General features: G+C 42.9%; 1 long non-coding RNA gene across 1 annotated transcript; it reads right to left on the reverse strand.

The window, feature by feature from the left end:
- Nucleotides 1-16,897: 16,897 nt before the first annotated feature.
- Nucleotides 16,898-44,324, reverse strand: LOC138438308 (uncharacterized). Its single transcript, XR_011256288.1, has 2 exons — nucleotides 43,834-44,324; nucleotides 16,898-17,239 (listed from the first exon to the last, which is right to left on the reverse strand). It is a non-coding gene; the product is annotated as an uncharacterized lncRNA (long non-coding RNA).
- Between the last annotated feature and the right edge of the window lie 27,765 nt (nucleotides 44,325-72,089).

The following is a 72,089-nucleotide window of genomic DNA, read 5'->3' on the forward strand; positions in this document are numbered from 1 at the left end:
GTGGTTTGTACACTCATCTGGGAAAGACTGCAATTTTTTTGGCATGCACGGGAGGTGCGGGAAGGTAGAAGAGGGAAGGAGGAGGGACAAAAAGCCAGCAGGTGAGGAGTCAGCTCTGTGCCTGGACCTGTTAAGTCTTTTCACACAGTTTATTTCATGTCCTCACAATCAATCTTCCCAGGTGGCACCAGTGGTAAAGAACCCACCTGCCATGCAGGAGGCGTAGGAGACACAGGTTCGATTCCTGGGTCAGGAAGATCCCCTGGAGGAGGCAATGGCATCCTACTCCAGTAATCTTGCCTGGAGAATCCCATGGACAGAGGAGCCTGGTGAGCTACAGTCCATGGGGTCACAAAGAGTTGGACACGACTGAAGGGACAGCACATTCCTTGCATTCATCATCTGAGGTAGGTATCCTTATCATCCCCATACTACGGATAAGGAAATCAAGGCTAAGAAAGGCCATGTGCCACAAGGAAGGCTGAAGATTTCCATGTGCCACAACTAAGACCTGCTACAGCCAACTAGATAAATAGAAATTTCCTTAAAAAGCCAATGCTTTTAACCAGTCCTAATGTCCTTCACTTAACTTCTTCAAGCCCCTGGGTTCTCATTCAGGAAAAGAGCTTATCCTTGCTTTTGCCTTTGTCTCCCTTATAGTTTATTCTCCACATAGTGACTGGAAAAACATTATATCACTTAAGACTAGGCTCATCTGCCAGAAAAAGAAATATAAAATAAATATCTGGAGGTTGTCAACTGGGCAAATATGAGTCAGCTTCATTATGTCCTTAAAGACTTAAACTTCTTCCCACTCACCACTGTCCCATCCAGAGGGGTGGCCCTTGTCCTCACAGTCCAATGCAGCAACTAGAGCTCCAACCATCACATCTGCATTCCAGGCAGAGAGAAAAAAGAAAAGGGTCATAAGGTATAAATTGCCTGTCTTTTTGGCATGATTTTTTGAAATACCACTTGATACATTTGCATACCACCTATAGACTTAGTCGTGTGGCTATACCTACCTGCAAGGAAAGCTGAGAAATACAGCCTTTATTCTGGGATGCCATACAGCCTGCTAGAAATATGTGCTTTCCGCTATAATGCAAGAAAGAGGGAATGGATACTGGGGGCAGTGCACAGTCTCAGACAGAGTAAGCCTTTTGAAATGTAAGTCAAGTCATGTTACTCTGCTTAAAATGGTGGAAAGACTTCCCACTCACTCAGGCCAGAAACACAAGCTTTTGCAGTGTCCAACAGGGCCTTACATGTCTTGTCCCTGTTATGTCTCTGACCTCATTTCCTACGGCTCTCTGCCTTGCTTGCGTTGCTACAGCCACACTGGCCCCCTTGCTGATTTTCTAACAAGCCAAGCACATTCCTGTCTAAATATTTCTTCTGAGCCCTTGGCCCCTCTTCCCCCAGGCATGTGCTCATCTCAGCCCTCAGTTCCTGAGGTCATGCTCAAATATCCCTTCAGCAGGGACCACCCTTTAGAAAAGAGTATACCCCTCCTAAGTGACTTCTCCCTTACCTTGCCTTACTTTTGTTTTCTGCTTTTACCCCCATCTATCCCATCATCTGATATATTCTATATTTGTTCACATTTCTCTTCTCTTCTTTCAGAAGCTCAATGGGATCTGGAACTTGATTTGTGGTAGTCAATGCTTTGTATCTTCCAGACCTGGAACAGTGCCAGGCATCCACTGTAGACATCCAATAAACCTGAGTTGAATAGATGAATGATTGATTGAATAAATCCTGCTTTATTCATCTTCCAAAATTTAGGAGAGGATGTATTGAGGTATCCAATCAAAAAGGGCTTTGAAAACAGAAAGAGGCAAATATAAATTAGTACTGTGCTTCTCTTTGATGTCCTCCCATTCGTAAAAGCACTCTGTTGACTGTGAAGATTAACGCAAACGCTGTTGGCAATTATTATTTTGAAGTAAGGCACAGTGGGATAGGATTTCCAGTCATTTCTTCCCAAAGCACCAGACCTATTTATTCTAAATCCATTTCTTCCCTGCCTTTAGTTTTGAATGAATATGGCTTTGCTGCACATAGTTGCCTAATATATCACTTTGATGGTTTATTTCACCTTAAGTAGCATGGAATTGAAGTCTGAGACTGTATCAGGCTGATTCCAGGTCTCCTTTGCTCCCCTTTGTGCCATCACAGTGGGGGAGAGTTGTCAAGCTGTGCTTGGCCAAGTTAAATGAGGAGACCAGATGGTCAGAAAGAAAGGAATTTTGGTCAAGGTTGAGGAGGAGAGAAGCTGAGAGCATAACTCCTGCATAGTTTTTGACCAAGAGATCAGAATACTCAGCACTGGGGGTGAGTCGCTGCAAACGTCTGTGAGACATGAGTTCTCTTTCATGTTAATCTCCTAGGACATTCTGCCAACACTTCAAAATCATCCTGCAGTGCTTGGAGTTTGGTTCTCTGTTGATTTTAGTTCCTGGAGAAAAGAGAATTTGATTTGTGTTAAACACAACAAAAAGGAAAAACAAAACCGGAGGTAAAGCAGTCCTTTTATGCTTTGACATTTAACACGCGATTTTAGGAAGAAAAGCAAGCAAAATCCAAGGCTTGGAAAGAATGGACGATAGGAAACATTTGAGTGACATGCAAGGCAGTGAAAGAAGATCTCTAGTCCTCTAAACAGAGAAGGCAGGTGCTACAGAAACTGAAAGGCCCTTCCAGGTTGAACTGAGAAGTGGCATCCTGAGTTGTCTGGCACCAAAGTGGGGTTGGGAGGCAAGAGATAGAAAGTCAAGCAGTAGGAGGTGGCAGAGATCCAGGCAGGAAACAGGCTGAGTGTGAACAAGTGTCTTCGTGGTGGGGCAGATGGAAAAGGAGGCGTTAGAGACACACTGCTGAGAGAGGAAGAGCCCGACTCCTTGATGTCCTTTGACCAAGTACTTCACTGCCTCCGAAACTCAGAGTACCCTGTTTTTATTGTGCTTTCTGCTCTGCTCAAAATAAAATGCCAGGGCCCTTGCCCTTTGGCTTCACAAGTGTTCCCTAAAAGGCATAACCATGGGACATAGTCCTGGAAGAACTGGGGCACCAGCATTGCCCAGGCTGGCTGAACTTGCCCAGTTTTCATGAGATTGTCTTTGGCAGGCCAGGAAGACCTAGTAACCATGTGGCGTGTCTATAACTGGGACTGTCAACCACTTTCATGTTGGCCGTCTCGTTTGAGCTTGACAACAACTTTAAGGCTTACATATGAAATGAATCATGGCCACCTTTGCTGAGATGAGAGGCCAGATGGTTGGGGGTCTGAATGGCTTGCCCACGGAATCGTGAGCAAGGGAATCATGAAACTGGGAGCAGAGCACAGTTCTCCGACTCCTAACGTGTTCCCTTTTCACCGCGTTATTTATGGGAGCTAGTTAGCAATGCTGACTGTGTCTGCACTTTGCTAGACACTGGGGGGAGAGGCCGAAAAACAAACCAGATGTGACTCTTCTCCTTGGGACTCCTGATCTGAAGCAGAAGACAGGATGAAGGCAGATAAATGAATCCATGTACACATGCTCCCACAAGTGTACGTCTAACTAGATGTTCAGACATATTCATGCATCCTAAGGGTGTCGTTGGAAGCTTCTGGAAGTAAATCTCTGGGGATCTGAAGAAACTCAGAACACTGACTCATTGGCTTGGCTGTGAGACTGTTCCAGATATTGGCAGCTATGTAAGTGGGGGCTCAGAATTAGGGCCAAAAGATGCATTTGACAGGAGGAAAGGGATTTGGGGTTAAGATCTGAACAGTTCTCAGGCAGCAAAGAAATTAAACAGCCTCAGCAAACTTTCATGTGGTGACTTCTCTGCCTAGATAGTAGGACTTTTCAAACTCATAACTGGAGAGAAAGAGAGAGAGATGCCTGGAAAAATTTACCCCATTGTCATTTGGCTTCCCTTTCATAGCCTTCTTGGTGTTCAGTTCAGTTCAGTTCAGTCGCTCAGTCGTGTCCAACTCTTTGTGACCCCATGAATCGCAGCATGCCAGGCCTCCCTGTCCATCACCAACTCCCTGAGTTTACTCAAACTCACGTCCATCGAGTTGGTGATGCCATCCAACCATCTCATCCTCTGTTGTCCCCTTCTCGTCCTGCCCGCAATCTTTCCCAGCATCAGGATCTTTTTCAATGAGTCAGCTCTTTGCATCAGGTGGCCAAAGTGTTGGAGTTTCAGCTTCAACATCAGTCCTTCCATTGAACATCCAGGACTGATCTCCTTTGGGGTGGACGGGTTGGATCTCCTTGCAGTCCAAGGGACTCTCAAGAGTCTTCTCCAACACCACGGTTCAAAAGCATCAATTCTTCAGCACTCAGCTTTCTTTATAGTCCAACTCTCACATCCATACATGACCACTGGAAAAACCATAGCCTTGACTAAACGGACCTTTGTTGGCAAAGTAATGTCTCTGCTTTTGAATAGGCTATCTAGGTTGGTCATAACTTTCCTTTCAAGGAGTAAGTGTCTTTTAATTTCATGGCTGCAATCACCATCTGCAGTGATTTTGGAGACAAAAAAAATAAAGTCTGACACTGTTGCCACTGTTTCTCCATCTATTTGCCATGAAGTGATGGGACTGGATGCCATGATCTTCATTTTCTGAATGTTGAGCTTTAAGCCAACTTTTTCACTCTCCTCTTTCACTTTCATCAAGAGGCTCTTTAGTTCTTCTTCACTTTCTGCCATAAGGGTGGTGTCATCTGCATATCTGAGGTTATTGATATTTCTCCCGGCAATCTTGATTCCAGCTTGTGCTTCCTCCAGCCCAGGGTTTCTCATGATGTACTCTGCATAATAAGTTAAATAAGTAAGGTGACAATATACAGCCTTGACGTACTTCTTTTCCTATTTGGAACCAGTCTGTTGTTCCATGTCCAGTTCTAACTGTTGCTTGCTTTCTTGGTGTGCTCACGATTCCATGGGCAAACCATTCAGACATGTGACTTTGGATGGTTGGCGCCCTTGGCAATACAAATATCATCTTGGTCTAGACCATCCCCTAAACTTAAAGATGCTGAGTAGGAGAAGAGGAGATGGACATCTGACCCTGAGATGAAGGGTTCATCCTTGGGCCAGCCCTGTCTCTTGGCCTGGCCATGCTCAAATTACTGCACAGAAAGTGTCAGTGGGTGGAAACCACAAGCCTCATCTTTTCGTGACACTGTGACCTCATTATCTGGTGAGAACATCTTATTTCTTTTGGAGGAATCATCCTTCTCCCAAGGTATAGCTGCCTGAAGCTTTCAGCAGGACCAATTCCTGTTTCCCTGGATCAGAGTCTTGAGCAGAGTGATGCATGAGATGGGAGCAGCTACCAGGCAGTCAAGAAGACAGTGGTTATCTGAAGAGACCCCCATTCATGCCATCAGATCCCCCACTGCATCTTCTCCATCTTTCCCTTCTGTTCTCTGAACGGCTTCTTAGCCTCCCCCCGAATTCTTCTTTTACTTTGGATGATGTTTGCCACCTTCAATCAATGAACCCAAGAAATGAATTTGCCCCAAGTGAGGTCATATGCTTTCTTTAAGGTACTCAGGATGTGTCTGCTTCTGTCTGTCCTCCAGCCCACCTGCTTAAGAATACTTCTTGGGGGATAGGACTCCTTCATGTGAGCCAGAGTCCTGTGGCCTGTGTGACACCAAGGGGTTGAAGCAATCAGTTGCATAACAGTATGATGCAGGTTTCTGTTTCAGAAAAATGACTATGATCTCCAGGTCATTCTGTAAGTATGACACTAATTGCAAGGTTAAGTCTCAGTAGTAAATTTATACATTCAAGACCATTTCCAGCTATGCAAAGAATTTCTATTTCCTCATGTTAAAAGCCAGAGCAGTAAAATATATCCCCAATGTCACTATTACAACATTTACATCCTGGAAACGTAATAAATGATCAATACAGTAATGGAATGCCTGGAAATATCCATATTTAAGGGTAAATAGACTTTAGTACCTATAAAGTCTTTGCTAAGAATGTTAGCTTTTTATTTCTATCGTGGGGAACCCAAGTTCTCTGACGGTGATTGGTAAAACATTCCACAAAAAGGTTGATAATACTTTACTACAGAACTAAAAGGTGGCCAGGGATGCAGGAGAATTTTACAAGCTTTTGAATTGCATGAAGACCCACTGTAATTCCGATGTAGTCTGGAGCAAGATGGAATCAGAGTGCCACGAACAAGTGTGGGCAGGGCTGCAATGGGTATTACAGAGAAAGCCTTCAGGTTCAAGCGGCCCTGAGTTCACCTTTCATTTCTGTGTCCCATTTGGCTTCAGTTCCAGCACCCTGGCTTTGAAGCACTCAGCTTTCCCACCATATCACGGCTCTGTCAGCATATGTGGGACATGAACGGCATGTTTTAATATACCCAAAAATGCCAGTGAGAAGGCAAATGCCAGTGGGAGATGAACAGTAATAGAAAATTTTAGTGAAAATAATAATGTTTGCGAGAACTGATACTTTTTTAATGTAAGACTGGAGGCATCAGTCTATTTCTAGCTATCCTTGTCAACTAGCTTGTCTTCTTTGCTTTGCATCCAGCTCATACTTCTGATTGCTGACCTGGTGACCAACGCTCAGCTCTGGGCACAGAGATTTTTGTAGCTCAAGGTCATCGACTTCCCATAGACTCCTATGAGAATTGCCCCTTTGCTGGCTACTCTCAAGGCTGGATCTACCTGGTTCCTTGTGGCTCCCTGCACATGCCAGATTGTTCTCCTTCACCTGGGCTTCAGGAGGTCTGGTCCAAGCTCCTTCTTTGATCCTTTATTTTTCTTTCATCCCTTCTGTTTCCCAGCTTCTCTGACACTTGTGAAAGGTCTGACTCCCATAATGAACTCCTTATTCCTCTAATATTAATTGTTACTGGGCATCCCTAATTGAACCCTGACACAACCTGCAATCTAGATGGAGTCACAAATATCATTTCCATGAAAACAGTCATCTTCTAACACAGGAGAATAGTGAGACTCCCAGGTTAGTGGTGCAAAGCAATGGGGGTTAGACATGGGGGAGCATGAGAGCGAAAAAAAAGCTGGGACTTTTCCACTAGGACACTTCCTCCCTCCAGTACTATGTCTGAGGACACTCTGTGTGTCTGCTGAGAGCAATGGCCGCTGATTTACTTCCATCTTCCAAATATTGAACAGGCTCCTCTTTCAGCCTACTCTAACTTGAAACTATGCAGAATAGGGAGAGAAAGAGAAGGAAATTTTTCAGAGTTTCCAGCTTAAGTAAGTTGACAATGGAATGATTCCAAACAGTGCAACCCTTCTCAACTTAGTACATCTTTCTTTTTTTCTATATTTAACTTTCAAATTAAGACAATACAAAATCATGCTATTAACAATACAACAGTCCTTCATACAAATGAAAACAGGCTTTCTCTAAATCAGTGTACATTTATTCATCTCTGGGTTACATTCATTTTCACTACTAGCTGAATCATTCCCCTCTTAAATATCTTGTAACTTAAATGTCAAGATATAAAGGCTTACCTCTTTTACTGCAGCTTTTATTACAGAGTGAATGAATAGGATAAGGGGAAAAAGAAAGACAAAGAATATATACAATGTATATATATATATATGTATGTGTGTGTGTGTGTGTATATATATATATATATATATATATATATATATATATATATATATATATAAAGACCCTGATGTTGGGAAAGATTGAAGGCAGGAGGAGAAGGGGACAACAGAGGATGAGATGATTGAATGTCATTACCAACTTGATGGACATGAGTTTGAGCAAGCTCTGGTGGTGATGGTCAGCGAAGCTTGACGTGCTGTAGTCCATGGGGTCGCAAAGAGCTGGACATGACTGAGAGACTGAACTGAACTGAGCTTATACATATGTATGTATGGATATATATAGCCACACATACAAACATATAAATAGATATTTATATACATATATGATACAAACATATCAAAGAAAAGAAGAAATGGTTCATAACTATTATAGCCATCATTTCTTCAACTGGTCATGTTATCCTTGCTGGTATTTATACTTTCTTCCTTTTATTATCCTTTTTTATTGCTTTGCCCTCAGAAAGTCCTACAACTGATCATAGATCCTGGTCTGATGGAATCATCCAAACTCTAATTCTACCACTAGTAGCCTTGTCTTCATTGAGTTGTAGTGTTCCATTAATTTTAATCACAGGGCATGGTATTACCAAGTGATGCCCCAATGTCTGCCTGTGATCCAGACAGCCTCTTCTCTTCCCTCAGTGTATCATAGCAATTCCATTTCTCCTGGAGAAAGTCAATCACCCTGGCCAGTATGGTAGCCCCCTTCTTTGCCTGTTAGTTCCCTAGTATGAGCTTTTCAAAGTGGAATTGTAACAGTCTTAGTTTATAACTAATAGAATTACTTTTAGTCCCTGGTAGACAATCCCCCATTAGGAGTGTCTAAAACTTGCACATATTTTAGCAAATCAACAAATATCTTCTTGATCTCTTCTTCTGAGCAACTTCTAAGTTCTCTCCAAGACATGAGCTTGAATTCAAGGCCTGTTTGATCTTTACTTCCAAAATTCCTCTTGGGGAAACCAGAATCAAAACAGACACAAGCACCCCAATGTATATTGCAGCACTCTTTACAATAGCTAGTGCATGGAAGCAACCTAGATGTCCATCGGCAGATGAACGGAGGAGGAAGTTGTGGCACATATACGCAATGCAATATTACTCAGCTATAGAAAGGAACACATCTGAGTCAGTTCTAATGAGGTGGATGAACGTAGAGACTATTATACAGAGTGAAGTAAGTGAGAACGAAAGACAAATGTCACATATCAATGCGTATGTTAGAATCCAGAAATCCTACGTGCAGGGCAGCAAAGGAGACATAGACGTAAAGAATTTTGGACTCAGTGGGAGAAGGAGAGGGTGGGATGATTTGAGAGAATAGCATTGAAACATATATATTACCATATGGAAAATAGAAAACCAGTGGGAGTTTAATGTATGATGCAGGGCACCCAAAGCCAGTGCTCTGTGACAACGTGGAGGGATGGAGTGGGGAGGGAAGTGGGCAAGGGCTTCAGGATGAAGGGGACACATATGCCTATGACCAATTCATGTTGATGTTTGGCAAAAGCCATCACAATATTGTAAGGTAAATATCCTCCAATTAAATAAATGCATTTTAAAAAGACAAAAAAATGTGATCAGGTTGTCATGTTTGATGAGAAGACTTGCAGAACACATGCCCCTCCCTGGCTGCTGCTGCAGCTTCAGCTTCAAGGACAGGAGCCACCTGAAGGTACTTATCGTGGGGCTTGGCACCAGGTGGCACTTGGGTATCACCACAGTGGTCCATGGTGCAGCTCTCTCAACTGCCCCTGTGGTAGAAGATAAATTATCTCCAGATCTTGCTTTCTGTATATTTTTGGTAGATTTATATGTTGCATCTGCTTTCTTTTGGGTTTTCATCTCCAGCTTATTGTGTGGCTTTAAAAAAGTGGATTGTATTGTAAAAATTCTGTGGTTCCTGGTGGCCAGTATCCTGGATCCCCTTATCTGTTTTAGATCTTGCCTCTTTTTTCTCTCCCCGTGAAAGCAGCATACATTTTATTAACTTATGTCTCTTGTTAAATAAGATTAATGTCTTTGTGTTTTGTCCAGAACTATATTGAAGAAATACAAATATTATATTGTTTAATGCAAATGAAGGAATGCAATAAAGAGTACGTATACTTGAAAAAATAAAAATAAAAAGACAAAAAAAAGGCTCTTCTTGGCCTTTTGGAAAAGTACAGAAAGAAAGAAAGTACAGAAAGACAAAGAAGGAAGAGGAGAAGAAGGAGAAAGAGGGGGAAAAAAGATATTCCCTTTTTCAGGGAAGCTAGGTTTTTCTGGAGAGGATTTTATCAAAGTTGTTTCTCATTGTTGACCCTAAAGCCACGACCATATGTGTTATATATGGATCTGAAGCTCTATTTTCTGGTTTGACATATCATTAAAAAATTAGTGTGAAAAATCTGTCTTTAAGAGCAGTGAGATCATGTGATTCTTGGGACCTGGAGCTGTGCTAATTCAGAAACATGTAATAATTCTGGAAACAAAAAAGAAAAACTACTTTCCAATCCTGTGCCGGGCTTTTTAAGTTTTAATCATTTTTATGAGGCTAAAAATAACAAAAAGTATAGTTTGACAAAATATTGAACCCTTGGTTCAAGACAGAAATTGGTAGCGTGGGGGAAAGACTTGCATTGGCCGGGTTTTAACCTATAAATCAAGAGAAATCAACAGAGAATTTAATCCAAACATGTGCTGCACATAGTTTCCACTGGCCTTGTGTTACCAAGGTTAGAATTATGGCTGGGTTCACAGTGAGAAAGTGAAAAATTGATGACATCTGCCCTCTGAGGTCTTTTTGTTTTCCTGGTAGCTACTGCAGAGGCCTTGGCATTCTGTGACGAAAGCTTCAGATGTATGATGGGAGATGGCATATGGGGGTGAACAGTTTGAACCCAGAACTCTGTCCTTGTTTCCAGGACTCTTGTAAAGCACCTTCCTCCCTTTCCTCTTGCTACTGACAAGATCAGACACCCTGAATGTTCTGTGCTAGACTGTCCTGAATGATGGAATCTCACTAAGATGGTGGAAGGCCTAAGAGTTACATCAGATCAATGAAAACTGGGGCATCTTTGCATCCTATCACCTCCGTCATCTCATTTATTCTTTCATCTGTTCATCAACTTTTATCGGCCAGCACTGTCATAGATGCTGCTGGTGTCTGTCTACATCTTTCGAGCCTCACCACTTGGGTGCACTTCAACCAGCTTCATCTGCCGGCACCTCTGTCTCTTCTACCTGTGGGATTTCTCCAAAGTCACTCTGCCTTCGCCTGCAGACAGATGGAGAGATAAAGCGCTAAGGCTACTTAGGAGAAGTCTCCCCATGACTGAACTTACCTGTAAATGCCTTGGCACTGTCACTTGTGGGGTGGATAATACTCAGGCACATTTCTACACCATTTCCCAGTGTTCCCATGAGATTGAATTCCAGCGGCCCACAACTTTAGTTTATCTGATGACACACCATTTCGTAGGCTGCCTTCCTTTCCCTGCATGTCTCCCCAACCCTTTCTCACCGTTTTCTGCACCTCCCTCCCAGATGAACCACCTCCACTAGAATCCTTGTCTCAGAGTCCACTTTACACCTATTATGTTCCAGGCACTGTGGCAGGGCTTCATGGATTGGATAACCACCAGATTATAAGATTCTAGACACCAGTGACAGACTGGTGGGGAGATGTTTGATAGAAGGTTGACAATCTATTCTAACAACTTCATAAAATTAGCATGAGGTTAGTGAAATTAGCGTAAGTGGTACACTTGTGAACCACTTAAAATAGTGATTGGCAGAGAGTAGCAGTGAAGTAACTATTAGTTATTATATTTGTTATTCTGCTGAACCAAGTCATTGGGTGTTTGTGCTGTGCTTAGTCACTCAGTCATGTCTGACTCTTTGCCACTGTATGGACTGTAGCCTGCCAGGCTCCTCTGTCCATGGGGATTCTCCAGGTAAGAATACTGTAGAAGGTTGCCATGCCCTCCTCCAGGGGATCTTCCCAACCCAGGCATCAAACCCAGGTCTCTCGAATTGCAGGCGGATCCTTTACCATCTGAGCCACCTGGTGTTTAGCAGTTAAATATTGCTCAATTATTATATATTTAAATTATAAGTTAAAATATATTTATATGTTAAATATATTTATATGTTAAAATATAAATTCAGGTGCAAAGGTGGTACTCTTGGGCTATTAGGTGCCGTCCACACTTCAGAAGGAATAGATTTGTCAGAGAAACTTTAATCACTTTTCTAGACCTTGAAGGAATGAGGCAAAAGGCACAGTGCTTTAAAGGTGGTGGGGATGGGGTGGGGAGGGAGAGCCAATTGATGGGGCAGCAGGAGATGGTGACCGTGGTACAGTCCCACGGGGCCTCTGGGCAGGCAGGGACAAGCCTGGGGCTCTGGGTGACACAGTCCTGAGCAGGTGAATCCAGGCTCCTCTGAGCCCAAAGCCCTAAAGAGAGAAATGGCAGAACCAAGATTTGAACCTAGGTCCTGTTCATTCAGTTATTGCTTTGATACACTTTTTCAACACTCATTGATTTAAATTGGTATTTCAATCGTCAGAGGACTTCCAGTAGGAGAACATTTGAAAATCAATGTTGTGCAAAAAGGGCTTTGCAGGTGTCGCAGTGGTAAAGAATCCACTTGCTGGTGCAAGAGCCGTGGGAGACATGGGTTCGATCCCTGGGTTGGGAGAATCCCCTGGAGGAGAGCATGGCAGCCCACTCCAGTATTCTTGCCTGGAGAATCCCAGGGACAGAAGAGCCTGGTGGGCTCACAAACAGCTGGACAAGACGGATAACTGAGCACACGTGCCCACTGTGCGGTAAGATACCCTAAGTGCTTTGGTAGAATGTGCGTGTGGATCAGGATCAAGGCTCCTTCCCTCCCAGGAAGAAGGAGGCCTGACTGGAGTCTGGACAGGGGGCTGACTCCACAGCCCATTCCGTCTGCCTCACTCCTCTGTCTCCCTAGGGCTGGGTGTGGACAGGCAGCTTCATTTCTCTGAACCTCACTGGGGTTCTCCATCTGTAATGTGGGGGGACCCTGCCCCTCCGTCTCTCAGGCTGTTCTGGACGCTGCAGGAGAGCCCGCAGGGGAGAGCAGACCTACAAAATGCCAGCCTCCTTCCATCTTTCCTCCAGCTTGAAAGGATCGAGATGCAAACAGACAAACCCCTCCTCAACATGAGGACTGACAGGCTGGTTAGCAAACAGTTCCAAGAGCAGAAGTTGCTTCCCTGGGCCTGAGGGAGGCTTGCCACAGGGGCCATGGGCAGGAGGGAGGGCTGAGCTCTAGATTCAGCTGTGGTGGTGGTGGCGGTGGTTTAGTTGCTAAGTTGTGTCCGACTCTTGCGACCCCATGGACTGTAGCCCACTAGGCTCAGATGGCCTGGGCCCAGATCTTCGCTTCACACTGTACCAAGTCTCTGATCTCAGGCAGGTTTGTGGATTCTGTGAGCTTCAGTGACTTCATCATGCAACGTGAGTGAAAATATTAATAGCTCTCACCTCCTCGTGTTGTTATAAAAATGAGATGAGATGATTTAAGTGCCTGGCACATCGTGAGCACTTAATAGACGTAGTCCTTTCGAAAGGGTTTCTGGCAGAAGGAGAACTCAGCTGCCAAGTTTCCTAACTTTGTATCTTGACGACCATGATTCAGCTGTCTCTCGGAGGAGTGGGGTGAGGGCTGGATGTTAATGTTTTAAATTTAGGGAGTTCTGTGTTTTGACTCATTGGCTGAAAATGTTGGCGAAGCCCTCCTCATACACCCAAGATGCTCTCCACATGATGCAGCCAAGCTCACCTGTGAGTCTCTGACCAAGAGGATGGAGATAATTTTATCTTCCTGGAAGGCTGGACGTGCTCATGTTGGGCTATGATTCTTGGGCATTTTTACACTGAACTCAATCTGCTCCCAGGGTTGAGGCCTAGCTGCCCATGGTGTTAGCTAGCTGGACACACACCGTCTCTCAGCCTCTTTCCCCTCTCCACCTCCTCTCCTGCCAGGACATCCTAGGAGTGCTCCCTCAGTGGATTAATTGCTCTGAAATCCTTCCTTTTGAAGCCATTTCTGTGTGCGTGTGCATATGTGTGCTCAGTCATGAGCACACATGACTGACTCTGAGACTCTATGGAGGGTAGCCCAGCCAGGCTCTTCTGTCTGTAGAATTTTCCAGGCAGGAATACTGGAGCAGGTTGCTCTTTCCTGCTCCAGGGGATCTTCCTGACTCAGGGATCGAACCCACATCTCTTGCGTCTCCTGCATCGACAAAGGGATTCTTTACCACTCCACCATCTGGGAAGCTGGAGCCATTTCTGGGGGCACCCAAACTGAGACATTCATTGACAGACTCTTTACACAAGTTAAACACAGGCCAAATGAAGTACAAGGTCATACCTGAGTGCAATCATGACCGTCTAGACAGCCAGCTCAGGTCCAAGCAAACTTCTGCTTGCCGGGATTATTTGGGTTGGCTTTCCCAAGCAGCCCTGGATTTTTTCCAAAATTCCTCCAGCCCCCACTTTCCTCTGGTCTTGGAAACTTAACCTCTGAAGCTGGCAGGCCTCAGATGAGAACAGCACAGGATTTTGTGAACGGCAAACATGGGCCGCCCCTGTAAGTGAGCTCAGGATAGAAACACAGCTTTCCTGTTGTTCGCAAGCTCCCACCTCTCCTGAACCCAGAGATGAGAGTTAAACTGTTATTTCTCTGGAACCAGTGCCATTGTCAAAGGTGAGATATTAGCACAGTGTTGCAGGTACACATGGAGGGCAAGTTGTCACCACTCAGAAGCACTCATAGCAGACCTGTCATTCACATCTGGGCTCCTAAGTTATTCTCACGACTATTCTTCAGAGCTTGTGTGATTCATGCACTCAAAAGGGTGCCCAGGATGTTACGAGAACAATGCCAGCGAAACAGACATAAAGCCCTAAATCAATCCCATGTACCAAGGTGAGGAACCAATCTCAAGTTCAATAACATGAGCTCTTTCTCTCTTTTCTAGATTCCGTTTAGAAGAGAATAAAGTTACCAAGAACTCAAACTTGTAGATCCAGAAGGGAAAGGGCAAGATTCCAAAAGCAGATAGAAACCAATGAGACGGTAATTAAAGGTGAGCATTTATTGAGGGCATCACGTGGGCTAAGTGTTGAGCTAAGCAAGCAATTACATACACAATTGTACTTAGTCTCTCCTTCTTTCTCTCTCTCCCTCTCCTTTGTATATTGTTTCTAGTGTACTCCTGAGGAAATTGAGGTTTGTAGAGATAGTATCACTGGGCTACTAAGTATGAAAAATGAGACTTAACCCAGGTTTTTATCTGACCCCTTATGGGCTCCCTGGTGGCTCAGTGGTAAAGAATCTGCCTGTCAATGCAGGAGACACGGATTCTTTCCCTGGACTGTGAAGATCCCCTGGAGGAGGGCATAGCAACCCACTCCAGTATTCTTGCCTGGAGAATCCTATGGACAGAGGAGCCTGGCAGGCTACAGTTCATGGGGCTGCAAAGAGTCAGACACGACTAAAGTGACTTGGTACTCACGCACACAGGATTTATTCATTCATCCTTTACTAAGCTTCTGCTATATACCAGGCATTCTTCTTATTCTAAGCACTGGGGAGAAAGTGCCCCCATCCAGAAAAAGACAAAGATCTTGCTCTGACTGAGCTTTCTTTTACCAATATTTATTTTTAAAATTTAATTAATTTTTTTTAAATTTTGAATTGGGGTGTAGCAGATTAACAAACAATGTTGTGATAGTTTCAGGTGAACACTGAAGGGACTCAGCTGTACATATATATGCGTGTATCCATCTTCCCATGTTGAGGCTTCTTTTTAATAAGGGAGACACCAGTAAACAAATAGTGTGTGGTATTTCAGAGTACAGTAATTACTGAGAAAAAAAAATAAATAGAATGAGGACACAGGGAGACAGTGGCTCTGTGTTGAATAGGGTGGCCAGGGGAAGACTCACAATAGGGTAAAAAATAAAAAGGAGCCCAAAGGAAGTGAGGAAGAGAGCCAGCTGGGTACTTGGGGTAGAGTTCTCAGGAAGGAGGAAGAGCCAGTGTGAAGACCCTGGTGTGGGAATGAGTTTGGCATATTTAAGTAGCAAGAATGGAGACTGTGAGGGCTGGGTGGAGAAGTCAGTTGTCAAGAGGTAGGAAACGGAGTTGGAGAGTTAGCTGGGTACACAGTCCTGATGCTGGGAAAGATTGAGGGCAGGAGGAGAAAGGGGCAGCAGAGGATGAGATGGTTAGATAGCATCACTGACTCAGCGGACATGAATTTGAGCAAATTTTGGGAAATGGTGAAGGACAGGAAAGCCTGGCATGCTGGTAGTAGTCCACGGGGTCGCAAGAGTGGGACATGACTTAGCGACTGAACAACCACAACAATCATAGAAGGCTTGCAAACCTAGGTGGCACCAGAGGGCTGGAGAGAAGGGAGGACAGGATCTTACTTACACGTAAAAGTAAGGGGAACATAATATAGAACATCAAGGAGGCAGTAAGGAGATCAGAAGGCAGGTCACAGCTTGGTGACCTGAGCCAGGGTAGGAGCAATGAAAGAGAGACGGTCAGATGCGGGGTGACACTGACAGGATTTGCTGATAGATTGAGCGTAGGGTGAGACCAAAAGCAGGCCAAAGCTCATGGCCTAAGAAGCTAGCAAAAGTAAGTACCATTTATGGAGATGTGGAATCCTGGGGAGAGGGAGGTCTGGGAGAGAAGGAGAGAAGTTTGGTTCTGAACAATATTCAGCAGAGATGTGGTATAATTCATGGGGTTTAGGAGTCTAGAGTCAGGAGGAGTGGTCTGGGCTGAAGGCATATGTAACTGAGTCATCAGCATAGACGTGGTGTTAGAGTCAAGACATTGGATGGGCTCAGGTAGGGAACAGAGGTGTGCAGAGGAAAAGACAGGGGCTCTGGGCAGGTTGGCATTTAGTGTCAGGAGAGAAGGGGAGAAGCCAGCAAGGGAGGTTCAAAGGAGCAACCAGCAAGATGGAAAGATTGAGGACATGTCACACCAGTGTTGCTGACAGGGCGAGAAAGCTGGACTGAGGACTGACCACTGGATGTGACAATGTGGGTGACCTTTATAAGAATGGCTTCAGAGGACTGGGAAAGTGGTGGAGAAGGCTAGGTGTGCCAGGCTCTAGAACCCTAGATCCCCCTCCAACCAGAGTTTGTACACACACACACACACACACACGCACGCATGTACACAGTCACCATCTGAAGGAATACAGAGAAAAAATATTTTAAAGTAATTATCTTTGTTTTTTTGATTCAGTATTTCTTTGTATGAATCCAGGACTTTTTCCCTAATTAGTCGAAAGCATTTAAATTGCTTTATGGAATATTGAGAAAGTTATTGTTGTTGTTGTTTAGTTGCTCCGTTGTGTCCAACTCTTTTGCAACACCATGAACTGTAGCCGGCCAGGCTTCTACGTCCATGGAATTCTCCAGGCAAGAATACTGGAGTGAGTTGCCATTTCCTTCTCCAGGGGATCTTCCCAACCCAGGGATTGAACCAGGGTCTCCTGCTCATCTCCTGAATTTCAGGCAATTCTTTCATAGCTGCGTCACCGGGGAAGCCTGCTGAGAAGGTTATAGAGTAAATTTAAAAATTAGAACAACTATCAATTTTCAGTTTGACTTTAGGATGTCAATGCCAATGTCCAAAATACTAATTCAGGAAGTCAAAGCCTTTGCTTTGTGAAGTCACGTTTAAGAAAAAAAGATTCTTAATAATTAGGACATTGGGAGCAGAATGGAGACTTCATTCAAGGACATGAGTGGTAGAGGCTGGAGGAAACCCCAGAGCCCTCATCCCACCATCCTTGGGGGCTGAGGGTCAGCTGGGTTACAGTAGAGCTAAGGGAAGAGGATAGAACATGATTTTCAAGGATGACTTCAAAGTGTTAGACTAGAGAACCAAGTCTTGACAGAGAGAGTGGAGAATGTATACAACTAGAGATCAGAGCCAAAGAATGGCCAGCACCAAGGAGCCTCATGGGGGCCAAGCAGAGCCTGAGGACCAAAATGCCTCCCTCTCATAAGCAACATGACCCACCATCACATGGAAGAAACCCCATGGGCTCCTCTTCACACTAATGTTTGCTGGGGTCCTTCTACCATCTATCTGGCCATTTCTGTTGGATTTTCCAGCTGAAGAGATTCCTGCCCATGCCTGAAGATCTTTCTGAGTCCAATTCTTACTTCCTCACATGGACACCCCATGACTGAATGACCTAGAGCACTTGCGAATCTCCTGAAACACAGCATGAGAGACAAGTGGGTCCCCAGACACTCAACAAGACCATGGAAGTGCAGATGGAAAATGCTCGAGCGCTAGGACTGGGTTGGGCTGCACAGTGATGAGACCCAGCCCAGTTACATGAGAGTCCATCTGGAAAAGGTTTCTACTCTTAAAAATATTTGGAAGACTTCTGGCTTAGCTTCAACAAGTAAGGGGCTTAGAAATCATCACTACGATCATTCAGTTCAGTTCAGTCGCTCAGTCGTGTCCAACTCTTTGCGACCCCATGAATTGCAGTACGCCAGGCCTCCCTGTCCATCACCAACTCCCGGAGTTCAGCCAAACTTGCGTCCATCAAGTCGGTGATGCCATCCAGCCATCTCATCCTCTGTCGTCCCCTTCTCCTCCTGCCCCCAATCCCTCCCAGCATCAGAGTCTTTTCCAAAGAGTCAACTCTTCGCATGAGGTGGCCAAAGTACTGGAGCTTCAGCTTTAGCATCATTCTTTCCAATGAACATCCAGGACTGATATCCTTTAGAATGGACTGGTTGGATCTCCTTGCAGTCCAAGGGACTCTCAAGAGTCTTTCCCAACACCACAGTTCAAAAGCATCAATTCTTCGGTGCTCAGCTTTCTTCACAGTCCAACTCTCACATCCATACATGACCACTGGAAAAACCATAGCCTTGACTAAACGGACCTTTGTTGGCAAAGTAATGTCTCTGCTTTTGAATATACTATCTAGGTTGGTCATAACTTTCCTTACAAGGAGTAAGCGTCTTTTAATTTCATGGCTGCAGTCACCATCTGCAGTGATTTTGGAGCCCAAGAAAATAAAGTCTGACACTGTTTCCACTGTTTCCCCATCTATTTCCCATGAAGTGGTGGGACCAGATGCCATGATCTTCATTTTCTGAATGTTGAGCTTTAAGCCAACTTTTTTACTCTCCTCTTTCACTTTCATCACGAGGCTTTTTAGTTCCTCTTCACTTTCTGCCATAAGGGTGGTGTCATCTGCATATCTGAAGTCATTGATTTTTCTCTTGGCAATCTTGATTCCAGCTTGTCCTTCCTCCAGCCCAGGGTTTTTCATGATGTACTCTGCAGAGAAGTTAAATAAGCAGGGTGACAATATACAGCCTTGACGTACTCCTTTTCCTATTTGGAACCAGTCTGTTATTCTAGTTCGAACTGTTGCTTCCTGACCAGCATATAGGTTTCTCAAGAGGCAGGTCAGGTGGTCTGGTATTCCCATCTCTTTCAGAATTTTCCACAGTTTATTGTGATCCACACAGTCAAAGGCTTTGGCATAGTAAATAAAGCAGAAATAGATGTTTTTCTGGAACTCTCTTGCCTTTTCAATGGTCCAGGAGATGTTGGCAATTTGATCTCTGGTTCCTCTGCCTTTTCTAAAACCAACTTGAACATTTGGAAGTTCACAGTTCACATGTTGCTGAAGCCTGGCTTGGAGAATTTTGAGCATTACTTTACTAGCATGTGTGATGAGTGCAATTGTGGGGTAGTTTGAGCATTCTTTGGCATTGCCTTTCTTTGGGATTGGAATGAAAACTGACCTTTTCCAGTCATGGACTATGATCATTACAACAAAAGAAAAAGGTGAATTAATTGAAAACCAATGACTTTTCTTAGACTTATCAAACAGGTGAGTTTTCAGGGGTAACTACAACCCTAAGATCTGGAGGTTCAGAGAGAAACCCAAACCAGGCTACAACGGGGACACAAAGAAAGGACAACAGAGGAATTCGAAGCTTATGACACCGAAATCCCCAGGAAACACCAAACACAGACCAACTTGTAGCCAGATTAACGTGAATCCTCACCCTTTAGTAAGGATTTAGGCCCATGTGCGTCAGTTCCTAATACCTGGTACATCATACACAGCTCTCTAGAAAAAATTACAAACCATGCTAAAAGGCAAGGAAAAACATAGTCTGAAGGTTCAAGGTGAAACCAGACCAAAATAAAACATAGATTGAGGGATTAGCAGGCAGATCAAGGTCAACATCAACAACAGTAAAATCATATTGATAGTATGTCCCCTTGACACAAAGTGATGAAAATCGTGCTTTATTCTGTGGTCTCTCAGCCCCACCCCACACCAAAACTTGTTACTCCAATCTAACCTGAGAAAAATATTGTATGAAATCACAATGAAGAACATTCTACAAAATCCTCTTCAAGACTGTCAAGGTCATCCAAAAGAGGAAAGGTCTGGGAAACTCTCATAGTCAGGAAGAAGCTAAAGAGACTTGCCTATTAAATGGGATGTGGATCCTGGTTGGGATCCTGGGACAAAAAAAGGTAAAAACTGAGGGAATTTGGGGCTTCCCTGATGGCTCTGTGGGTAAAGAGTCCACCTGCAATGCAGGAAACCCAGGAGACGAGGGTTTGATCCCTGGGATGGGAAGATCCCCTGGAAGAGAAAATGGCAACCCACTCCAGTATTCTTGCCTGAAAAGTCCAATGGATAGAGGAGCCTGGCATAACCGAGCATGCACGCACACACAAGGGAATTTGAATTAAGAGTGAACTACGGTTAATAATTTATGAACAATGTACCATACTAAAATAAGATGTTAAAAATAGGGCAAACTGACTGTGGGGTATATGGGGACTCTACCATTTATACAATTTTTATATAAACCTAAACCTATTCTAAAAATAAGGTTTAGGGAATTTCCTGTCAGTCCAGTGGTTAGGACTCAGCATGTTCACTTTCATGGCCCAGGGAACTAAGATCTCATAAGCCAGATGTGGCAAAAATAATAAGAAGAATATTTATTAAAGACAAAAATGTTTGGCAATGCCTGGGTTAATGATCACTGAGGTATCTTCAACTCAGATTATGTTCTTAGTTGAGTTTAGTTTTGTTTTTCCTCTTCTATCTAGGGGACCCAAGGACCAGCTTATCTTTGATCCACTCCAGAAAACCCCTGGGAGAAAAAAAAAAATTTCAGGATGTAGGCAGTGGTACCAGAGACAAAAAGGCTGCCAAAGTTAAATTTTGGAAGGTGGAAAACTATGGCAGTTAGGAGCACAGCACTTACAATTTACTAGCTGAGTGACCTTGGGTGGGCTATTTAGCCTCTCTAGGTTCTAGGTTTTCCATCTGTGAGCTAGAGGTAAAAATAAGAGTACCATACATTGTTGTGCTAGTTTTTTTCAATAAAGCAATTATATTCGATAAAAATGTATATTAAAAATAAAAAACGAAAGTACATGGGAAGCTTTATAATTAAATATGATTGGGACTCACAATCGTTCAGTTAATTAAAAAAGTACATCTTAGCAATGAATCATTAAAATGCATAAATAACTTAAAAATAATAGGAGCGCCTCACTCATAAGACTGATATCAGAATTAAAAGAATTAGTATTTATAAGATGCTTCCAACAGTGTCTGGAATGTGGTATGTGCTATATATATCTATGTTAACTAAATAAAGGCAATCATCCGAAATTAGCAGCTCTGTAGAAACAGCCGGATCGGTGGCCAGTGTATGGTAGTTTATGTGCTATGTGTTTTTCCATTGAAAAATGACAACAAAACCAACCAGTCCCCATGATTTTCCAGATCATTTATTTAACACTGAGCAAATTTTATAGTTTGGCATTGTGTTTCTCACTTCTCATGTATTAAACTCATTGACTTACTAATAGCTTCACTTACTGATATTTTCTTTTCTCTTTCTTTTTTTTTTGACAATGAGGAATGTCTATTGAGTGCATACTGAACATACCCAGACTTCCCCCTGAGCCAGAATGGCTTTAAAATGCCCACGCTTCTCTGGTAAAGGCAGATCCTGGTGATGACCAATGAGTCCACTAAAGGAAAGTACATTCTCAGCCTTATCCTGTTGCAAACCAGCAGTGGCCCTTTTGGAGAAAAGCTCACTTCCAGCTTCCTGTGTCCTTTCTTATTCTGTTTGAATCCCTTTTGCTTCTCTAATAGCAGGAATGAAGGGTCACGTCACACTCGTAGGTAATCCAGGAAGTTGCCTGGATTACATTCTAATGGTGTGCAGGGCTCGGGAAGTTGGGGGTGAGGAGGCGGGCAGGACAGGCCCGGCGTCTCTTTGTGACAAATTTGTTGGCTGTGGCCGCGTTCCCAACCATAAGCCTCAGCTGAAGCTCTTCTGTTCTCCAGTCCCAAGTTATTTTCCTAAATTAATGGCTTAGTCTTGGTGTCTGGAAAGCAATTTGGTTGTTCGTTTGAGGTGGCTAAAGCTATCCAGAGGAAAAATAAAAAGTCACTATTAGGTAATGAAGCCAGACTATTGGGTGTCTCATATCCTGGCTCCAAATGCAGATAGAAAGGGGAGCCCAGAAAGGATTTCAACAATGGTAGCATTGTTGGAATAAGTGACAGGTGCCCATGGTGACTTGGAGGCCAGCACCTATGTGAATGACTGAGATCTGATATTTTAAAAAATCAGTCTCATACTGTATTGTCATCCCTGATATTTTCAATATGGCTGATGTGGGGAGTTGAGAGGCTCAACGAAGCCACATCCCAGTTAATTTCCTATCACAGTGTTAGTTCCTGTTCTAGCTCTGGCTCAACAAATAGTCCCAAATCCTAACAAATCCTATTCTTTTTTTGAAGGAGTAATGCTGCTATTTTTAGTGAATGTTATGCAAACTGAGTGGCAAGATCCACTTGATTCTACCTACTCACTATCATGGTATCTGCCCTTTCTACCTCCATCTCACAGACCTGTTTCAGACTCGCTGCTACTTCTTCTTTGCTAATGCATGCCCTTCCTTGTTGGTCTTTCTGTTTAGTCTCAATCTGTTCCCAACTCAATCTATTCTTTATACTGCTTCCAAAAGTGAGATTTTAAAGATACAGTGGAAATAGACACTGACACTTTAATTATATAATTAATACTCTCTGATGCCTTTCAAGATATATGAAGATACTGATGTTGACAAGTTTCTTTTGATGAGTGACGTGATGGGAATGGAAGTGTTGAGATCACTCTCAGTTGTTCTGTATGAGAAAGAGGAAGAAAGTGAAGCAGAGGAGGAGGGGAGCATGAGGCTCCAATAGTCAGAGGAAATGAAAGGTCTTGAAGAAAAAGTTTTCAGAGAGAGATGGGGATACTGCTGGCAGCCAGTGTGGGACTGGGAGGAATTGTATCCTTTGAATGTGACTCCTCTTGCAGTCTCACAATAAGGCCTTTGGTTTTTTAAGAGATGTAGAAATCTCTACATGGTAAAAACGTAGCAAAAATCCCTATTTCTTCTTAGTGTTTTGTGGAGGGGATTATTCTTTGTGGGGAGTTTGTAGAAGCACTGAGTTACACTACAAAAATGGCAAGAAGCAAATAAACCCCAAACCAAGGAAGGGTGTGGAGTCAGCCAATCTCCATAATGGACAAGCCAGTCTCTCTGGTCCTCTGATGAAGTCTTCCATGGATCTGCATACCCTATGGGGGTGGTAATGAGGGCCTGGTACACTTTAGCATGGAATACAAGATCCTGCCTGATCTGGTCTCCACATACCTGTCCAGCTATGTCTTCTAAATAACAGTTCACACACACACACACACACACACACACACACAACACAGCAGAGCACTGAACTGTAATTCTAGCAGAGACTGTCATGATGGTATATGCTGTTTCATTCTGTCTACAATGATTCTCCCCTGCCCTTGTTTAGCTGGAAATGCCTCCTTCTCCTCTGTCAAGCAGACTTCGGAGCCCTCTCTTCTGGGTTCCAAATTTGACTTGAAGATATGCACTTTTATTCTATCATCACACTGTTTTATAGTTGTGTAATTACATACCTGTCTCCCTGACATGACCATAAGCTCCTTAGATCCAGGTTTAGTCATATCTCTGTAAAGGATTTCTAGCACCCAGAAATGGGATAAGCGTTTAGTCTTATGTGTGATAAATGCTTGCTTTCTATGGCTTGTAGGTGTCCTACAGAGAAGGTACCATAATAACTAGCTGGTCAGAGAGGAAGAAAAGTTTCCATTGTTCTCTAAAACTTGCGTGATATGTGTCCCTTTTGTCTTCATAAAGCCTGTTATTATGGTGATTCTCAATAAACCATGACTCTCAGCATTCAAGTCTGTTTCAGCCTTTCCAACAATGACTCTGGACTTGGCCATGTGGACTCTGTAGAGAACTGGCAAGCACAATGTAAAAGTGGCTGCTTGGTAAGTACTTGCATGTTGGGTTGGCAGACTGGGAGTGCTCTTGGTAACTAGGTGTCATAATATGAGGAAGCTCAAGCAGCCATATGGATAGGCCCATGTAGAGAAGAACAGGAGCTCCTGGATGATGGTCTCAGCCAAGCAACCAGCTAGTGACCATCACCCACTGATAGCTATGTGAATGAGACATCTAGACCTCCCAGGCCCCCCCACCTCCTGTACCCCAGCCATTGCTACATGACACAGAAGAACCACATGGCAGATCTATAGAATTGTGAGAAGTAGAATTGCTGCTGTTTTAAGACACTAAATTTTTCAATTCTATTTCATATAATTGTATTGTAACTGTGTTATAATATGATTATAATTATATATTATAATATGTAGTCTTTTGTGATTTGCTTCATTCATGCTGTGGCATGTTTTCAAAGTTCATTCATACTGTAGCATGTTTTTAAGTTCATCCAGCTATAGCATGCACCAGTACTGCATTCCTTTTTATGATTAAGTAATATTCCAGTGGGCTTCCCAAGTGGCACGAGTGGTAAAAAAAAATCTGCCTGCCAATGCAGGAGATTGAAGAGCCACAGTTTGGATCTGTGAGTCAGGAAGATTCTCTAGAGTAGGAAATGACAACCCACTCCAGTATTCTTGCCCGGGAAAACCCATGGACAGAGGAGCCTGGTGGGCTACAGTCCTTGGGATCGCAAAGAACCGGACACAACTGAGCACACACACACTATTCCATTGTGTGGATATACCACACTTCATTTTTCAGTTGATGACATCTGTATTGTTTCTATCTTTTTGGCTATTATGAATCATGTTGCTATGAACAATTGTATACAAGATTTTGTGTTTGCATATGTTTTTATTTCCTTTGAGACTATGAGTAGGTACTAGGAATGGAACTGTTGGGTCAAATAATAACTCCAAGGTGGCTGCATCACTTCACATTCCCACCAGCAACATCATCCTCTTTTTACCAATAAAGAAACTCACATTACAGGAAAGTGAGAGTGGTATTCTGTGATGAGTCTGCTATTAAAGGACCACCCAAGAAGAACTGACATTGGGAAATGAGCATTTGGAAGCATCAGCAGAAGGAGAAGGCATCATCCTAAAACTGGTAGAAAGAAAGAAGGTCAGTATGAAAATAATCACAGGCAGCAGAAAGGTAAATTACGGTAATTATTGAAGAGAGATTTTTAGGAAGATGTGTGGTGATTCTTAGAAGTTTCAGTGAGAAAGGTGCTGGAAGATAGCCAGATTGCAATGGGTGACGGGTTAAGAACGTGCAGGCAGCATATTTTTGGATTCAGCCATGATGAAAAAAAAAAGGAGGGGTGGGATCACTTTCAGAATGAAGGGGACTTGAACGCATCTAGAGACAAGAAGCCAGAGTGATTAAGATGCAGATACAGCTGAGAATGTGGTGAAGTAACATATTGGAAAAGCTGAGGAGAACACAGGGTCAGACAGAAGGGAAACCTAGTTTTCTATGATCGGGGATGGAAGAAGAGAGGCATGGGTATAAATGAGAGTGATCTGGGAGGTGTGTTCAGGTCTGATGACCTCTTCTAGAATGTTCTGTGTTGATAGGCTCAGAAGTCCTAAGAAAATACTAGGTCTTAAGCTGTGTTCCTTCTCTCCCTCTCTTTCCCCTTTCCCTCCATCCTTAGCATATCACCTGCAGTGGAAGTTGAACCCTAGGCAAGACTGTCCCCTTGTCCTCACAGCAGTTTTCAATGCAGATGATACCAGGACACTAACAGCATTCAGTCTTCTTTTTTTTTTTTCCCCCACTAAACTATAGACTTTATTTGAATTTTACCAGTTTTTCCACTTCATGTCCTTTTACTCCATAACCCAGTCTGGGATCCCATGTTGCCCTTAGTTCTTCATTCTTTTTTAAGCTGCATGTTATGTGTGTGGATGAACCATAGATAATCCAGCCACTCTTCTATGCTTTAACATTTAAGTTATTTTCAATATTTTGCAGTTATCAATAATGTTCCACATACATGCATGCTAAGTCACTTCAGTCGTGTCCGACTCTGTGTGACCCCATAGACGGCAGACCACCAGGCTCCCCCGTCCTTGGGATTCTCAAGGCAAGAACACTGGAGCGGGTTGCCATTTCCTTCTCCAATGCATGAGAGTGAAAAGGGAAAGTGATATATAATATTATATTTGATTATTTCTTCCAGTACTATTTTTTACTGGAGTCTAGTTGCTTTACACTTCAGTGTCTTTTAGCCTATTCCACCTTTCAAGGCCGATTTTATTTTATTTTTTTCCCATTGTTCTTTTTATCTTATTTTTTTGATGTTGACAATAACTTTGTTTTTTTTTATTTTTATTTTTTTACCTTACAATACTGTGTTGGTTTTGCCATACATTGACATGAATACACCACAGGTGTACATGAGTTCCCAACCCTGAACCTCCCTCCCACCACCCTCCCCACATCATCTCTCTGGGTCAACCCAGTGCACCAGCCCCAAGCATCCTGTATCCTGTATCGAACCTAGCCTAGCGATTCGTTTCTTACATGATAGTATACATGTTTCAATGTCATTCTCCCAAATCATCCCACCCTCACCCTCTCCCACAGAGTCCAAAAGTCTGTTCTTTATATCTGTGTCTCTTTTGCTGTCTCACATACAGGGTTATCATTACCATCTTTCTAAATTCCATATATATGTGTTAGTATACTGTATTGGTGTTTTTCTTTCTGGCTTACTTCGCTCTATAATTGGCTCCAGTTTCATCCACCTCATTAGAACTGATTCAAATGTATTCTTTTTAATGGCTGAGCAATACTCCATTGTGTATATGTACCACAGCTTTCTTATCCATTCATCTGCTGATGGACATCTAGGTTGCTTCCATGTCCTGGCTATTATAAACAGTGCTGCAGTGAACATTGGGGTACACATGTCTCTTTCAATTCTGCTTTCCTTGGTATGTATGTCCACAGTGGGATTGCTGGGTCATAAGGCAGTTCTATTTCCAGTTTTTTAAGGAATCTCCACACTGTTCTCCATAGTGACTGTACTAGTTTGCATTCCCACCAACAGTGTAAGAGGGTTCCCTTTTCTCCACACCCTCTCCAGCATTTATTGCTTGTAGACTTTTGGATCACAGCCATTCTGACTGGTGTGAAATGGTACCTCATTGTGGTCTTGATTTGCATTTCTCTGATAATGAGTGATGTTGAGCATCTTTTCATGTGTTTGTTAGCCATCCGTATGTCTTCTTTGGAGAAATGTCTATTCAGTTCTTTGGCCCATTTTTTGATTGGGTCGTTTATTTTTCTGGAAGTTGAGCTGCATAAGTTGCTTGTATATTTTTGATATTAGTTGTTTGTCAGTTGCTTCATTTGCTATTATTTTCTCCCATTCTGAAGGCTGTCTTTTCACCTTGCTTATATTTTCCTTTGTTGTGCAGAAGCTTTTAATTTTAATTAGATCCCATTTGTTTATTTTTGCTTTTATTTCCAGTATTCTGGGAGGTAGATCATAGAGGATCCTGCTGTGATTTATGTCGGAGAGTGTTTTGCCTATGTTCTCCTCTAGGAGTTTTATAGTTTCTGGTCTTACATTTAGATCTTTAATCCATTTTGAGTTTATTTTTGTGAATGGTGTTAGAAAGTGTTCTAGTTTCATTCTTTTACAAATGGTTGACCAGTTTTCCCAGCACCGCTTGTTAAAGAGATTGTCTTTAATCCATTGTATATTCTTGCCTCCTTTGTCGAAGATAAGGTGTCCGTAGGTGTGTGCATTTATCTCTGGGCTTTCTATTTTGTTCCATTGATCTATATTTCTGTCTTTGTGCCAGTACCATACTGTCTTGATGACTGTGGCTTTGTAATAGAGCCTGAACTTTTAATCTTGAGCCAAACGCAAGAGTTCAAAGTGAGTTTTCTGGGGGCTTTCTGGGATTCTGAGTATTCTTTATAGCATTCATGAAAACTAGTTTTTCAGAGGATGCCAGTAAATGCAGATTCCTGGGCTATGAGGCATCCACTTAAAGGAATCTTCTGAGCTGTCATTAATCAGGCTTGTTCCTTAGTATATTTATTACATATTACATTTTCCTTCATAGCCCCCCAAAGCCCTCCTAATTGAAAAGCCAGGAAATAGTTGTTTCTTAAAAGCGGAAGTGATAGCACTTACTTACAGTAAGTCTCTGCCATTCCGGTTAAGAGCACTGATTTATAAAACCTGCTGGGGCTTTCCTCTCAGAGAAAGGAAAAACCCCCTTGCATGTACTAGCAGCAAGTTCACCGCAGCCCCTGCTGATATCAGAGGCATTTTAATAAAATCCAGCATAGAAACGCAGGTTTTGTTACACTGACTCCAACTGATAATTAGCTGCAAAAGTTTGACAATCTCAGGAAAAAATGATCAGCATGACGACATGTGGTTTCGAATCTAGATTACAAATTCTGAGGGTGGTGAGGGGTGGGGAAGTCTGTGATTTCAAGTGAAATGAGAGCCTGTGCTGTGGAATGCTGGGACAGCTCCTGGGCCCCGGCAGCTGAAACCATTTAGACTGGCCTGTGTTTTCCCTCTGCAGAAAACGATGGCCTAAACTGGGGTCCCCTACAGTTCTGAAGGTCCCCCAGAGTTCAGGGACAAGAAAAGGGACCTTTGCATGAGTAATTTCCTCCATTTTATGGCTCTTGCTTGCATTCAAGGAGACTTTTGCTGCTGTTGTTGGGTTGCTTTGTTTTCTTTTCATCACCACTGATGCGAGAGGCATCAGTGTTTAGGTGTTTTTACCTTAAGTTAAGGGATTTTTAAACCAGCTTTAGAAGCTCAATGTTTAAAATTCAACTTTTTAAAGCTGGTTTAAAACTCAACATTCAGAAAATGAAGATCATGGCATCTGGTCCCATCTCTTCATGGCCAATAGATGGAGAAACAATGGAAACAGTGAGATTTTATTTTCTTGGGCTCCAAAATCACTGCAGATGGTGACTGCAGCCACAAAATTAAAAGACGCCTACTCCTTGGGAGAAAAGCTATGATGAACCTAGATAGTGTATTAAAAAGCAGAGACATTACCTTGCTGACAAAGGCCTGTATAGTCAGAGCTATGGTTTTTCCATACTGGGTATGGGTATCTGACCATACCCAGTGGATAGGGAGAGTTTAAGAACCAGTAGCCCCATTCCAGAGAAGGCAACGGCAACCCACTCCAGTACTCTTGCCTGGAAACTCCAATGGACAGAGGAGCCTGGTAGGCTGCAGCCCATGGGGTCGCGAAGAGTCGGACACGACTGAATGACTTTCCTTTCACTTTCATGCATTGGAGAAGGAAATGGCAACCCACTCCAGTGTTCTTACCGGGAGAATCCCAAGGACAGAGGAGCCTGGTAGGCTGCCATCTATGGGGTTACAGAGAGTAGGACACGACTGAAGTGACTTAGCAGCAGCAGCAGCAGCCCCATTTCATTGCAAGGACTGATGCTGAAGCTGAAGTGCCAATACTTTGGCCAACTGATGAGAAGAACTGACTCATTGGAAAAGACTGATGCTGGGAAAGATTGAAGGCAGAAGGAGAAGGGGATGAGATGGTTGAATGGCATCACCAACGCAATGATCAGGAGTTTGAGCAAGCTCCAGGAGACGGAAAGGCTGGTGTGCTGCAGTTCATGGGGTCGCAAAGAGTCGAATGCTATTGAACAATAAGCCCCATTTCATGTGTGCTTTTAAAGAGGAAGGGCCAACAGAATGGCTTGAGTATCTGTTGGGCAGCGGGGGATCTCGTGTGAAAAACACACCTAACATGATTAGTGAGACAGTGGGTGAAATCCGTTTCACCTGCCTTCACTAATCGAGGTTGTTTTAAGACTTGCACATCCTCCAAGTGGCACTTCACTTCAACAATAATATATTTGCCCAAGTTGTCTTCTAGGGACTTGGAGTCAGCTGAGCCAGTTTGAGCTGAGCCAGTTAAAAGTGGATAGTTAAGACTGGATAGGTCAACGAACCCTTGGTCATGTGTGAGTGTCCCTTGGATGACCTCTGGAGACAGGAAGACCATGAAGTCCACCCTCAGAAGGTGCAGAGACCCGTAGCTGAGTTGCACCCACCCAGAACTATGATCAGGACACCTCTTTCCAATCACCTTTCCCCACGCTCCCCATGTCTCAGGCCACCCTGCTTCTTCATGCATCATCCAAGAGATACCCGAATCCCTTGCCTTCTCAGAGGTGGATCTGAGATTTAGTCCTCTCATTTCCTTGCCCAGCTGCCTTTCAAGTAAGACCGCTTTCTCTCTTCCTTTTTTTTTTTAAAGAAAACATTTCTAATGTTACAGTACAGTGCCTTGAAAAGTGCAGTGGTACAGTATAACAGCTGGCATGCAGGGACTGGCATCCAGTGAACAGGTGAGAAGAGTTACTGACTAGAGGTGGGAGAGGAGGTGAGAGATGGTAGAGCTGAAAGATCGTCAGCAAGCTGCAATTTCATCATGCCTGAGGTGGATGGCACAGGTTCTAGTTTCTTGCTGGATTTAGTTCTATCTACCCTCTTGAAAAAATGATCCAGTGACATCTGGGAAGTAGCTTTTTTTTTTTTTTAATTTGAGTCATGGATGACACGGTCACACTGGATTGCATTCTGAATGGCTGCTGCAGCGTTTCTGTATCATTCAATGTTCAGGCCCTCTCTGCTGCAAACCTGGCCTTTCAGTGTGTTTTGCTCACTGTGCCTGCCATGGGGCAAAACAAACCTTGTAATCTGGGGCCTCTGCTGAGTTCCTGAGCTCTTACCAATATCTCCCTGCCTAGCTCTTCCTTTCTAACCACCACCAACTCACCTTTTCCCTTGAGTTTTTCAAAGTCCCATCCATACTAGAAAATTCTGTATAGTATAAATTTAGGGAATATTTGGAGGTGATGCCCAAGAGTAAGGACTATATTGCTGGAAGCAATATAAAATTGCAGCTCTTTTCAAAATTCCCCTAGCCAGCATACCTCCTGCTAGCCCAGATGATGTGTGAATTAGAAAAACAAGCTTTTTTTTCCTTGAGCTTTTTATTACCATCTGAGGAATTGTTTTATAACTATGTGAACTGGAAGCTGATAACCTCTTCCTAGAGTCATGCAGTGCACAAGTGTCACAGCTGGAAGCAGCAGTAATTCCTGCCATTGGGAGCTTCTCAGTGGACTCCTCTCAGGGCCTTTCTTTCAGCATCTTCCTGCCTCATTCTCTTTCTTCCCTTTCCCCAAACCCCGTATCCCCCTTTTATCTCCCTCAGATTTCTTCCATCCTAGGTCCTTTTACTCTCTCCTTTTTGAGATTCTTTGGAGAAATTTATAAATCTTTCTTTATTGTACACAATCAGCACATAATTTCTTACTTTATTTTAATATTTAATATTTTACTTCTCTCACTTACTCATCTTATCCCTGGCCCAGGGGTTATCCTTCCAAATTGGGATGGCCCATCATAGCATTTTGCTAGTAATTCCCTGAGAATTTCTGCTTCCAGTTTTTACATTAACTTTCTTTCCCCTCATTTCTACATTTAAAAAAAAAAAGACTTAATTGATCTCTGTTATAATCCCCATAGCACCTCTTGCTGCTGCTTCTGCTGCTGCTGCTGCTGCTGCTGCTGCTGCTGCTAAGTCACTTTTTACTCTCTGCGACCCCATAGAAGGCAGCCCACTAGGCTCCTCTGTCCCTGGGATTCTCCAGGCAAGAATACTGGAGTGGGTTGCCATTTCCTTCTCCAATGCAGGAAAGTGAAAAGTGAAAATGAAGTCGCTCAGTCGTGTCCAACTCTTCACGACCCCATGGACTGCAGCCTGCCAGGCTCCTCCGTCCATGGGATTTTTCCAGGCAAGAGTACTGGAGTGGGTCGCCATTGCCTTCTCTGATAGCACCTCTTAACTATTCTTAAAAAATCTGCATAGTATAGGCCTGGCATATAGTGGATATACATTAAGTGTTTGCTGATGAAATAGTTATGACTAAGCATAGTTGCTATGTAGATTTATTTTTATGTAGTTTTATTTTATTTATTTTTTTTATTTTTTTTATTTTTTAAATTTTAAAATCTTTAATTCTTACATGCATTCCCAAACATGAACCCCCCTCCCACCTCCCTCCCCATAACATCTCTCTGGGTCATCCCCATGCACCAGCCTCAAGCATGCTGCATCCTGCGTCAGACATAGACTGGCGATTCAATTCTTACATGATAGTATACATGTTAGAATGTCATTCTCCCAAATCACCCCACCCTCTCCCTCTCCCTCTGAGTCCAAAAGTCCATTATACACATCTGTGTCTCTTTCCCTGTCTTGCATACAGGGTCGTCATTGCCATCTTCCTAAATTCCATATATATGTGTTAGTATACTGTATTGGTGCTTTTCTTTCTGGCTTACTTCACTCTGTATAATCGGCTCCAGTTTCATCCATCTCATCAGAACTGATTCAAATGAATTCTTTTTAACGGCTGAGTAATACTCCATTGTGTATATGTACCACAGCTTTCTTATCCATTCATCTGCTGATGGACATGCTATGTAGTTTTAGACTGTCCGATTTTGAGCTAATACCAGAATTCTTGGTGTGTGCTTAGCAGAGTGCCAAGCTCCCATTGGATATTCAAAAGATACTTGTTAAATGAAAATCCATCAACAAAATAGCCTGTTTGCTACCTAATTCAGGAAAATTTGTGGAGCTAAGCACTATGATATTACGGAGAATTAGTGCAGGGTGTCATTTTAGTTCTTTCGGTTTCATGGTTGATGAATTCATTCATGGGATGAAGTTCTTTATAATGAAAACAACTCTGTAATGTGTTAGTCTCTTCTGTGGCTATGTCACAACTTAAAAGGTGTTACAAGAATATTATTTTCATATCGTGCCCTCAGAATCCTATGGAATTGATTCTACCTGCCCCCACCCTGTGTCGCCCCACTTCATGGATGAGGAAGCAAAGACTCAGAGAGATTTAAGCAACTTGGTTCAGCTCATGTGCACAGTAACTGATGAACGAGAATGTGAACAGAAATCTATAATCTATAATCTATAATCTATAATCTATAATCTATAAATCTATAAATCTATAAATGCCGTCTTCTACATTTTCCACTACATCGCAGCTTCCCTGTTTTAGAAGCAAAACACCATGACTCCAAAGTTCTCTTTCCAAAGTAGATGTTTTATTTTTTTTCTAATTTTTTTAATTTAAAAATCTTTAATTCCTACATGCGTTCCCAAACATGAACCCAAACTAGATGTTTTAAAAACTTGTTCTTTTGCAGAAGCACGAAATATATTACTCAATACTAGTCTTCAGTCTAGTGTGCAGACCATGAAGTATGCACACAGCATACTTTGAAACAAAATTGAAATTGTCTCTAAGGATTTTTGCTAAGTAGACTGAATCTTGAGGGGAAAATGAAATCTCTTCCTAGGACTTCACAGGAGTGGAAACAAAAAGACTGAGAGTTTGTGAGAAATAACTGATACTTGACAAAATGTTTGATTAGAAATAGAAGAATGGTGCAGAGTTTTTTAAAAAACACAAAAATGGTACATTTGGAGTATTTTTTAGAACCATATAATTTTAGGACTGCAAGGGACTGGAAAAAAGCATCTCTAACCCTAACTCCCTTATTTTGACAAAAAGAAGTAGCATTTTAAGTCCTGACCAGGATCAGCTACATAATTTTGTGGGCCCAGGGTAAAGTGAGGATGGGGGGGCCTCTTGTTCAAAAATTATTAAGAATTTCAAAGTGGTGACACACAGATTGTTAAGCCAAGAGTGAGACCCTTCTAAGTATGGGGATGTGTATGACCACAACACAGGTCATACCCCTGTGAAGCCAGCCCTTATCCCAATATTATTAATACCAGTACTTTACATTTACATGGTATTTAACAGTTTACACAGCCTTTTCACAGATATCTAATTTGAGTTTCATAATAGCTCAATGAAGTAGAATGAATTACTTTTATTTTGAAACAGTCCCCCACAGGAGTGAATTCACTAATCCTGACATTCTGAATGACTAAAATGATCCTGTGCCCTTCATACCATTTATGTCTCATTTCATGATGGTAGCAGCTTCTTAATGGGCTTCCCTGGTAGCTCAGTTGGTAAAGAATCTTCCTGAAGGGCAGGAGACCTGGGTTTGATCTCTGGGTCAGAAAGATCCCTTGGAGAAAGAAATGGCAAACCACTCCAATATAGTTGCCTGGAAATTGCCATGGACAGAGCAGCCTGGCAGGCTACAGTCCATGGGATCTCAACAGTCAGACATGACTTAGCAGCTTCTTTTAGATTCAATAGACAGCAGTTAATTTCTTCATGAATATTCATTCAACAGGGCTTCCCAGGTTGCTCAGTGGTAAAGAATCTGCCTGCCAATCCAGGAGATGTGAGTTTGATCCCTGGGTCAGGAAGATCCCCTGGAGAAGATAATGTTAACCCAGTCCAATATTCTTGCCTGGGAAATCTCATGGACAGAGGAGCCTGATGGGCTACAGTCCATGGGGTCACTAGGCAGTTGGATACAGCTTGGTGACTGAACAACAACATTCATTCAACAAACATTTCAGCACCTAACATGAGCTGAGCACTTTGCTAAGCATTTCCGACATCTGATGTGAACTTCACAGTAACTTGGTGAAGCATATGGCTCGTGATTCTCAATGTACTGATGAGCACTGAGAATCAAAGAAGTAAAGTTAGACGTTCAAGGTCACAGGTTAGTTCATGAAATCACTGGGACTAGAATATTGGTTGCCAGACTGTTGTGTGGTATTAAAGCCTCTAAAATGATATACAAGTGTAAATTTCAATTTGTCTGCTAGAGAGATTAAATTCAAATCATAGAAGACAGTGCTATTCTTCTTTGCTACCTCTTTTCTGAGTTTCTTCAGCTTCAGTTTCTGCTATAGAAAGTACAAGAGTCTAAAGGTGAAAATTTTAGGAACTTACCTAGTCAATGAATTAAAAGTATGCTAAATTCTATTATATATAGAATCAGTTCAGTTCAGTTGCTCAGTCGTGTCTGACTCTTTGCGACCCCATGGACTACAGCACGCCAGGCTTCCCTGTCCATCACCAACTCCCAGAACTTGCTCAAACTCATGTCCATTGAGTCGGTGATGCCTCCAACCATCTTATCATCTTTTGTCCCCATCTCCTCCCACCTTCAATCTTTCCCAGCATCAGGGTCTTTTCCAATGAGTTAGTTCTTTGCATCAGGTGGTCAAAGTATTGGAGTTTCAGCTTCAGCATCATTCCTTCCAATTAATATTCAGGACTGATTTCCTTTAGGATGGACTGGTTGGATCTCCTTGCAGTCCAAGGAATTCTCAAGAGTGTTCTCTAACACCACAGTTCAAAAGCATCAATTCTTCAGTGCTCAGCTTTCTTTATAGTCCAACTCTCACATTCATACATGATTACTGGAAAAACCATAGCTTTGACTAGATAGACCTTTGTTGGCAAAGTAATGTCTCTGCTTTTTAATATGATGTTTAGGTTGGTCATAGCTTTTCTTCCAAGGAATGAGCGACTTTTATTGATTGATTTATTTATTTTTTGAGCGACTTTTAATTTCATGACTGCAGTCACCACTGCATTGATTTTGGCCGCCCCCCAAAATAGTCTGTCACTGTTTTCATTGTTTTTCCATCTATTTGCCATGAAGTGATGAGACTGGATGCCAGATATATAGAATGAATGGATAGATAAACAACAAGGTCCTACGACACAGCACAGGGAACTATAATCAATATCTTGTGATAAACTATAAAGGAAAATAATATGAGAAAGAATATTTATATGCATAACTGAATCACTTTGCTGTACAACAGAAATTGATACATTATAAATCAACTATACTTCAATAACATTTTTTAAAAAAGAAGAAGTATGTTAAACCACCTGAGCCCTGGCCTCTTGATAGAGCACTGATTGCTTACCTAATATGCATGAGCTCTTCCATACTCTGAAGCAGCCTTGCAAGTTGGGGGCAAAGCCATATAATTGTATCTGGCTAGTGGACCATACTGGGTTCAACCTCTGGGTTGGGAAGATCCCCTGGAGAAGGGAAAGGCTTCCCATTGCAGTATTCTGGCCTGGAGAATTCCATGGACAGTATAGTCTATGGGGTCGCAAAGAGTCGGACACAACTGAGTGACTTTCACTTTCAGTGGACCACAAACTTAAGTCTCATGCATCGTTTCCAGGTAGAGGTATCAACAAGCTCCTTCATGACTCTTTGGTTCTCCCTTTCTCCAACTCAGTGACCACAGAAACTATGTATTGAGATATTGGAATCTTAACATAAAAGCATATTGGCTCCCTGGAGCATTGCTTGGAAAGGAGTTCTCAATGTGAAAAAGATACATTTTCATGTGAAAGTCACTGAGATCTGGGAGTTTGTTGGTGCAGCAGAACCTAGCATCACCCTGATTAATGTACAGCTTGCCTCTCATTCTGTCGTTGTTCGTTTTCCCATTTTTGACCCTTAGGGTCTATAATTAATATGTATAAAGACTTTTAAAATTTTTCTTCAACTGCTTTCTGTTTTCTGACAGCTGACTAGTTTCTGCTATTTTCAAATGTTGAGGCCTCATGTTGTTTGATTTTACATTAAAAAACAAGCATGACCCAAAGGCTGAAGGGCTTGAGAGCATCCATGAGTCAGAGGCTTCAGTAATTTCTAGTTCTTTCCAAAATACATAAATTTAGAGAAAAGTGGCTCGAAAAAGTGAAATCATAAGCAGGTGATTGTCTGTCTTACTAGTCTCAGTACTTGTTTCCAGGGAAATTGCAAATGTTTCAGATTATTTTCTATAGTCAGAGATGGTATAGGAAAAACTGAAAATCCCTAGGCATGATCATCAATCTCACTTTTCAATAGCAATAAAAACAATTATTTTGGAAACAAGAATGTATGAAATGTGATCATCACGTAAGTAACGAAGACTGACTTAGATTGCAAACGTATAAAGGGCATGAGTTTTCATCAGGAAAGTGGTCATCCTCAGAGGCAAAAAACTTGGACCAAAGATAATCCTCCAGACAGTTAGCATCAATGGTAACTGCCCTCAGTCCTTGCTCTGTGTGATAACTATAGCACGTGTTGAGTGAGAAGTATGAGCTTTAGAATCTGAAGAACTACCTGTTGTTAGCGATGGTTCCAGTAAGTAGGTTAACCTCTCTAAGCATGATTTCTCAGCTGTCGAGTGGAAGTAATAACCATCTATCTCATAAATTTGTGGAAAGCTCTTAGTTTGGCACAGGGGAAGCACAGAGGCACAGAAGAAGTGCTCACTAAACACTGGCTGTTATTCTGGAAGACTCCTGGCTTCCCTGATAGCTCAGTTGGTAAAGAATCTCTCTGCAATGCAGGAGACCCTGGTTCGATTCCTGGCTTGGTAAGATCTGCTGGAGAAAAAATAGGCTACCCACTTCAGTATTCTAGCCTGGAGAATTCCATGGACTACAGTCCATGGGGTCACAAAGAGTTGGACATGACTGAGCGACTTTCACTTTCTCTGGGATGGAAATGCTTGTCTTTTGACGATGATATTAATGCTTGGAGACAATAAGATGCCGTCTGGAGTCAAAGCTGGTGAAATAGGACCAGCCATCAAACTCATCAAATGCAAGGCAATGTAAACCTACAAGAGTGTTCTCCTCACTGGTCAGTTCCTTCTATGGTGTCACGGAAGGAAGACCATTCCACAGCATAGGAATTCGTCCTGGGAAAATACTTGGGTTTCTAACAGGAAAAAAAGGTATTCAAGGCAGAAATAGCAGCAAAGCAAACACAGGAACAGATCAGGCAGGGAATAGGATGTGAAATAGTTTGGTTGGAACAAAGGAAATGGGGCTGGGAAGTTGGCTTGAGTTACTTTGCAGGGCATCTTGAATTCCACAGTGAAACCAGTTTGCTTGAACCACTTGTCAGTGGGGAGCCCTTGAAAGTGTTAGAGTGAGGAAGTAAAGGGTTGTACTGATTGGCAAAGTACTAGAGAGGAAGGGAGCAACTGGAGGACTCCTAAAACAACACAGGTGAGAGGTAAGTGGTCCTACATTAGGGTGATGGCAGTCAAAGAGGAGGTGGATTTGTGATAAATATTCTTGACTAGGGAACAAAGTAAAAGGAATATAACATGATCACTAGGTGGAGATCCTGCTTCCTGAAAAAAACATCAGTGCCGTTTACCTAACCCAGAAAGCCAGAAGAAGGGACTGGTATGGAGAAAAGGAGAAAGAAATTTGCTAGACACCATGCTCACCCTGGGATAACCACGTGTCTGTGTGGGAATGTTCCAGGAATGCAATATCAAAAATGTCCCTTGTTAAGAAAAGGGCTAGACTTGAGTGGAAGAAGGAAGAAAGGGAGTCTGTGTGACTAACTTCATGAATTGTCACTTTAACACCAAGCTCAAATGACCTCTGTCTGGACTTAATTCTCACGCTAGCAATTATTTCTAGTTGTTAAAGCTTTGCAATACTTGTAGCAACTAGCCACTTGTGGGCACAGTTGGCCAGTTGCCCCTTCCCTGGCAAGGACAGTTGAAAAAGACCTTCTTCACAGCACCACCTGGGCACGCAATTACTAATGACCGTAATTTTTGCACAGACACCAAGTATCCAGGTGTGAAAACTTACTTGCAGGAGGACAAAGGGAAACTGGCTGGAAACTTGGCCCAGGAAAGAAAGAAAAGAAAAGAAGTAAGAGCTATGCTTTTAGCTAGCGAGGAGGAGACTCGAAAGAAGAAAAGAAGGAAAGGGAAAAATGGGAGTGAATCAGCATCTGTTGATCTCCTTTTACATCCCAGGGCAAGTGCTGAAAATACTAGGTTGAATAGGACACAATCCCTGAGCTCTCAGTCTAGTGGGAGAAAAGTCTACGTAGAAATGATTATGAGAAGCTGTGCTAAGTTTCATAGGCAAGCATATTTTGTTTTGGATAGACCCCACTTAAACAGGGGGTGGGGCACAAGGTCAGGGAGTCTATTTGTAGGTGAGAAAACTGAGATCCTAAGAGGTTAAATAAGTTACCTAAAGTCACAGTGTGATCATTATGGCTCCATTAGTTACAAGAGACAGAAACCAAATTCAAACTAGTTCAAGAAAACAACAACAGCAACACAGTGGCTTATGTGGAAAAGTAGAGGAAAGGTTCAGGGCTTGATCCTGCTTTCCCCTGGATCCAGGTGCCCCATCCACGCCCTGTCCTTGACCCTGCTTTGTTCTGTGTTGCTTCACCCTCAGAACACCTCTCTTCTACCAGGAGGGAAGATGCCTCCCTGAAGTCCCAGGTTTCCATGGTCTTTTGAGCTTATAACACAGAGTGATCATTCAATTGGCCCTAGAAGCATTCCAACTGGCCCTTCTTGGTTGCCTTGGACCAGCTACTGAGTCAAGTGGGATTGCATGCTCCAATCACGTGCCCACCGATGGAATGGGGCAGATGATGCCCCTTGATTGACACCTCTACCAGAATCACCTTCAGTAGGGAATGACATTTATGAGTGCCATCCACAAAGGAAGTCCACTACAATCCATGTCCATTGTACACATTTTAGAAAGTAGCAGGGGCTTCTCTGTTAGCTCAGTGGTGAAGAATCTGCGTGCCAATGCAGGAGACATGAGTTTGATCCCTGATCCGGGAAGATCCCACATGAAGCGGAGCAACTAAGCCGAAGAGTCACACTATTGACCCTGGCTCAGAGCCAGGGAGCCACAACTACAGAGCCCACTTGCCACAGCTACTGAAGCCCATGTGTTCTAAAGCCCATGTTCCACGACAAGAGAAGCCACCACAACAAGAAACCAGTCCATCACAACTATAGAGTAGCCCCTGCTTGCCACAACTAGAGAAAAGCTCACGCAGCAAAAATGAAGACCCAGCACAGCCCAAAGTTAATAAATGAATTTTAAAAGTAGCAGAGTTGAGCTGAAAGCCAGGCTATATTCCAAAACCCGTGTCTCTCCACCATACAAAGTGCCCTCCCACCCCCTGCTCCTGATAAATGTGAACAAGCAGAAGGTCAGATGACAGGGCACATGAAAGGAAAGGCAGAAATCACTTGGGGGCGGCCAAACACCTAAGAAGAAACGAGAAGAGGAAGCAAGAGAAGCAGGATGATGAGAGACTGTGGGAAAAAAGAAAGCCAGGATTGAGGAAAAATGTATTCGGGGGCCATCCTGCAGCTGCAGCCCCCTCCTCTGGAATCCCTGCCAGAAGCCACTGCTATTTTTCAGAAAGCTTTTTTCCATCTCCCTTGTTAAGATACAGAGAGCCAAATGCCCCATTAATCTTTCAAAAGGCCATTTTGGCTTCCAGTGGCAAAGCTGTGCACATTTGGCTTGGTTCCCCCAAGTCAGTTTTCCTTCCCAAAGGCAGTGGAACTTGGCATGCGTGCGTTTGTGCTAAGTCACTTCAGTCATGTCCAACTCTTTGCAACCCTATAGATGGTACTCCACCAGGCTACTCTGTCCATGGGATTCTCCAGGCAAGACTACTGGAGTGGGTTGCCATTTCTTCCTCCAGGGCATGATCTTGCCCCAGGGATTGAACCCAAGTCTCTTCCATCTCCCTGCCTTGGCAGGCTGGTTCCTTATGACTGGCACCACCTGGGAAGCATGCGACTTGGCAGACCCATCTGATACTCATGAGGACCCCAGGGATCAATGGCTGTTTTCACAGTGGTTTGGTTTTACCTGGGGAGATAATTGTCAGCCCTGTGCCTGCCGAAGTCTCCTTCCCCAGGTTCTACTCTACCATGTTCTTATTTCTCAGGCCTGTGTGCAGTATAAGAAACTCAAAAGTCAAAAATAAACCCAGGGCCCAATTTGCCACTGCCTGGTTAGGCAGCTTCAGTGAGCCTGGGACAAAGCCGGGTGTTGTCAGGAGCCTGAGAGACCCTTTCTCCTAGCTGAGTGGACAGCCAGGGTAGAGCAGGCAGAAAATAGACATACGGACTAAAGAGTAACATCACACAATAGGAGCAACCCAACTAAATACATAAATAAAACCAATACAATGTAAGAAATGTCACAAAAGAGACCATTTGTCTTATGAATGTCCCTGTGAACCCAGTCCACATCACCCTTGGACTGGTTGTGGGGGCTGGCAATCGGTCCATTTGGAAAGAGTGCCTGTGACTAGTACGTTTACAGAGATTCTCATGGGCATGCTTGTCTCAGCTCCTCCTTTTTGGCTCTTTGGAGCTGCATTGCCAGTTCAGGGGCTTCCCAGGCGGTGCCAGTGGTAAGGAATCCTCCTGCCAATGCAGGGGATGCAAGAGATGCAGGTTCGATCCTTAGGTTAGGAAGATTCCCTGGAGGAGGGCATTGCAACCCGTTCCAGTATTCTTACCTGGAGAACCCCATGGACAGAGGAGCCTGGTGGGTTACAGTCCACGGGGTCACAAAGAGTAGGAGCATGCACGCCATCCACGCCAGCTCAAAAGCCTGCTGTAATGGGCTGAATCACATCCCCCTTCCGCCCCAAATTCATATGTTGAAATCCTAACTCCCAGTATCTTGGAATGTGACTATATTTGGAGATGGGGTTTCTAGAGTGGTAATTAAGGTTAAATGAGGTCGTTGTGGCGAGCCCTAATTCAGTATGACTGGTGTCCTTATAAGAACAGGAGATCAAGACATAGACATGCGTAGAGGGAAGACCATGTGAAAATATACAGGTAGAAGGCTGCCATCTACAAACTAAAGAGAGAGGTTTGGGAGGAAACTAACCTCCCTGGCATCTTTGAGTTTGGACTTCTGACCTCCAGATCTATGAGAAAAGAATTTTTTTTTTTTTTCAAGTCACACACTATGTAGTGCTTGTTATAGAAGGCCTAGCAAATTAATACACCTACTCTAGTGGGGTTAGAACACGTGTCCTGATAAAGCTGTGAGTCTCGGCCGAGCAGGCATTCCCCACCCACCATTACACCTTCCGTGGGAAGATGACTTCATCCATTGTTCTCCGGATTAAACAAATAACAAAGCTAAGAGTCTGCCCTCCATTCACCTTTCTTTTCATCTTATTTCTCAGTTTGTTCAGAGGTAAAGAGGTAGGGATACTTTTTATTCATCTTCCTCAAAAAATCCAGGTGAGACAATAGCGGTCAGCAAGAGTCAATTTATACTGTAGTAACAAATAACCTCCAAATCACAGTGGCACAATTAACAAAACAATCAATTATTTTGTGCTCACATTTGGTTATCAGCCAGTCTCGATGAAACTGGAGTCTCCACACTCAACAGCTCAGCAGGAAGACAACTCATCTGTCACTCAGTCACCCAGAGGCCCCCTCTCATTACAGGTACCTATGGTCACTGCAATATGAGGAAACAAGCCTGATGGTTTGCACCCTGGCCCCTTAAGCATCCCCCAGAAATGACGCACATCTCCTCCAATCATATTGCATTGGCCAAAGCAAATCATTTGATTATAGCTAACATCAAAGGTGTAGGAAAGTATAATACTATCCCATGTCCAGAATAAAAAGACCTGGAAATATTTGTGAACAGCCCTAATGACTGCATATGAGCCGTCATCCCTGCCCTCCAGGAGGTTGCAGTTTAGAAAAGGAGAATGAGGATTTACACCCAAATTGTCATTCCTAAGTGAGGAAATTGCTCTACTTGTGTGTGTGCCTGACTCACTGAAAATTACTCCCTTAAGAAGGGAAACTTTAAAAGGGGAAATTGCAGGCCTGTTCTGCTCAATCCTTAAATGGACTTGTTAGGTGTCTATTAACATGTTAAGCACAGGCACTATGCTGAGCCCAAGGATTTGGAGGGTTTCTTACCTTCCACCCCCTTAATGCCAGTGCATGGGTGTGGCTAAGTTGCTTCAGTTGTGTCTGACTTTTTGCGACCCTATGGACTGTAGCCCACCAGGCTCTTTTGTCCATGGGGTTTTCTAGGCAAGAACACTGGAGTGGGTTGCCATGCCCTCCTGCAGGGAGCCTTCCTAGCCCAGAGATTGAACCCGTGTCTCTTACGTCTCCTGCATTGGCAGGCAGGTTCTTTACCACTAGCACCACCTGGGAAGCCCTTTCATGCCAGTAGGCTCCCTCAGACATTGTGAAAATAAAAACATCTCCAGAGATTTTCAGACTGAAACAGGGTAGAATTATAGCAGAAGAGTCTTTTTGTCCATTTTTCATAGTAGAAAAACAGCATGGCATTTTGGAAGAGGAAGCATTTGTTTTACAGCAGGTTTGGTAGGGGAAGCTTTTGGGACAGAGAAGAAACAATAGATTTCCATCTTGATGATCCAAAAATGCGTCACAGAGAGTTGATGGAATGATCTCATTGGAGCTGGTGGGAACAGAGAACCGGGGCCTGGTTACTATGAAGACTAATTTTTATCAGGACCTAGGTGGGGGAGAAAAGGCACCCTCCCTTCTTTACTACCCTTACCGCAGTGCCCTCCTTGCAAAACTTCCCCTACATCTGCTCTACTGCTTCTGTCCGCAACTTGGGAGCCTGGGTGAGTGGAGACAGGAGGAGCAGAGGATGAGAGAGAATAAGCAAAGGAGGAGCTGAAAGCGCAGAGCAAGTGGTTCCCTTTGAGATGCAGTGAAGGAGAATTCAAACCACTGCAAAGCAGTGTGCCAAGCATCAAGAGGATGAATCAGGCAATTTAGAGAGCACATGGTGACTGCTGTTGCGGAGAAACTGATGCAAACACCAACCAGTAGGATAATATTCTTACCGTTCGTATTTGAGGTGTAGCTTCTGACACTGGCAGCCCAAGAGGTCAGCAGAACTCTTTGAGAACGAAGGCAGGAAATCGACTTGTAAGCATCATCAAAACTCCATTGGCTTCCTCTTCCTCTTTCAGACTGACAGCAAGGTTTTAAAGAGGATGAGAAAGCACTTAGTTTGTCATAGCGGTTAGGTGCTCCAGATGCGAGACCACCTGTCTCAGGGTTTCATCTGAGACTTGCAGATTCATTTCATCTAAGTCCATACACTAGTTTCAAACCTCGGTCCCTGAAGCAAAATTGAAGGTTATAAAAATAACCCCCTGGTACAACTCCCAGGCCGCAAGACGTATGCTGCAGGCCTAAGCTGTTTTCATGGTTAGGATTGCTTCTACTCTGGGGCTGCCCCAGAATTTTCAGAAACAACCTGAAGGGATGCAAGGGAACCACAGAGATTCATTAGGAGCAGTTGGCTTCATTTCCCTGCAGTATCTTATGCGGATGTCGGTGGGTCACGGGAAGAGCTTGTGGCTGGTTGCCAATGGCACCAGGAAGCAGGAAGTCAATTCATAAGTTAGTGCCATCTGGGGTGAGAATGTTCTTTGGCTCACCTCTGTATGGACCAGCCTATGGCTGAGCGAAGAGCAAAGAGGGAAATGCTACTGCCCTCTCCCTACCCCCAACTTCTGAGCAAGCTCACATGCGCAGCTGAGGAAGGAAGTCCAGGGGATGTTCCCATGTTCCTCAGGTGACAAGTTTTCATGTCCCACATGCAGCTGTAAGCAGCAAATACGTCAAGAGGTGTGTCTGTGTGTGTAATGAGAGAGAGAGAGCTTATGTCATCCAAGGACATTCCATTCTAACTTTGGCCTGCCTTTGTTCCTGCGCCAAGATGGATGGTCTTGGGCCCTGAAGCATCAGGCAGTGGCAATTCCTTCCTTCCCTTTGATCCAGGATGCAGAGAGAGACCAAATACCCTAGATCTATGGCAAAATTTCTGACAACCAGAAGCAAGACAGACCGTCCTTCTCTCTTATGTCTGTGCCGCAATAATTAGCAGAGAGAGAAAAACCAGTCTTTATTAGACAGGAGCCAATTGTCTTTTTTAGAGCAGTTGGTTCCCAAAGATTTACCCATGGGTCCTGCCAGCTTCTGACACAGATGTGAACTTAAATCCTGGCTCTGCCACTTCACAGTTGCATGGCCTTGGGCAGGTTACTTTAGCCAATTTTTCCACATCTGAAAATGAGAAAAAGTATCCCTGCTTATCTGACAGCATGGCTGTGGGGTCTCATGATGTGATGCTTATGTAACACTTTGCCCTAGATTCTATAAGTGGCCTTACACCCGGGAGGGACTGCGCCATTAAGCAGATTAGCCTGCTCATGGGAGGACCTGAGCTCCAGCTCTGGGCCTGGGATCAGGAGACAGAGTGGGTCATAGGGCTTTAGTGAGATGCCAAGGGTCTGCAAGTAAGGCAGGGCTGAAGCCCACATTCAGAACCCTGGTGGAAGGAAGAGATGAACCCAAAGGAGCAGGAGGAGGTAGGATATGGTGATGAGGCAGTGAGTTAGGACAATAAATACATCAAGTCAGAGTGGATGGACTCCTAGCGGGCAATAGAAAATCAAGCCTGTAGAGCAGGGGACCTAACAGAAGCAGAAGATATTAAGAATAGGTGGCAAGAATACACAGAAGAACTATACAAAAAATATCTTCATGACCCAGATAACCACGATGGTGTGATCACTCACTCGGAGCCAGACATCCTGGAATGTGAGGTCAAGTGGGCCTTAGGAAACATCATTATGAAAAAAGTGGAGGAGACGGAATTTCAGCTGAGCTATTTCTAATCCTAAAAGATGACACTGTGAAAGTGCCGCATGCAATATGCCAGCAAATTTGGAAAACTCAGCAGTAGATGGAAAAGGTCAGTTTTTATTCTAATCCCGAAGAAAGGCAATGCCAAAGAATGTTCAAACTACCACACAATTGCACTCATCTCACATGTTTGCAAATTAATGCTCAAAACTCTCCAAGATAGGTTTCAACAGTTCGTGAACTGAGAACTTCCAGATGTTCAAGCTGTATTTAGAAAAGGCAGAGGAACCAGAGATCAAATTGCCAACATCTGTTGGATCATCAAAAAAGCAAGAGAATTCCAGGAAAAAACATCTACTTTTGCTTCATTGACTATGCTAAAGCCTTTGACTGTGTGGATCAGAACCAACTGTGTGGAAAATTCTGAAAGAGATGGGCATACCAGACCATCTTACCTGCATCCTGAGAAATCTGTAAGGAGGTCAAGAAGCAACAATTAGAACCAGACATGAAACAATGGACTGGTTGCTTATTTAACTTATCTGCATAGTACATCATGCAAAATGCCAGGCCAGATGAAGCACAAGCTGGCATCAAGATTTCTGGGAGAAATATCAATAACATCAGATATGCAGATGATACCATCCTTATAGCAAAAAGTGAAGAACTAAACAGCCTCTTGATGAAAGTGAAAGAGGAGAGTGAAAAAGTTGGCTTAAAACTCAACATTCGGAAAACTAACATCATGGCATCTGGTCCCATCACTTCATGGGAAATAGATGGGAAAACAGTGGAAACGGTGTCAGACTTTATTTTGGGGAGGGCTCCAAAATCACTGCAGATGGTTACTGCAGCCATGAAATTAAAAGACATTTGCTCCTTGGAAGAAACGCTATGTCCAACATAGACAGCATATTAAAAAGCAGAGGCATTACTTTCCCAACAAAGGTCCATCTAGTCAAGGCTTTGGTTTTCTCAGTAGTCATGTATGGATGTGAGAGCTGGACCATAAAGAAAGCTGAGCACTGAAGAATTGATGCTTTTGAACTGTGGTGTTGGAGCAAACTCTTGAGAGTCCCTTGGACAGCAAGGAGATCCAACCAGTCCATCCTAAAGGAAATCAGTCCTGAATATTCATTGGAAGGACTGATGCTGAAGCTGAAGCTCCAATGCTTTGGCCACCGATGTGAAGAGCACACCCACTGGAAAAGATCCTGATGCTGGGAAAGATTGAAGGCGGGAGGAGAAGGGGGTGATAGAGAATGAGATGGTTGGATGGCATCACCGACTCAGTGGACATGGACTTGAGCGAACTCCAGGTGATAGTGAAGGACAGGGAAACTTGGTGTGCTGTAGTCCATGGGGTCACTAAGAGTCGGACACGACTTAGTGACTGAACAACAACAACAAAAAGAGGAATGAATCTTTTTTGACCCACCTCTTGTGTCTGGACTGTTTCAAAATCTTATACCTCTCCTTGTTGATCTAAATGAGGAGTTCTCCAACTAGAGAACAGGCTGGTACAGGCTATTTGGTGACGCTGTCCCCTCTCTAGCCCCTTGGGTCACCAGCCCCTTCTTTTAGAAGACCCACTCTATCTTTTCTCCACCCTAATTTGGGTGGCCGACACCCATGGGCTTCTTTGCCCTTCTTTCGTGCCTTTCAGCTTCCTGTTGAGTTCAGCCAACAGGAGGCACCAGCAGGAAAGAGGCAAGGGCATTTCTCCCAGCATCTTCCCATCAAATCACCTTGGACTAGCTACATCCCTCTAAAGCTTTCCTTCTCCTCCCAAACTTTTCAGTTTCTATGCTCAAAAAACCACACTTTCTTCTTGCCTGGGAGTAATGGTTGAGCCTTCCTATTGCTAGTCCCTGGAAAGAATTCATTGTTCTTTGTGATTTCCTTTGCCTGACTGTATTAAAATTCCCTTTATTTGACCCTTCTTGGTTCTAATATCAACACCATCTCCTAACCTTAGAGACCTTCATAAAAGTAAAAAATGAGCAGTTTATTGAAAAGCATTGTGAGTCTGTAAGAGAGAGCAGAGGTCCAACCCTTTCTTGGCACCTTGTCCTTTCTCTCCTCCAACAGCTTGTTGCTGGCTCACTGATGTCACCCACCTGCGGGCTGCAGCCCACCTCGTCCCTGTCTGGGTCTTGTACGTGGGCCTGGCCTTGTCCAACAGAGAAGCTGCCTCCAGGAGCTCTGCGCTGAGATTAAGACGGGCAGGGTCACCTGGGGCAAAGCAAAGAGGTTCAGCCAGGCAGAGTCTGAATTATACTGACCTGGGGAGCAAGAGTGGCAGCAGAAGAGATAAGGCATCGGCAGTGAGGTGAATCAGCAGGGAGGATGGAGGGAGGCACAGAACTCACGCAGCTCAGAGTGATTTGATCAGAGCAGAGTGTGCAGTCTCTGCTGCTGAAATGTGTGCAGCTATCTGAGGACCTTTTCTACTTATTGGAGACAAACCCTCCAGGAGGCAGATGGGAGCAGGAAGTTTATACACCAACTCCTCTAGTAAGAAGCTGCCTCAAGAGCTTCCCCATCACTGCCTGTGGGCTTAGAATTGAGTCAGGCTCTCAATCCTGGGGTCTGAGGGAGTGACGGGGCCACTCAGCCCACATGGGGACCCTGTGGTTCTCCTGGCTGCTGAGTAAAACAAGGACTTCTCTGCTGCGGGGGAAGCTCCGATGTCCAGTCTCAGCTCTCCCGGTCCCCAAGTGGACCCAGGCCGTGGGGCTGTCGTCTGTCAAAACACCTTCCCACATCCTGAGTGTTTGTGTTGCTTAGTTACCTGCTAGCCCAGGGGCCCCAGTAGGAGCCCTGTGTCTGCTGTCTGGCCCTCCCCTTCCTGGGGTCTGGGTCCTGCTTTGATGGCCCTGCTTCTGGTAGGTACCTTTCAGTATCATTTCAGGTAGGGTGTCTCAGGCCCCATCTCTCTGACTCCTGAGGGAAGAAGAGGGTTTTACTTCAACTTCCTCACCTTTCTTTTGGGGGACAGCCCCAGAATTTGGATGAGAACACCATGTAGTCATCTGCACGTCCTGAGTGTCCTTAGCAGCCCCACTCCACACTGGATTCATGGGATGGACTTTGCCCTAATCTCCTCCATCCCTGTGTTGCTGAGAATTTAAGGATGCCTTGGGTCCAAGCATATCCAGGTGAAAGTAATGTAGAGCTTTCTTCCATTGACTCCTTTAAGGCTCTTCAAGCCTTTTGAGAGCTATATGGGATGCTTTAAATATTTCATGGAGAGTAAAGGAGTAACATTCTAGCTCCTGAAGCTTCTTCTCAGTAGGATTTAGCTATCCCAGGTGTGGAGTGCAGGAAGCGTATCGACTTGCATTAAATTTTAAGCACAAACAATAGTCCAGCACTTACAGAGTTTGGCAAGCAAGCTACTCCCTTGCCTTAAAATATATGGCAGTAATTGAGTATCTATTATTCTACCTATTGGACCCACGTCCTTGTACAGAGCCCAAGAGCAAAGTTCATAGGATGAGTAACACTACATTCCCAATCCAAAGAGTCCTACAGGAATCTCTGTAAAGAGAAAGTTGTCTGAAGAATAAAGCTTGCATCTATCTGCCTTGCCTCCGGAATGTGGAAGACCGCAGCAGGCTTGGAGGTCATCTTTCTGTTGTAGCTGCCCCGTAGGCATGTTCTTATGGCTCATAAATCCACACCATCTATTGTGGCAGAGTTTGAGGCATGGTTGATGGGATAACTCTAGCTGGACACTTGCCTTTCTTTCTGCTCACTCCATTATGTAGAAAAGGCTGATCTAGCAACTTCAGCCATTCAGAACATGGTCCCAAACAAAGATAGATGCACAATCACTTGGCCTATGGGCATTCTATCTCCCCAGTGAGATTTTTGTTTCCTTACAGGATAAGTAAGAACCATATTTTTATTTGAATTATCTACAGACAATACACAGCTGGCACAAGATAGAGATTTTTCTGGATAATGGTGGTGGAGTCAAAACCTGCCTTTTGTTGATGTCCACTTAACCAAATGTCATTGGTCCATTTACTGGAGCCATCTAGAAAAAGCTTTCTCCTTTCTACAGATGAGCTTTGCTTTTTAAAAATAATGGTTTTCCCCTTCTGTTTATAGACATCATAATTGCTTTTGAAATGTTTGAAAGAAACATTATATGGACTTTAGAGGAAGACAGGCCAGAACTGAATCCCAATCTGTGGCCAGAGAACCCTCAGGCCATTCATTTCAGTTCAGTTCAGCTTTCTTCACCAGAGAAGGCAATGGCACCTCACTCCAGTACTCTTGCCTGGAAAATCCCATGGATGGAGGAGCCTGGTAGGCTGCAGTCCATGGGGTCTCGAAGAGTCGGACGTGACTTCACTTTCACTTTCACTTTTCACTTTCATGCACTGGAGAAGGAAATGGCAAATCACTCCAGTGTTCTTGCCTGGAGAGTCCCAGGGACAGGGGAGCCTGATGAGCTGCCGTCTACGGGGTCGCACAGTCAGATACGACTGAAGCGACTTAGCAGCAGCAGCAGCAGCTTTCTTCACAGTCCAACTCTCACATCCATATATGACTACTGGAAAAACCATAGCCTTGGCTAGACGGACCTTAGTCGGCAAAGTAATGTCTCTGCTTTTGAATATGCTGTCTAGGTCATAACTTTCCTTCCAAGCAGTAAGCATCTTTTAGTTCATGGCTGCAATCACCATCTGCAGTGATTTTGGAGCCCAAAAAGATAACATCTGACACTGTTTCCACTGTTTCCCCATCTATTTGCCATGAAGTGATGGGACCAGATGCCATGATCTTCATTTTCTGAATGTTGAGCATTAAGCCAACTTTTTCACTCTCCTCTTTCACTCTCATCAAGAGGCTTTTTAGTTCCTCTTTACTTTCTGTCATTAGGGTGGTGTCATCTGCATATCTGAGGTTATTGATATTTTTCCTGGAAATCTTGATTCCAGCTTGTCCTTCTTCCAGCCCAGCGTTTCTCATGATGTACTCTGCATAGAAGTTAAATAAGCAGGGTGACAATATACAGCCTTGATGTACTCCTTTTCCTATTTAGAAACAGTCTGTTTTTTCACGTCCAGTTCGAACTGTTGCTTCCTGACCTGCATATAGGTTTCTCAAGAGGCAGGGCAGGTGGTCTGGTATTCCCATCTCTTTCAGAATTTTCCACAGTTTATTGTGATCCACACAGTCAAAGGCTTTGGCATAGTCAATAAAGCAGAAATAGATGTTTTTCTGGAACTCTCTTGCTTTTTCAATGATCCAGCGAATGTTGGCAATTTAATCTCTGGTTTCTCTGCCTTTTCTAAAACCAGCTTGAACATCTGGAATTTCACAGTTCACGTATTGCTGAAGCCTGGCTTAGAGAATTTTGAGCATTACTTCACTAGCGTGTGAGATGAGTGCAATTGTGTGGTAGTGTGAGCAGGCCATTAGGCTTCCTTTATTTGTCCTTAAAATTGGAATGACAACCAGAAAGGCCTAAGGTTTCTTGAGAGGTGATAACACAGGTAATCTGGCCTGAGGAAGACTCAATGATTGATTGTTGAATTTAAATAGAGTAACCCAGATCTTAATCCCAGTGCCTTTTAACTCCAAGTTTGGTTTGTTTTCACTCTGCTGAGTTACCACCAAGGCCAATCAACTTGACAGAAAATGCTCTTTGGTTACTCATTCTCCAACTATCTTTTTTTCTCCCCTTAGAAAAATATAATAACACATCTGGGACCTATTATATGCTGGTATATATTTCAGTATATGTTTCTGCTAATGCTTTAGTAAACAGAAACCGCATGCATGTTGATTCCTCAAATACAGTAGCTGCTAGTCTGCCTTGAGAAAGGCTTAATACAAAGTTAAACATTGCAGGAGTTTTGAAAAGTGCCTCCATCAAAAGTAGAACTCAAGCCCCAGTTATATCAGAGTCACTCAAGCCCCAGTTATATCAGAGTCACTTTTTATAGTTAATGCATTTAGTCACTTCCTACTGCTTAGAATGAGGAAAAACATTAGTCTGAGATGTCCTTATTTATATCAATGGCAAAAATATCAGGAACACTTCTGGTTGTTAATATCAGAACGCTTAACTAATGGTGATTGACCACACAGAGGGGTATTTTGTCATTGTTTTCATAATTTCTCAAACAGAAACTTTGGTTCAGGGCCAGTATCTCTATTATTCTTTTATTTTCCTCATAGTTGTAAGATGGTTGCCCTGATGCCAGACATCAAGTCCACATCCAATTGAAGAGATTAAGTGAGAAAGTAGAGCAATTACATGCACATGAGTCCAGAAAAACATTTTCAGAAGCACTGAAAAGACTTATACCTCATGGTGTCACAGGGCCACCTCTATCGGCAAAGAAGATTGGGAAAGTGAGGTTGGTTTTACCTATTTCAGCCCCTGTTGTAGAGGGAGATGAGAGAAATAGAGATGAGTGTTGGGTTAGCCAATCCCCAATGTCTGTGATCATGAACTTCATAAATGTGTTTGTAAGCTGAGGCCTATGCCAAATCTCCCTAAACTAACCCTGAAAACAACAGAAGTATCAGGCTGCAAAGCGAAGAAGAAGAACTTTGGAATCAGACTCACCAAACTTTATGTCCTGGCTCAGTCACTTACCGAGAGGGATGGCTCTGGAGAAGTCACTTTTCTCCTTGAACCTATTATTTCCTCACTTATAATAAATTATACTATGTCCTAGGGTTAGTGTGAAGATCAAATGAAAGACTAAGAAAGAACTTTCTGTGCTGATCACTCCTCTGCACATGTACATTATAAAAGAGGGATGAAAGAGCCTGTTCTGTGCTACACAGAAAAGCCAGTCCTGTAGGTCTGTGATAACCCAGAGCTTCCTTTCTTTGGCCCTTCCTTCATGCAGCTCATTATTTGACACCCCTAAACTGTGATCTCAATATATCATGTTCAGTTTTGCATCCCCAGTGCCTCATGCAAGGTGATAGGTGCTCAGCAAAAGTTTAATGAGTGAATGAATCTCCCCCAGGAGCATGAACTAGTTTGAAAAAGAGGACATTGTCATTCAATGAAACATGGTCAATAAAGACAAGTTTCTCGGCGAATTATTCAGAAGCTATTTAAGAATAAATAGGCAAGGAATTCTAATATGAAGGCGGTGACAGTGTAAATGTGGTTTTCAGATCTCAAACTTCCACAGACCTGCTAGACACAAGAGCCAAAACCCATGGGCTACATTTTCAAAAATAACTGGGTGACAACGTATATAACCTCCAACCCGAAACTATGGTGGGTGATGAAGAAATGCCAGTAACTGTAAGATCTGCATTGTCTCAACATCTGTGCTGGAGGAGCAAAGGAAGCAAGATGACTGAAGGACCTGAGAAGGGAAGCCCAAATAGCCGACAGGTATTCACCAAGAAGCAGAGAGGTGTAATCTGAGAACACACGCTAAAACAGACATTCTGATATGATTTTGCTCACTGGAAGAGGGGTGAGGTCACAGGAAGAACTGAAAATCCTGGGGCAGTCTAGCCCCTATAAAATCTTGAAACTGACAGCCATTTCTTCCTTTCAGGATAAGACCCCATTCTAAGGAAAAAAATCTGAGGAGTGGAATCAGATTTAGCAGGTCAGAGATAATAGTGATGAGGACAGAGAAGGTTCAGATAAACTAGAAAAGCAAGGAAAAAAACCCAGGAAATTTCAGGAAATTATGAAGTTAAAAATGTTATCTGAAGAATGTCACCTTATTCTAAAAATTAGCAGAAACCAATTTCACATGAAAGTGAGCAATAGGAAACTATGGAGGTCAAGTTCTCTAAAAGGCTATTTTAAGAAAAGGAGACAAACACATATGTCTCCTTCCCTATGAAAAATGAAAACATGCAAGAAAGACTTGTCCATAAAACTGCTCAAAATTTCAATGTATCATTTTAAAATGACTGAAAGACATTAAGAAAGTATTATAAGACACGAAGAACAAAGTAAATCATAATTAGAAAAAAGTCAGAAGTATAACTGAAGAAATAATTTAAGATGAAAAAATAATTTTAGTAATGAGGACCAAACTTTAAGGAGCACAGAACAAATAAACAAAACAAATGATGCTTTTAGAGAAATAGAAGGTGAAAGGAGAAAAAAATTTTAATCAAAAAATAAACAAAGAGCTAAAAGGTATTTGAGAGAATACTTTTTGTTTCTATATGTTATGTACCTATACATATATAATATTAAAGGTACGTAAAGAAGATCCTATATATAAATAATCAGAGTACCCTGAGAAGAAAATAATATCAAAGGAACAGGACAAATTCTAAAAATGAATTCATAAAAAACTTTTCTGAAATTAAGCAACATTTGAACCTTCATACTGAAAGAACATATTATGTACCTGAGAATATTAATACAGACTAATCAATGACAAGAACTATTACTAGATTTAAAGGAAAAAGAAAAAAACCTCGTAGGCAGCCAAGGCAAAAACAGCTTGTAACAACCAAGAAAAGAGAATTAGGTTACCTTCAGACTTTTAGGCCATATTTTATAGCAGAATACATAGAATACTTACATAGAATAACATATTTTAAATGATAAGCTTAAATTCAATTGTATTTTTTTAAATTTTTTATTTAAATATTTATTTTTACTTTATTTTACTATACAATACTGTATTGGTTTTGCCATACATTGACATGAATCCGCCATGGGTGTACATGAGTTCCCAAACATAAACCCCCCTCCCACCTCCCACCCCATATCATCTCTCTGGATCATCCCCGATCACCAGCCCCAAGCATCCTGTATCCTACATTAAAAGCAAGTGGTCTAAAAACCTTTTAAAAATAATCGTATTGATTTATTTTTAGCTATGCTGGGTCTTTGTTGCTGCATGAGCTTTTCTCTAGTTGCAGCAAGTGGGGGCTACTCTAGTTGGAGTACGCGGAATTCTCACTGCAGCGGCTTCTCTTGTGGAGAATGGGCTCTAGGGTGTATGGGATCCATCCGTTGCAGTTCCTGGGCTCTAGAGCACAGCTCAGTAATTGCGGCACCTGGCCCCACAGCATGTGGGATCTTCCCAGACCAGGGATTGCATTGGCAGGCAGATTCTTTACCGCTGAGCCACCAGGGAAGCCCCCTAAAAATGTTTTTACAATGTTTAAACATTTTCAGTATTCCGGCAACACTCTCACCCCCACCCTGTCATGTTGCATTCAAACTCCACCTTGAGACGGCAGAGGGACCTGGATAAGCGTGAGCTTCCTGTCCATGTCTCCGGGGCAACAGGACTCTGCTTTATATCAATGTGGGATCCTGAACGTGATGGCTTTTTGCCCCTTTGCTAGCAGCAGAGGAGTTTTCCTAACTTCAGAACAGCCAACGAGGGCTTGTTTTCCACTTCTGTTGCAAGCAACCTTTGCCTTGAAGCAGGTGAGGGAAACTCACAAGAGAGTTTTCTGTCTTCGCAGTGGCAGCCAATCACCACCAGGCACTAATGAGGGCTCAGAATGTGGACGGGCTACTCCAAACTACCTTCAGACTTTGCCAAAGCCCGCTCCCCTTCCCTGCGGAGCGGCGTACTCTCAAGTCTCCTTTCCTGCTGTCTAGCTTTCTCATATGCACTCCGTGAATGCCCCTGGAAATGAGCTGTTGAGTATGTGTGGGCCCTCCAGTGTCTGGAACCCCAACACTGTCATGCTAGCCCACACTTGACGTTTAAGAAGTTGTTAACATTATAGTTGTTCTTGTTCATTTTGATGGTTGCCACCTCTCCCCCCACATTCTGCCAAAGGTGAAACATTTTGTGTGGCCCGTATGTTCTCAGAGGGATTTGTCAATCTTTGGTATTCAGTTTATTTGGTCGTGTTGAGACCTCAGATCTCTGATGGACTAAGCAGAATAGAACTTTGTAGATTATATGGTCTTTTGTTGTCGTTGTAAAGACGGGAGTGATATTCTCATGTGGCTTTCTACAGCCTAAGTGAAAGAGAAGTTCCAATTTTTTTAAAAAACTATCGTTAGTAATCATAATTGGTAGTGGCAGTATTAGTATCATCATTTTGACCATTGTGTATATAATTGTGTACTGTGGGATAAAGGAAATGAGTAATGATGAGACATTTTAATTCTCTCATTCACTGTGTCCTTGAGAACCAAGGTTTTAGGTATGGGAAAAAAGGAGATACATACACAGTATAGAAGGAAATAAGAAAAAATCATGCAACTTCTGAATTTGAATTTGAAACATTATTATAAATTTATAAAATATTTTATATTTAAGTATATGTTTATTTCCTAATTCTACCAAAAATATCTAGAAACATGATTCTCTAGATTGTGATCTCCAAACACCATTTCCTACCACAAGAAACCAAGGTTTATTAGAGAAATAGTTGATTCACATTTGGGGTAGGAACTATGCAAAATGAGCCTAGACCATCTTATCCTACCCAATAGAAAAGATGCTATCAAAGAATAATGGGGTCATGTCAAATGGACCCAGCTGCCAATCTTAGGAGATTTCCATTTGCCGAAAATGGGACAACTTGAGTTTGAATAAAGAAGAGGAATGCAATGTACTTAAACCCATAAATATATCTAAATTAATGACTTCACAATTATATATATTAAAAATCAAATAAGTTTCCTCTTTTAGAGGATCAGAGAACCAATTTATTATCTCAAAAACAAGTAAATAAACAATCAAGCATTTTTTCTTTTATATCTAAACTATGCAGCTGGGTAACCAAATAATAGATGAGAGAAGCATCTCTTTATAAATTATTCCAATGAAAAAGTGAAATGAGATGTAGAATTAGAATGTCACCATTTTTCAATCTCCAATGAATTTATGGGTCTAGGCAGTGAGCCTACATGGCTGTTGACATCACAAAAAGTGAGCCAACCAGACATATGCTATCTAGTGAAATAACATGCCACTTCCTACAGTCTTGCCAAAATGACTGAGTTAAAGTTTTATCCATCTCTGAATCCAGCTTCTGATTTGTAGATAATGCAGAGGACAGAGAAACATGTTGGACAGGACCACGAGTACACAATCAGCAAAATCCAGACGAGAGGGCAATTCCACAGGTCAAACCTCGAGGGATCTTTAACAAATAAATTATAGGCCAAAGGACAAGATGAAGTGAAAGCCAACAGATTCGAAGAAAGGTTAAAAACTTATCAAATTTTTGAGAGTGAGTGAGAATAAACTGTAGTGCTAAGAATGTATACTTAAGTAACCAAATCGTAAAGAAACATAGGGAAGAGATTACTCTAAAAGTCAAGATAGTGGTTATTTTTGGAAAGAGGAAGGAGACACATGTGAAAGGCTTCTGAAATAGCTGGAAATTTTCTATTTCTTGATCTGAGTGAGTGTTAGCCTTATAATTCACTAAGCCATGTGTTTGTTTTGTGTGGTTTTCCATATCTGTGTTTTATTTTACAATTAAAAATTTTAAAAAAAAAAAACCTGTTTCACTTCAGAACACCCTCTTACTCTCATCCTCCCAAAAGTGAATTGCATATCTCTATGTGTAAAAACAAAACACGTTATAAATTTTTTAAAAGTATAAATAGACAGGAAGGATATGTTTAAGAATATGTTATAGATCAAGTTATATTTCCCTAAGTGCCTTTATTAGAACCTATTTCACAAAATCCTTTCCTTCCTTAAAAAAATCCTTTCAGAAGAGTCTGTGCACTTTTTTTCTAGACTTGCCAAGCTAAATAGCTAAAAAGTATTTCCTTTTCAAAGTCCAAGGAATATGCAATCCTCTATATATATAAAAAAAAAGATGTGTTAAGGTTTCCAGTTCCCCACCCCTTCCTTTCATTTTAGAGGGGAAAAATATATGTGTATAAATATGCACACATGTATTTATAAAAGCAACATAAATATTATGATGTAAATGTAGAAGTGGGATTCAAAAGAGAAACCTCCATGAAAAATATAAATAATACCTTTTTCAGCAAGAGAGGGTAAAACAGCTTCATCAAAAATTTAAATACATGAAAGAAATTTATTTGCCATCTGAACTGTAATTTTAAAGCTAAAATGTGAGCCCAATGTGGACGTTTTAACAACAACTGAATTTGCTGACTTCTGAAAGGGAACTCCGGGTCCTCCCAAGTCTTTTGAAGTTCCATTTTGCTTTGTCTTCAGATGCCTTGACATAATCAGCCCATTGATGCCTTGTCCTGTCTTGTGAACGCAAGCATTTGCTCACAATTCCATATCAGAGCTGGAGACAAGGAGAGGTTCAGATCCCTTTGACACCAGGGCGCCTGGTCAGGAAGTTCTCAGATGTGCAGTCACGTGAACTTTTAGCTGAACTACTGCCCAGTGGGGCTCCCATCCTTTCAATCTCCATCAGCTCAGGTCTTCAAAGGCTGGGAGCGTCTGTACCCAGTGACCTGACTGGCTGGCCTGACACATCTCTTTCCCTTGAGGTGGTGGGGGTAGATGGGATTGAAATTACTTTCCCAACTTTATTCCTCAAATTTGAGCCAGACCCCTAACCCGCCCCTATCCCCCAGATCAAACAACACCTCAGTTGCCCTCTAGTTGCACTGGTCACTGAAGGAGTAGCTGCTTGACCTGCTTTAAAAAGCTTGTTTCCCACACTTTGGGATTAGCACTGATTGTGACTGAGATTCTGCCACGCACTTAGCTGAGTGTGAACACTGACCTTCTTTTATCACTGCAACAACCACATAGGTAATTTAAGATAAAGGTACTGAGTGAATTCACTCAAGAACATGTATATAATTAGTGGAGATTTTAACTCAGGGAGCAAGCTTTAGCTGGCAAGGCCATTCCTTAAACCACCATGCTATGGTGCCTATGCCAGAGGAACAGACACCATGATAGACATAGTTGTGTGGAGCACTGCTGATGTTAGCTCCCTCCATGTGTCAGGCAATATGCCAAGCTTCACAAACACTTCATTTAGTTATTTATAGGAAGATCCTGTGAAGGAGGGCATGGCAACCCACTCCAGTATTCTTGTCTGGAGAATACCCATGGATAGAGGAGCCTGGCGGGCTACAGTCCATAGGGTTGCAAAGAGTCGGCCATGACTGTGGAGAGTTAGCCCACACACACACTTATAGATATGGGCTTCCCTGATAGATCAGATGATAAAGAATCTGCCTGCAATGTAGGATACCTGGGTTTAATCCCTGGGTCAGGAAAATCCCCTGGAGAAAGGAATGGCCACCTATTCAAGTATTCATACCTGGAAAATCCCATGGACAGAATAGCCTGGCAGGCTACAGTCTATGGGGTTGCAAAGAGTCGGACATGACTGAGCGACTAAGCACAACACAGCATAGTACCAATATAAAGACAGAGATAGATGAAATTCTAAAATGTAGGAGCTAGATTTCATCCAGGTTGCCTAGATTTAATCCCAACTCCACAGTTTACCAGCTGTGTGATCTTGAACAAACGCTTTTGTAGTCCTGGGCCACGGTCTCTTCAACCAAAAACACTCCCCTCAGAGGATACTGCAAGTATTAAGTGAATAATTTAATTTATGGAAAGCACATAATATATTTCCTAGCACAGAATAGGGACCAAAAATTTAGATATGACTGTAAAGAACCCGACTGCAATGTGGGTGACCTGGGTTTAATCCCTGGGTTAGGAAAATCCCTTGAGGAGGACATGGCAACCCACTCCAGTATGCTTGCCTGGAGAATCCCCATAGACAGTGGAGCCTGGTGGGCTACAGTCCATGGGGTCGCAGAGTCAGACATGACTGAGTGACTAAGCACAGCATACAATATCATACATTATTACTAATATATTAATTACACATCATATAATTAACTATATGAACACTATTATGTAATAATAGTGTTTACTATTACTATTATATACACATTTGTTGTTGTTATTTGGTAGCTAATTTGTGTCTGACTCTTTGCGACCCCATGGACAGTAGCCAGCAAGGCTTCCCTGTCTGTGGGATCTCCCAGGCAAGAATACTGGAGTGGGTGGCCATTTCCTTCTCCAGGGGATCTTCCTGACTCAGGGATTGAACCCATGTCTCCTGCATTAGCAGGCAGATTCTTTATGCTGAGCCACCAGGGAAGCCCCATTATATATACATAGATGGTTTATTTTCTCAAGCAACTCAGAAAGCTCAGTAAAGAGGAGTAACATTCCTCAAAACTTTTCTGGGTCAATGATCACCAAAACAATATATGCTGAGCTGGCTCATTTTTTCCCAAGAAGATCAATATTTGAGACACAAACCAGCAAAGTAGATTGATGAGGGTACAGCTGAAAATAAGTCTCAGGATGACAGACCACACACACCACACACAAGCATTGTTCTGAGCAAGACAGGCTGCCAACACTCTAGAAGGAGGACAGTTAGCATTTAGCTCTCTTTGTCATTGTTGGGGCTGTTCACCTTGGCATGCATAAAGGCCAGGTGACCCTCTGATCCCAGTCTTCACTTTACCCGTCTTTCATCGCTGATGAAAGATTCTGGTCCTTCTAAGATCAAGTTTATTTCTACTTCTATTCTAGTATCCAAATTCTCATCTGGTGTTTAAACAAGACATTCCTATGAAAGGAGATATGAGGGACTGACAATACAAACACAGGTCAAAGTTACTGATCGGGTATTTGAACTGGGCACTGTGTTAAACACAAGCATTCTCTCTTTGGATCTCATGGCTCCATATGGTAGCGTCAGATCATCTTCAGGTCCCGTATCCATATTTGCTGAATAGCAGAGGTGTCCTCAAGTTCAAATTCATTTATGCTGTTACACCTTGCATTCAAAGTTGCCCTCATTCCTTTGCAAACTCTTGTTCACTTTATCTCTCTTTAACCACCATCCATACTCTACTTAAAAAAAGTTACCAAAGAAGCTCCTTCTCTGGTCATTAATTACTGGAAAAATAGCTGGCGTGTCCATTTTTCTCCTCTGAACACATCCAGCATGCTGAACATGGTCTCTCTCCATCACTAGACAGTGACTTTTTGAAGGTGAGGATCTTGTCTTCATCTTTCTGACCCTAGCACTTAGCACAGTGTTGGCATAAAGAAGGATCTCAATAAATATTTGCATTGAGCATGAATGACTGCCTAGATGGTTAGATGCCTATATGGAGGCATGCCTCAGATGACCTCCCTCTCTTTCGCTGAGACGTCATTACTAAGCCCCATGTTGTTGAGCACCAAAAAGAGGCCACAGCACTTAGCACAATGTCACTTGTATGGTTGGTGCCCAACATGTTTTAGTGAATGAATAAATAAACACATAATTCAGGCCTTAAGGCAATATAAATCACCTGGGAGATCTATTTAAACACTTCTTGTTCTTCCATTTCTCATGTCTATGGCAAAAGAAACCAGAAAGCTGCTGGGAACAGGGGCTGCAGCCCACCAGGGCCTGAACTGTGCTGTGCTGGCCTCAGCCTATAATGAAGAAGCTGTAGCCTTACGACATTGTCCATCATGTCCCCCGCAGGCTGCTGTGGATGATTTTGTTCATTGCATCCAAAGTTGGGGTTCTGTCTGGTTTCAATGGTAAAAATAGTTCTACTTCTGAAAAATTGACCAGTTTGTATATTATATACTTGGTAAATTGTGAAATTGTCTTTATTTTCCCCGTTTTTTGGCCAGTAAAAAATTGAAACAAAATAGACACCCAGTGGGAATTTGCTGTATGACACAGGGAACTCAAACTGGGGCTCTGTAACAACCTAGAGGGGTGGGTTGGGGAGGGAGTTGGGAGGGAGGTTCAAGAGGGAGGGAACATATGTATACCTATGACTGATTCATGTTGATGTATGGCAGAAACCAACACAATACTGTGAAGCAATTACCCTTCAATTAAAAATAAATTTTAAAAATTGGAGCTAAATCTGCAGCTACTCATAGCAACAGAAAGATCTTTTAATAACACATTTTTTTAATGTGAGTCTTGGCTCTTTTTCATTTCCTTACTACAAACCCCTTCCTTCCTTTTTCTTCTACCAATTTTGCACATTGTCGTTTCTTTAGGAATGATGGTAAGCCATCCGGTGATTATAAAAGAAACTAAATGTAAAACGGCTTACTTTATTGTGTAACCACAGACTGAGCAAATGTATTCACCAAATATATTGTTCAAATACACAATTATTTTTTCGCTCAGTTGTGTCTGACTCTTTGCGACCCCATGAACTGGGGCCCACCAGGCTCCTCCGTCCTTGGGATTCTCCAGGCAAGAATACTGGAGTGGGTTGCCATTCTCCTTCTCCAGGGGAACTTCCTGACCCAGGGATCGAACCCAATTCTCCTGCATTGCAGGCAGATGCTTTAACCTCTGAGCCACCAGGGAAGCCCTTACTTCCCCCTGGTATATTTAATGTATCCAGGACTAAAATCTTCTCTGGGGCCTCCCTGGTGGCTCAGTGGTGAAGAATCCACCTGCCATTGCAGGAAACATAGGTTCGATTCCTGGTCCAGGAAGATTCCCACATGCAGCAGAGCAACTAAGCCCATGACCACAACTATTGAACTTGTGCTCTAGAGCCCAATAACTGCAGCTATTGAGCCCGCCTGCTACAACTACTGAAGCCCACATACCCGAGAGCCTGCTCCCCGCAGCAAGAGAAGCCACTGCAATGAGAAGCCCACACACCACAGCTAGAGAGGAGCCTACGCAGCAGTGAAGATCCAGCTCAGCCACAAATAAAAACAAATTAATAAATAATCTTAAAAAACTTCTCTGGAAAGAAGAAATAAAGTTATAAAATGTTAAATAAAAAGGATAGTTTAATAAGTCTGCTGGTATCACTCTCTGTGTGTTGGGAGTTTTGACTCCTTAGGTGGCTGATCTTAGCTCTCCTCTGGCTCATGAAAGGGAGTCACCAGGTGTTTGCTGCAGGAGAAGAAAGGGAGGCAAGGAATATGCAAGGAAAGATGAAGGGATAGAAGGAAAAGGAAAGAGGGAAATGGAGAGATTAGAAGAAAGGACCTGGAGGGATGGGGATGGAGGAAAGATACAAAAGATGAACCTACGATGGAGCTTACCTGAGCAGCTAAGGCTGATGCTCGGATCTCAGTTGTCTTCAAGAGGCTATCTGGTGGCCAGAAATAAGAGGAACATTGGAGGTTACATCACTGCATTTACAGCCTTCTGATAAAAATGTGATGGATCTATTCTATTCTATTTTAATACTGAACTGAGGGGAGAAGTCACAACCAAATTTTAGAACCACCAACTCAGACCTGCAGCTCAGAATCAACCTTCTCACTACCCAATTTCCTATCTTGAGAAATACAAGCCAAAGCTTTTCTGTTTTCCCTTGTGTTAAAAATCTAGCCATGTTTTCTAAAAAGTAAACTTAAATCATCACCATTTCTTTTACATTCTTGTTATATTAACTTTTTCCTGAGAATAAAAGTAAGCAAATCTATTGTAACCAATAGGGCAACAAAATGATATTAAAATAATATAAAATTGCTTTGATCTATCACTAAGAAATAACCATTGCAACAGCTTTTGATTATTTCCTTCTAATCTTATCTATTTTCATATTTGTGGGGTGGACATGTATAGCTGAATGTAATCTCACTCATTTTTTCCTTTTAATATTTTAATATGTCCCCAGGTTAACCCTGAATATTCACTGGAAGGACTGATGCTGAAGGTGAAGCACCAATACTTGGGCCACCCGATGTGAAAAACCAACTCGTTGGAAAAGACCTTGATGTTGGGAAAGATTGAAGGCAGGAGAAAAGGGTGACTGCATGAGATGGTTGGATGGCATCACTGAGTTGAGGGACATGAGTCTGAGTAAACTCTGGGAGATAGTGAAGGACAGGGAAGCATGGCATGCTGTAGTCCATGGGGTCACAAAGAATCAGACACAACTTAGCAACTGAATAACAACCGTGCCAAGAAATGTCCTTCAAATTTTGACTTTTTAATGTATGCATTATATTATATTTATAGAATGAACTCTATTTTATCTTGCTATTGAATCTTTAGATAGCTTCCAAAAGATGAATATTCTATGTTTTCATTTAATTCCTCTAATTGCAAGGCACTCAAGTAATGGGATTTTGGTGTGAACATTAGTAAGAGAATAAAAAATCAGGTGGAAATCCAAAAGACCAGAGACCATAGTATGGTTAGGATTTAGAGTACTGAACTGGATTCAGGATAGCTCTTGTGGCAGGCAGTCAAAGCTGATTATCAATATTTATGGTTCTTCACTTTTCAGAAACTCTGTGTAAATTGTACTTCTGTACTTTTCTACCTCTTGGGTTTAGACATGATCATGTGACTATTAAAGTATGTCAAACACTATTATTTTTTGTAGCTGAGTTGAAGGTTAGTGAAGATTTGGTGGGCATGGAAGGGGCAATGGACACTGAGAAATATGTTCAGGGCCAAGGTCCATTTTTTAAGTAGGATGGACAAGACTTGGTGATTGATTGGATGTAGGAAGTGAAAGAGGGTTGACAAAAATGACTCCTGGGATCTTCAGACAACTATTTGGGTAGAGAGGTCATTTACCAAGAAGGGGGACTCTCATGGGGAAACAGCTCTGGGAGAGGAGAAGACTTAGTCAGGTTATGGCAACCCACTCCAGTACTCTTGCCTGGAAAATCCCATGGGTGGAGGAGCCTAGTAGGCTGCAGTCCATGGGGTCACAAAGAGTCGGACACGACTGAGCGACTTCACTTTCACTTTTCATTTTCATGCATTGGAGAAGGAAATGGCAACCCACTCCAGTGTTCTTGCCTGGAGAATCCCAGGGACGGGGAAGCCTGATGGGTTGCCGTCTATGGGGTCGCACAGAGTTGGCCACAACTGAAGCGACTTAGCAGCAGCAGCACAGTGAATTATTATTATTATTCATAGTTGATGACAAGTAGATAGACTCAGGACAGCTATTTCACTTGCTCAAGATCACATATCTAGTAAGCAAAGGAGTCTGGGTTCACATCCAAATTCATCTGCTTGACGTCCCAAACTGTGCTGTTTCCCCTACCATTTTCAGACAACCTCTTAAGAGGAAAGAAGAGATTTCCTGGAGCATAACAAAAACGGTGACATGGGGAGGTCAGCCAGAGGAGTGACAAGAGCATCCCCGGTGAGGGTTGAAGGCCACACCAGAATCACATGCAAACACCCAGATTGTGCAGCCAGGCCCTCAAGATCAGGACACTGGAAGTCAGTCACTAGACACAGTGATCCTGGCCAAAATGGCTTCCCTCAAAACATGACTGGGGACCAAGGACTCTTGATTTAGATCTGTGGTCTCCAAACACAGTCCCTGGATGGTAGCATCAGCAGATGTCAGAAGCACAAACTCTCAGACACCACCTCAGACCTATGGACCAGAGGCTCTGGGATTAGGACCCAGTTCTCTGTTGTTGGGTTTTTTTTAATAAATTTATTTATTTTAATTGGAGGTTAATTACTTTACAATATTGTATTGGTTTTGCCATACATCAACATGTATCCGCCACAGGTATACATGTGTTCCCCATCCTGAACCCCCCTCCCTCCTCCCTCCCCATACCATCCCTCTGTTTAACAAGCCTCCTGGGAGATTCTCACAGACACTCAAGCTTGAGAGTCACTGAATTAAAGCATCTGGTTTCAACTGATGTAAGTTTTCTCCTGTGAGCCTGCATGAGAGCAGTATAATCCCATTAACAGGCCGAGTTTGGACGAATGCACAAGCTACTGCTGAAGCTGGATGGAAGCTCTTTTTCCCCGTCGTCTGATTCTTGTACATAAATCCTCATCCAAAAAGGAAATACCCACCCACCCCCACTTTTTTTTTTTAAGGGGACTGTTGTCTTGTGGCAAAAGGAATGCTTTGCTAATTTTAGGAAGATGGCTTCGGTTATAGACAGGAAGTCTTGAGAGGAGGGGAAACTTTGTCCTGAATTTTTGTAAGTTCTGTTTCTTTCTTTTCTTTTTTTTTCTTTTCTTTTTTTTTGGAAGAGAAAAACATTCCCAGCAAAGAAAACACCATTAAAAGAAAAACACAACCTCAGCTGACTGAGAAGAGGAGCCCTTGGTAACCGTTGGCTGAGTCCCCCTAAGCTGTAGCTGAATAAACCTAGAAGGCAGTGGGCCTCAAGATTTCACTTGAGAAGGAGAATCTCTGCAGTTTAAATTGGCTCTGGGAAGAAACAGAATACCCAGCTTCTTGGTAAGACCGATTTTCCAGAACATTCTTCATCTGCTCTCTCCTCTATACTATGGTATTTCTCAGACAGGACCCTCCAAGTAGCACCCTGATAACCAAGTGCTCAGGAAGGCTCCTGGGCTTCACAGGTTCCAGGAGACTTCCACAGGCCTTATCATCTTAACTTTACAGCAACTCCGGCGCATCAGATGATTTTCACTTCTCAAGTAAGAAAACGGAGACTTACCGAGGAGGAAGTCTCAAATGGAAAAAAGTCATGAACCATAATTTTAGAGTTGTTAACGGTAATTGTATCTCACCGAATTCTTAAGGTGAGAAAAAAGTCTTGTTTTCGCTTTGCAGCTGAGGAAATTGATGGCTTAGAAAGTAGTGGGAATTAATCTAAAGTCACAAAATTAGAAAGTAGAGGGACACAATCCAAGCTCAAGACTTCGGACACCCAGACCTCTTCTCTGGATTAGAGATGAGTGCTCGAAAACGGTCTGTCCAGGAGAGCATATTTATCTTATATTGATCTCTAGAACATTGACTATTTCAAAATAATTTCTTATAAATTCAGCTTATCCCTATAGGGGGCCCAGCCTAGAAAACATAGTTGAGGAAATCCTCACATTAGGCATGTTTACCATAGTAAGCACAGCACTCAGAAGTGCAGTGTTGTAGTCTACCAGTGCAGGAGACGCAGGAGACATGGGTTCAACTTCTGGGTCAGGAAGATCCCCTGCAGTAGGAAATGGCTGCTTACTTCAGTATCGCTTGCCTGGAAAACCCTGTAGACAGAGGAGCCTGGCAGGCTGCAGTCCATGGGGTCACGAAGAATCAGACATGACTGAGCCTGAGAGAAGCTCACTGGGGAAATGTGGGTGCACCAGGAGCGGGCGGAGAGGTGGAGATGGATCATGGAGGAGGAGTTTTCCCAAGGGTCCGAATCCCCTCCAGAGCCTCCAGCCTGCCCTCTCCAAGATGAGATTGTCAGACCCTACTTGACTCCCCAAAAATCCCCTGAACAATACAGGTGCAGCATCCCTGCTCCTTTTGGTACAGAAACATGAAAGAAAAAAAGTGAAAATGTTAGTTGCTCAGTCATGTCTGACTCTTTTCGACCCCCATGTACTGTAGCCCACCAGACCCCTCTGTCCATGGAATTCTCCAGGCAAGAATACTGGAGTGGGCTGTCATTCCTTTCTCCAGAGGATCTTCCTTATCCAGGGAAAAAACCTGGGTCTCCAACATTGCTGGTAGATTCTTTACAGTCTGAGCCACTAGGGAAGCCCCCACAGAAGCAGGACCTATTACCATTTCTTCCACTGCACTGTGAGTCTCCAATGGTACCATCAGAGGATGGTTGCTGGGCACAGGGAGATGGTGGCTGGCCAAAGTGTGGGACCTTCAGATCACTTTTGGCAAGCCTGGGTCAGCCCACACGTCCATGTCCAGCAGGCAGGCATACTGAGAAAATCTGCCTTACATGGACTCAAACTGCTGCCCATGAGGGTATCTTCATTTCGCTGCTTCATGTGGGTTAGATTTGACCCACACTAGTCACTGGAATATAAGTGAGGGCCTAGGTATCACCTCCTATTTAGAAATGTTTGATGACATCCCATAGCCTTCAGGGTGAAGTCCAGTGGAATGGAAAGGAGAAATTTTGAAATTCTAGCAGCAAGAAATCTATCACTCAATTGCCATACATTCTCACCTCCTTTCCTTCAAGATAGATCCTTTTAAAACATCCAATTTCTAGATGATGAGGAGGAAGAGAAGAAGGAAGAGGATGAGGAAAAAAACCAGGGTGGTTGGAGAATCTATTGACTAAATGCCCTGGCAGAAGTCTGAAAATGAATGTGGCTTTTACTGGCAAGTTCTGGCTTTTTGGTTGCAAGGAAAAGTGTTTGTTTTTAAGGAAAGCAAGTCTGTGTCAATCATCTCACACTATCTCTCAGTCTCTGGAACTGGCTCAGAAATGAAACTGTGTCCCACGTCGGGCCAGTGACACCTGAGGACATAGTTTGTTGAGGTTTCTGGGAATGGAAAAGTTCTGCATGTAAGAGAGAACTACCAAGAGAGCTATTCCCTTGTCTCCAGGGGATCCTCATGTGTGGATTAGGGCAGTCATGTGTTTTCAAGCCAGAAAGTCCAGTGAGTCACACAGAAAGGACCCAAGACCACATTGGATCAAATGAAGTGACTCCTCACCATCCTCCATGGTGAGGGCCCTGTGGGCAGGAGCTGGGTGGATGTCACCCACACTATCCTGCACAGTCAGCCTGGCCCAGCACCTGGCATAGGCTTGGCTCAAGATATAAGAATGAGTGGCCATTGAATTTAGGGTTTCCCCAGTGCTATCAACTGAATTGCAAGCTTAACCTCATGCATGTAGTATAGGTTTCCCAGGCTGAGATTCAGGGACGTACCAATCAAATTTTGATAAAGAGATGTGGGTAGGGTGTTGGGGAGGAAGATGGTAGGACAGGGCAGGGGCAGGAAAGTGCAAAGCATCACCGCTTCTGTGCAGTGCCCCCGCCAGGACCACATGTGTGAGTCCATCCCTGCCATGGACAAAACGTTCTCCTGTGTGCCTCTGCATGCTGAGCCAGCCAGGCACTTGGAAGGTGTCTGGAAGACACGTTAGATCTTTATTAGCTTAAGTACTTTACCAGAGTGTAGATTACATCCAAACCTGGAAGTTTGCAACAGCAAGCCTGCAGTGGCTTTCCAAAAGCTTGAGGCTGGCCTTTCCTTCAGTCAAAAGGTAGCCTGTGCCAGTTAAAGCTGAGAACCAGAAAACGACCATGTCGATTTTAAAACTTGTATTTGATGAGATTTTCATGCCTTTCTGCTATGCAGACATCCAGTAAGGCTACAGAGATAGGTCAAATCCAACCTGCGGGCTCTGGCTCTTTCTGAATTAGCAGCTGCCTTATCTAGAAGGAGCTTCAAGGTCCAGTTGAAAACAACTCTGGGCTAGATTTCATCTGAGCCCTAATTTAACTTGGCAGAGATGTTGGCCTCTCTGGGCCTACAGCCTCTCATGCATAAAGTAAGGGGTAGGAGAAGGCAGCGGCAGAGAAGGAGATAGTTAGATTGCATCACAGACTCAATGGAATGAATCTGAGGAAACTCTGGGAGGTAGTGAAGGACAGGGAAGCCTGGTATGCTGTAGTCCATGGGGTCATAGGGAGTTGGACACAATTTAGCAACTGTACAACAATAAGACCTATACCAACATATTGAGAAAAAGCATTACATGAAATGAAAATACAAATAGCATTTAGAGAAAAAAAGAGCATGTAATCTGGGCACAGCCTAGGATTCAAGACCCAGTTCTGCCACTCACTATCTACACAACCTCAGTTACTCTCAGTTGACTCTCAGTTTCATGATGTATATAGAAAACAGAAATAATCTCATTTCCATTATCTATATTATAGGGATTGGGGGAAGGCTTCCAAAGCAAAGTAGTTGATAAAAAAGTAGATAGCAAATAAAAATTTAATTCAGCAAATGTTTATTAAGTGTATGCTATGTGCCAAGGACTGTGCTGGACTATAGTGATAAGCAAAATAACATCATCCTTACCCTCAGGGGCAGACAAGACAAAACATTAGGAATCACGTTTAAGAATATATAATTTCCATATGAGATAAGACCTACAAAGGGAAGTGTTAGGGTGCTATGACACAGACAATTCCTTTTTTTTTTTCATTCATCACTTTTTAAATTAGAGTATAATTGCTTTACAATAGTGCATTAGCTTCTGCTGTAAAACAAAGTGAATCAGTTATAAGTATACATATATCCTCTCCCTCTTGAGCCTTCCTCCCACCCTCCCCGTCTCACCCCTCTAGGTCAGCACTGAGAACCAAGCTGGGCCCCCTGTGCTATACAGCAGCTTCCCACTAGCTGGCTATTTCACACATGGTAGAGTCAATGCTACTCCCAATTTGTCCCACCCTCCCCTTCCCCGCTGTGTCCGCAGGTCCATTCTCCATGTCTGTATCTCTATTCCTGCCCTGTATATTGAGGACTTCCTTGGTGATCCAATTGTTTAAGATTCCATGCTTCAACTGCAGGGGGTTTGGGTTCCATCCCTGGTCAGGGAAGTTCCATATGCTATGCTATGCAGGGAAGAAAAATTTAAAAACAACCAAAACACTCCTTTTTAAATTCAGCAATGTCACCAAAGTCATCATTCACCAAAGGTCTCCCTCACAGCCCTTTTAATGGCTCATCAGGGAAAATGCATCACCCCAAACTTTTATTTCCCTCTAGTTAATTTTCCAGTATCAGAGGTTTCTGGGACATAAGCTGATTTCACATGCAAATCATGCATAAAACAATGCAAGCCTCTTCGTGGGAGTGGGAAACTAATCTTGAAACTGACATTGCCAATCTCGTGTTCTTTCTCCCAAGTCTTCATGATCGCTCACCTCCGCTGAGGTTGATTTGATTAGTCAACACATCCTGCTACAGTCATCATCGACGAAGTTGTCTGACTACAAAGAATGAGGGCTCTCTGCCCAGTCTGATACCCACCTGGCGCCAGGTAGGTGCGGAGGCCCCAGGAGAGCCAGCCAGCTGGTGTAAATCCCGTCTGAGAGCCAAGGAAGAGGAGAAACCCCACTTTAGTAACACGGGAGTTTAGCTTTGTTATGTAGGGAGTGTTTGGCATCTTGAGAGCAACTTGGGCGTATTACCTCTAATCTCCATGCCACTGTTTTCTCATACACAGCCAGGAACCATCACAGCCCAACCTGTGTATCGTGCAGACTCTTCATTCACATCGTGGGAGCTGAGTGTCTGCTTACTTCTTTCAAATCCATCACTTTACTTACACGTCTATAATCACAATCCTGTTCAAATCTTATTGTCTCACATCTGGTTTATCGTGGTAATCTGCTCACAAATCACTCTTCTCTCAGTCTTGATCCCAAATTCCTTCTAATCTAGCTATAATATTACTTCTAAGTTTAAAATATAAGTGATAGCCTATTGCTTTCTGCTTAAAAATATTTGATGAGAGAATTCCGTGATGGTCCAGTGGTTAGGACTTGGTGCTTTCACTGCCTGGGTTCAATCCCTGGTCATGTAACTAAGATCCTGCAAGCTGAGTGGCACAGCCCCTCCCCCCCCAAAAAAAAGTTTGATGATATCCCACTCAGGATGAAGTCCAAAATCTTCAGTGTGCAATTTATGGCATATACCAGGAATTGCCCATCTACCATCCATTCTTCTCCTCTTTCATTCCAACAAAATCCAGTTTAAGGTTTGGTTACAATGTAATCTAAACAAGGAGATAAACTATGATTATGCTAGGCTTATTCTAAGCCGACCATAGTGATCTCATTTCTCTTTGGATTAAATAGGCGTGGAACCCAGCTCTGGTCAAAGAGATACAAGGTAAAGTTGACTGGCACTTTAGGGAAAGACTATTTTCTTCTTGATAGAGGAAATCATGTGAAAAGATGGCCCACTTTCTGTGTGATGCCTGGTGCTGTGGCAGCCATGTTGTGATTGAGAGAAGAGATATTAAGATAACTAACTCACCCCAGGTTGTCTGGGATTTTCCCACTTTTAGCACTAAAAATTTCCATCTCCTAGGAAACCTTCAGTCCCAGGATAATTGAGACAGTTGGTCACCCCAGGACATATCACTGGCATTCTGAGAGAGAAAAAACAAAATAATTTGAATATCTTAATGACCATCACTGAGCTGCTGAACCAACTCTGAGGGTCCCATTCTCAAGTCCTCTTGTGCAAGTGCCTAAATGCCTTCATCATGTGTCTTATAACTTGCAGCTTGAACACAACATCATATAGTCTTCATCAAATGAAGGCCCAGGTTATCTTTCACCTGTGATCTCCTATCATTCTATCCCTTCCCAATATATACCCAGTGTGGATTACCCACTATTTCCCGAGGTTACCATGAATCCACACACCTCTGTGCCTTCATTAATGTCATTTTCTTTTTCTGAAATTCCTTCTCTGCCTTCCATCACTGAAAATTTCTTAAACTTCCTCCAAGGCCCATTTTACCAAGTTTCTTTTTTTTTTTTTCCAAATGCCTTCCACTCTCTCGTTCCTTCCTCTGTGCTCCCATGGTTTTAGGAAGCAGAGAAATTTCTGATTTATGTCGCTGAACTAACACTTTGAGTATTACAAGGGCTAGGATTATAACTTAACTCATTTTATATCCATAAAGCCATAGCCCAGTATCTGCCAACCATATCATGCTTGTCTACAGAATGAATGATGATGTTCATGGGATACATA

The sequence above is a fragment of the Ovis canadensis genome, chromosome 3, assembly GCF_042477335.2.
Source record: "Ovis canadensis isolate MfBH-ARS-UI-01 breed Bighorn chromosome 3, ARS-UI_OviCan_v2, whole genome shotgun sequence".
NCBI lineage: Eukaryota > Metazoa > Chordata > Mammalia > Artiodactyla > Bovidae > Ovis > Ovis canadensis.